The 60948-nt window shown below is 37.5% G+C and overlaps 1 protein-coding gene and 2 pseudogenes across 1 annotated transcript; 2 read left to right on the top strand and 1 right to left on the bottom strand.

Moving 5' to 3' along the window:
• Positions 1 to 4659: 4659 nt before the first annotated feature.
• Positions 4660 to 9807, bottom strand: LOC137730307 (LOB domain-containing protein 4-like). The gene is made up of 2 exons (XM_068469376.2): positions 9587 to 9807; positions 4660 to 5307 (listed from the first exon to the last, which is right to left on the bottom strand). The coding sequence occupies exons 1-2, from the start codon at positions 9761 to 9763 to the stop codon at positions 4954 to 4956; spliced, it is 531 nt and encodes a 176-aa protein (XP_068325477.2). The 5' UTR covers positions 9764 to 9807; the 3' UTR covers positions 4660 to 4953.
• Positions 9808 to 43842: 34035 nt separating this feature from the next.
• On the top strand, positions 43843 to 44410 carry LOC148693765 (scopoletin 8-hydroxylase pseudogene; annotated as a pseudogene).
• Positions 44411 to 44644: 234 nt separating this feature from the next.
• Positions 44645 to 45707, top strand: LOC137728434 (scopoletin 8-hydroxylase pseudogene; annotated as a pseudogene).
• The last annotated feature ends 15241 nt before the right edge of the window (positions 45708 to 60948 follow it).

The following is a 60948-nucleotide window of genomic DNA, read 5'->3' as shown; positions in this document are numbered from 1 at the left end:
TCTCTCTTTCTTCTTCTTCTTCTCACTTTTTCCTTCCTCCGTATGCTCTCATCTTATAGGCAAAAGATTACTATAGCAACACTATTCACTTTACAAACTTTCCTAAAATGAATAGTGAAATATTGTGCATGAATAGTAACCTATCTGTTTTTCTTCATATGAATAACAATCCATCTGATTTTTCTTTGGATGCAAAATAACAAACTATTCATGTGGGCCATCCATATATTATATTACAAAATTTCATTCATTCTTTATATCTTTCCTTCCGTAACACCACCCTTCTTTGTCCCTCCTTTCTCCCATGTATTTTTGTTTTATATCTCAAAACATAAGCGAAAACTAAAAATGAAATAGTTTTCAAACGATCCTAACGTTTGGATTCTTGAACTGTTATGTAAGCAAGTAGTCAGTTTATTTATTTCTTCTCGTTTGTTTTTTATACAAAAAATGTATTAGTATATTGAGGAGGTGGAGAAAAAATTGGTATTGAAGCCATTCAGAATAATCGAATCTAAAATCTCTTACTTATTAGTACTGAAAAAAAAAATACTATTGGACCACAATATTGTGGGTTTTAATTTTATGTTATTAATTAAAACCCTGATAATTGGTGTTGACTCCCACCTTGCTCCTTTGCCTCTTAAAAGTTAATTTGAATCTTGTAGAAAGATTTTGTACTCTTTGGTCTCTCTCTCCCAATTTTAAATGATAATAAATGAGTCGATATATGCATGTTAACATGTTATACAAAATTTGTTCCTCTCTCTCTAGTTTAGATATGAGTTGTCTCGAAGGATAAATTGCTTGGCCCTGGCATCTGAAGGCAGGCCAAGTCAATAAAGGAAGGAAAGCAAGGCTAACTCCTTTGGAAATTTGTTGTATAGATTCAAGTTTTAGGTAGTTTTTTTTATTTTTTATTTTTTTATTTTTTTATTTTACAAGTCAACATGAACATAAAAGGCAATAGGATAAAAAAAATTGAGTCTTTTGAGCTACTTTGTTCACACTTCTTTGTCTCAAAAAAGGAATGGAGATAAGTAAAAAAAGGAAAATGGGGCGTCACAAGTAGGCATTCTTACAATCGGAAGAAACCACTAGCTAGCTAGTCTCCCAAGGTCACGCACACGTTATCATGTTGATTAGGTGACCCCATTCAATATCATACAACTTTCCTTCGGGTTTGAACGCAGTGACAAATTCATGATTTCTCTAAGTATTCATAATAGCAGTTCAAATTCTTACGGGAAATGAATCAATTCTGGGTTAATTGAATTTTCTGATAACAACAATCATGTATATCGACCATACATTCAGAATATGTACTAAAACCAATGGTCGACATTGACCATATATTGACGCATATTCATACTTAAAAATATGCAGTTAACCACAACGTAGGAAAACTTTATATTTTATGGTGGAAAGCTTGTGCATTGAATAACAAATATATTTGATGGAGCTGGTATAGTTTTGGTTAATCCTCAAACTAATGACTAATGCGCTACAGATGTGCCTTGCTCCAAAACAAGTACTATATATACATGAAAACTGATCAAAATCCTCTGCCCTTTGAAGGGGAGGGAAGGCTAAAGAGTAATATTAGTGGGTTCAAGCCAATAAACTATTGCAGTGGGGTTCCTGAATCAAGTCCAGACTTAGCTCAAACTCAATACTGTCCAGAAAGATAAGTCGGTGATCATGGCCAACATAGCCACCATAGATGACCCACAAGACTAGCAAGAGGCCACAATTGCAGCAGCTGCAATATCAGGTCCAATGGGATTGCAGGAACAATATAGTAGTTGACCAGTTTTGGTGTGTAATCAAAATACACAGAATCTGAACTTGGGGACCGCAAGTTCATGCAGAATTTATGGGGTCAAATGATGATAGAAATAAAGCGCACATATATATATATATATATATATATATATATATATATATATATGTATTTCACTGTGTTTAGTCGATGTGGATTTTTGTAAGGATATGATTGTGATGTCCCAATTTATATCAATGTAACAACAAAAGTCGAGCACTAGACAGAAAAAGAAAAGTTGCACCTTGATATATTAAAAAATAAAGCCAACAAATGCTCATTATACTTCGTTCTTAAATAGTGAAGTCTATCAAAGATGTCTTAACTTAAGTACATATTTTCCATTATTCTGTCCCTCTGTTGGATATATATCAACAATCTGTGATAAAAATATATATGCTAATAAATAATAAATGCGAATAGGAAATTAACAAAGTATGAACAACAAAATAATATTGAACATAAATATTGAAGATCGAGGCTTGCATACCGCAATGTCCTTGATATAGAAATTTCGTCCCTACTCAATGCTTGTAGTTCTACAGACGTCTGCTTCACTAGGATTCAACGATCAAATCAGAATTCCAGCATCGGAAAATTTTACTTCGGATTATAGAAGAAGAATTTTTTTTTTTTGTATTCTAAATGGCATGCAGATGGATGTATATATAATATGATTATGCTTGTTCGTAACAGGTATGAGGAAGAGATGCATCGAGACATCTTCTCAGAGGGGTGTTTTCTTTCTGCGTTTTTTCACACTTCAGACTTCATCTGAAAAGATGAGCCTATTGGTAAAAAAATAAATAATTAATTAAATTTGAAATTAATTAAAAATAATTATTTAAATCCGAAAATAATTAATTAATTATATATTAATTAGTACATCCCAAAGCCCAACCCCAAGGGTGAGCCTAATTTTAGTCTCCAAGACCTATCACTCCAATCACTTTCTATAAGGGACAAAGCCTTATAAATTGAGGAAACCTTTTGGGACTGACCAATGTGGGACAATGAAATTTCTACTAAAAATTTCCAACACCCTCAACATCCCCCCAACTTGCCTAACTATGAGTGCACACCCTCTTGGACTCTTAGAAGGTGTTGGTCTAGGAGGAGGGATTAAATGGAATTGATCAATATTGAAGAAATATGCGAAACGTAAATCAGTATAGTTTATAGGTCATATTCTCCAATTGTGTGATATGAAATAAAATAGTAAATGATATTAACCAATAAGGAGATGTCAAGTCCAAAAATAAAATAAATATAAGCGGTTTAGGTGGTTTCTAAAGGTCAAACAAAAACCAAACCAACATGTAGTGGTTCGGTTGTACTTTGATAATATTTCTAATAATAAATTCCAATGCAAAATCACTGAGATTGGTTTGATTTGGTTGGTTTGATCGTTTCATACGGGTGTTTTTGTTCAACTCTCTACTTAATATGATACTGTAAAGATCAAGTCTCTTAAACTGACCGGGTGTGGTTTGTCTCTTTGGGTAGAGAAACACCCTCACATTTACAACCTTACATTATGTATAACATGATGCCATATTGCTTGAACAAATCCGTTATTTTGAGTACAAGACATTTGTAAATGCAAACTAGCTAAGGTGTTTTTATCCCTTATTCTTTCATGAACATAATTAGATGCATGACAATTGAATACAATGATGCTGGAATACCCTATCTAAAATTTAACGTTTGTGTTTATTCTCTGTTTTGGACCGATCCACTTGACTGATTAATTGGAAGCTTGCTTGTCCATTAAAATATAAGCAGTTGAGGGGATCCTTCGGAAATCCGAATGAAGAAGAGATCAACTGTTAAAACTAGCTGCTAAATGGACTTGGACATGGATTGATGAATACAGTTGGGCCAGAACAAGCCTGATCTTGCTGCTCAGTAATCCACCGAACCAGATAGTTTTCATGCTCAAATGTGATGCTTTAATGAACTTTTTCTATGAGAGGTGCTCTCATAAAACGGTGGTCCGACATGACAAACATCTATTGATTAGTTGGGATAATTTTTGAACATGAGACAAATATTTAATGAATCAGTGACACAACTAAAACTAGGCATTGGTTTCAAAAACAGTGAATCTCTCCTTTGATTTGTATAGTGCGAGATTTTTGCTTCCACGTCTATATTAATTTGAGTACTGTTTTCTCATGTGGAGATTAAGTTGTGATGTTCCTTTCATAATTTAGTTGAAACATTATTTAAGCAGTGGGACATCTGTAGGGGCCAATGATACAAAGAGATTTAGTCATTTCATACTTAGGTAATTGATTTGTATGAGGTGGGGATACAAATTAAGATTCCTGCAATAGCTGGAAACCAACACTACGCATACACACACCAAACTCACATCAGAAAATACAGTTTTATGCTTGCTTACTAATATTAAACAAGGGTCCAAGCTAGGTCATCATATTCATTGCTAGCACTAATGAATTGTAGGTATACAGAGGATGTGAAACTACCCCGTTGCTACAATGGCTTAATTAAGATGGTTACTTTTTAAGCATGCTTGGCATATATCTGCAGTCATAAATTAATTACTAACCAGCAAATTTTAACCCCTAGAATGAAATAAAATAAAATATATGATATTGTTGAAAAAGGCAGCCAACAAGTCTCATAATAAAATCCAATTCTAGGGTAACACTGTCACTTAAAGTTATAATAATTCACGTATTATATATGATATAGGTGTTGATAACATACATATTTATATATTAAATTATGTTCATGATAAATGATAGACATTTAATAACACAAGTGAACTGTAATACTACGTGACATCTTATATATAACACAAAGTAAAGTAATATTCATCACATCAAGAGTTTCACTATATATATTAACAATACTATAAGTAGAACTCATACTTACAAAGTTTAGACATATTTACAATATGGTTAACTAATTAATCATCATCATATCCCTGGTCAAGGACAGAGAGATGCACTATGTAAGAAAGTAAAAGAGAAAAAAGAGGTAGTATAACTAAAGAAGGAGCTGGCAGACAGAAGCAAGCCCAGGACGCTAATTGAATATTATAGCAAAACAGATTAATTAATCAAAGTGGCATAGATGCATGCAAATAAAGGTAGGTAGAGCTAGCATGACCACAAAGACTCTCCCATATTGGCCTGATCTACTATGTCCATAGAAAAAAAGGACTTGGTGGTAGCCGTTTGATGGTTACGATGATGATGAGAATTATCAGGTGCCATCTTTTGGTCTGGTGAGCAAGTAGTCGTTGAAGCAATAGTAGTGGTAGTAGGGAATTGGCCCATTCTCATGTGCACCACCTCAGCTTGTGCAATGGCCAATTGGGTTTGGAGGGCGTCGATTTGTTGTTGTAAAGATGATATTGCTCCAACACAACCGTACACTGGATCCCGGACTCTTGCATTTGCTTCATACACCATGGAACTCACTGCATCACTGCGTTGGTGCTCTGGTAATTCCTAAGTATGCCCATCAATGATGTCAATGAAACTTCATGTAATCTTAGCAAAGTAGATGTGATAGAATAAAACCCTAGCTAGAGTCCTTGTCCAACATGTATTGTAATTAAATGTAAATTCAGCTTTCCTATTCTCTAAGGAATCCTAATTCTTTGAAGTCCAACACCTGAGATGTACATATAAGAAGTTTATCCTGGGAATGAAATCTACAAATTCAATTCAATTCTACATGGTATCAGTTTCTTTTCTAAATGTCTAGGTCTCTTTCCTCTCCTTTACCGCGCCCTATCCCTTATAAACCTTTATTTTTCCTTCTTGTGCCGCAAGCGCCCCCTAGCCACTTCTATGAAGTAATAATATTTGTGTAGACAAGCGCTTGAGAAAATGAAAAAGAAAAGAAGAAAGATCTTCTTGGGTGAACTATTTTCACACTCTAAAAGGTTTGTATGATTTTGTTCGACAATGTCCCTGATTGACATCAAATATTGCGATAAAGCGAGACATTGATTGGAAAAGGAATAAGAAATAAGTTAAGCGACGTCAAACATATAGCTGAAAAAAGAAACTACACACACACACACACAATAAACATGTATTCTAATTATATAAATAATACATCACATCTAGGACAATACTTGTGTTTCTCCATGAAAAAATGTATGTATTTCATTATTTGCAAATTACGTATCTTCACCGTATCAACTTCATAATTGGAACCATTCATTTTCTTAATCTTTATTTGAAAATCATCCCTTGAAAAAATTATTCGAATTGGAGGACATTTATGCATCCAAATGTATTAAATAAATGAACAGTTTATCATGAATACGTTACTTGATACTTACACTGTCGATTTGTTCTATACATTTGAATGGCTAAACGATCTCTGATTCAAATGATTTTTCGTAGGAATGATTTTCAAATGAAGATTAAGAAATTGATGAATGATTTTGATTATGAAATTTTACCGATAAATATACATCATTCGCAATGAGTGAGATACATGCATTCCCACAAGAAAACAGAAGTATTACCATCCATCTAGTACTGAAAACATCTACCTCTATCTATAAACTAGTTTTTAAATTACCAAAAGTGTAATTATTTATAATATGTGCATGTTAAAATAATTAAAAAAATCACTATATAGCTCTTTTCTAGGTTTTATGTAAATCAATCTATCAATGGAATCAGCACATTAAATTCAGTTGTATATGTATGTACATGCGACATACACATATTATGACATACGTATTTATTACCAATTCTTCTTGGTCCTTCATGAGGCCACGAGCACTTGACCATGGCCATTCAAAGAAGCCGCGAGTATAAGATGTCATCGTGACATTATGATTGTGTAATATTTATGTTTTGAATTTTATTGAAACATTACAATATCTAATAGCTTTTACTTAGCCAAATAAAGAAAAGAATAAACAAAAGACAAACAGAATACTTACGCAGACAACAGATTTATCCTTTATCGTCATGTGTCTGCTCTCTGTTGCTTGATCAAGAAGTAATCAAAATTCTAATTACAATTAAAAAATTTCCTTTTAATTGCTTTCATATACAAATGATTCATGAATTTGAGAAACAGTTGCTTATTACTACTTTTCGAAAGAAGAATGATCAATTTTCTTATCAACGGCGGTTTTCAACTGTATTTAACCACTATAACCGAGTAAAGGTGGAAGAAAGAAATGGAATAACATATCCTTTTCGCTTTTTTGAATATTTTCTTCCTAAAATAGTAACAAAGTATCAAATTCTTTGATAAAGATTCAAAATAAAGTAATAGCATGAATAGCAACTCATCCTACCAAGATAATAGATTTTTCCTTGGATGGAACCAATATATATATACAAACAGGCTTATTTGTAGCAAAGGTTCATAAATTTTAGTGAACTCATATTAGTTTCTTTGGTCATCCAATTTAAAAATGTGTTGACTATTGGCTATTTTCACTAACACCATCTTTGTTTTTTGTTAAATCTATAGGTATATTAGGAAATTCAATTTAACTTCAAAAAACCATAGAAGAAATTGAAAAACAAATGATAATTTATAAATTAATATCTAAATCTTAAAAGCAAAATGAAATTTGAACTATAAAAAATAAAAAATGAAAATGGTTGGACTTTAGCAACTTAAAATATTAGGCAATGCGATTTCAAAGTTGGTAGGAGATTGAAATGTGGATTGGACTTAAACAACCAACCAATCACATATTGACCTATGAAAAAAATGCATATGTATTCAATTTTCTTACACAACAAAAACTGGTTTTTTTAGGTTTTTTTTTTTCTTTCTCATTTTTCCTTTTCAAATTCATTTTAGTTATCTAAGATAAAGTTTCTAATACACTCCTAAATTTAATAGAAAAATAAATGATGTTCGTGAAAAGGGCTAATGGTACAATACATTTCTAAGTTTGAAGACTTAAAAAACTAATATAAGAGTTCAAAGACTAGAATTAAACTATAAGTAAAATACAGAGACTATTGCTACAATTAGCTATACAAATATTTCTAGGAGATATCGTCTGCAAATCAATTACTTAAGGAGATGAGGAAATGGTCTTTTTATAGTTGGAGTGAAAGAAGAAAATTGTTTCATAAGACCCAGAAATGAATCATCTCCAGATCCCTTCCATCAAATCCTTCCCATCAATTAATCTGATCCTTTAAAATTTGATCAAACGATTACAAATAAGAGCACATTTTAAAAGTTATAATAACTTTAACTGTTGGATCAAATTTCAAAGACCTGAATTATTTGATGAAAATGATTTAGTGGAAGGGATCCGATGAGTATCGTTTTCCATAAGACCTTACTTTCCAAGTGGGGTATCAATTAGCCATCTTGTCAAATACTTTCTAGAGATAATTTAATTCTTTAGAATGATTACTTTTCCTTTTTGTTTCTCGCATTGCATGCTTTTTCCTTGCCACTTGCTAGGTTCATCTAATTTTTTTCATCAAACAATTCAGATTTTTAAAATTTGATCAAACGACTAAAAACACGGGCTCACTTTAAAAGTTATAATAACTTTAGCCGTTGAATTAAATTTTAAAAGTCTGAATTGTTTGATAAGAAATATTAAGTAAAAAGAATCCGAGAGAATCCCTTTCCCTTACTATAGCTACCTATAATGTATGGGGTTCATCATTATAAGACATCAATAAGAGAAAGAATAAAAGTGCTTTACATGCGGGTCCGGTATATATGCATGCCATCTCCTTCAGCTGTGATCTTACAAATCTTAGTTAATCTATGGCCAACAACTCAAACATTGGTTTTACCTCCTAAAACTGATAAACTAATAATATCAGTATATTTTATGCTTTTTGGATCTAGTACTACAATTTAACCCTAAACTCACCCTACATGCTAGCTACAATAGTTCTGATGACAAAACAAGAAATTAACCAAGAAAAGACATGTTGCAATGTCCTTCTCAAGTCACTTTTTAATTTATTTTAGAGTTGACGGCCTAGAAGAGAACTGATTATTTTGAGTGAGGAATTTTTGACTGTCAAGAGATTGAGGTTAAGTTATTAAGGAATGGATAAAAAATTGGTGGATAGAAGGGATAAGAAATGTCCTTCGATTGTGAGAAAGACATGTGAGGTAAATTTTGTAAATGACTCTCAAGTAGGAATTTACAAATCTTTTTTATATGTCTTTGTAATGCTCATGAGGGGAATTCGAATCTCCCTTATCTAACATTTTATGATTAGTTCCTTAATAGCTTTGACCTCAATTCCTTAAGATTTGGAAATCCTTCACCCCAAACATAGTTAAAGGTGTTCCTCAAAGCATTCTCGAAATAATTTCATAAAAATATCTGATTGAGGTAAGTACTGCCTTAGTTTTAGTTTATGTGAGAAGTTTATTACCTATCCAAAGCGGTAATTCCGTCTACTATATTCTTTGTAAAGAACTTCAATATACAAAATAAGATAAATCGTATATTACCAGACAATTCGATATATTATGTTGTGTCTTTTTAGTTATATAAAAAAATGGTTTGACCCATTAACCTTCATAACCCTAATAAATTTCTCTCTCCTCCACTGAAACCTCAAGGACATTACATTGTCTTACTCTGGACTAGACCTTTGGTAGAACAAATTTTTATTTGAATCTACGATTTAGATTGAATTTTTCCCAAATGTCATGAATCTGGTAAGACGCAGAAGCCATAAAGAATAATGCTACGTATATATTGCACAAACTAATCACGTACGTACGTCTAGATAGAGAGAGTTGAACCTGTAGCATCTTGTTGACATTGCTAGCACCAAAAACCTTGTGGACACTGGCAAACTTCTGGGGCTCGTCAGCTGGAAAATAAGGAGCAAAAACACAGTCCTGAGCGCATCTCCTTCGCAGAAGTTTGCATGCTGCGCATGGAGACATAGCACCTTGTTTTCTACCAGTCTCCTTCATTTTTCCAGCTTTTTTGGGGGGGGGGGGGGGGGGGGGGGTGGGGGTGGTGGTGGTGGTGGGGGGCGGGGGCGGTGTTGGGGTTTGTTTTCCCTTACAGTTCAATTACAATTATTGGGACCAATTGTAAAAAAATAACCAAAAGAATCAAGATGTACTGTTGACTGACAAAAAATAAAATGGAGGTAGATTAATTGGTCAAATATTGACGGGTGTGAGAGAGGGAGGGAGAGGGGGCTTGAGGTGAAGTCGTGCAGGAGGTTATATAGAGAGGGGTAGGTGACAGAAAATCTTGGGAGGGTCCCAGAAAAGAAGAGGCCCTAGATTTTGTTGGACAAAACATCGTTTTAGATAAGATCTTTAGCCCCACCGCAATAATATAATTTTATAGGGTAAATTATATTTTATCCTTTTAGATTTGGAATCAATTTTAATTTTTTATAACATCTTTAAAACATTTCAATTTCATGCATTTACTTATCATTTTATTTCAATTTCATACATGTGTTAGAAAATCTGTTATGTAAATCGTTAAGTGATGACGTAGCAAATATGGGATCCACATTTGTGCTGATATGACTGTCACATTTGTGTCATGTGGCAAAAAAATGAATTTATTATGCATTTAAAATATAATATTATTTACCCTATTAAAAAAAAAAAAAAAACTAACCCAAAACCCTTCCCTTCCGCCCACCCCCCCGGGACCCACTTCTCCATCTCCTCCCTCTTCACCTTCCATCCCTTCTCTGTCCCTAAACCCATTCCTTCCTCTTCACCCCCACCTTTCCTTCAACCCCCCACCTCCTCCACAATTCCCTCACCGCACCCAAAACCCTAAATAGTTGTAGCTGCACATATGGGGGTCGGAGGACTAGTGCTTGAAGCAGAAGAGCTCACCTCACTGGCACCAAAATCCGGTCAACCCGACCTTTCATGATTTCTGACACCTATTCGGCGATTAGCTTGATGTCGTAATCTCTGACACCGTCGTCTTCTGGAAAGTCTCAGCTGGGGCCTCGAAGCTAAAGGTGGGTCAAGGGTGAAGAGGAAGGGGTGGGTTTAGGGGAGAGAGAAGGGATGGGAGGTGAAGAGGGAGGAGATGGAGAAGTGGGTTGCGGAGGGGGGTGTTCTGGGTTTGTTTTGTTTTTTTATTTTTTATTTTAAAGGGTAAATAATGCATAAATTTTTTTTTTTTTTGCCATGTGGCACAATGTGGCAGCCATGTCAGCACAAATGTGGATCTCATATTTGCCACGTCATCACTTAACGGTTTACTTAACAGATTTTCTAATGGATGTATGAAATTGAAATAAAATGATATGTAAATGTATAAAATTAAATTCTTTTAAAGATGTTGTAAAGAATTGAAATTGATCCCAAACCTGAGAGGGTAAAATGTAATTTACCCAATTTCCTAATTTTCATTTTCTTTTTCCTACATCGTCTGTATAAAGCTTTTATTAGACTATAAATTTACACAGATTTGTCATGTTGGAGTTTCATTCTGGATTTTAATAGATTCCGTCTGTGTTTTGTAACCGACTAAATAGAAAGTAAAATATTAGTGGAGACTATCGTTGTAGACTATCTTGTGTAAATTATATGATGTGCGATTGATGGTTGGATTTCTGTTTAGTGATAATTTAAAGAAGTCTGTCTGTCATCAATTGCTAGTACATCACCTCATTTATTAATTATATTTTGATGTTTTAATTATTTATTTTTTTCTTCTTAATTTTAATGTATTAATTATATTTCATTATAATTTTCATTTTCATTTCATTCATCATAATATATTTTGTTTTAAACATTTCGATAAACTAATTTGTGTTATACATTATATTTTGATATACTTTGTCCTTTTCATTTAAGTACATTAATTCATTTAATATATTTAGTATATTCATTTCGGTACATACATTTAGGTATATTAACTCAAAGGTAATTTAGTCAAAAGTCAATAAAAACTTTACTATTAAGCCATTTATCAAATTATATAGTTTTATTAATTAGGCATAGGTCAATGATGAATGGCAAATAGGCTTTAAATCATGATAAATAGTTAGACTTTGATTCTTATATCCTTCTCTTTCTTTGAATGTCATATGGGCTTAAGCTGTTAGAAATACGGATTTAGATCCTTTCTGGATCAATTTTGTGGGAATCCTCCACCAAGCCGATATCTTATCCATTGACACAAATCCAATGGCCAAAATCTCTTATCTTTCCCCTTTTCCCCTCAACTCTTCTATTTCTCCCTCACTTTGAAGCTCTCAACCTTGAACCACCAGCTCCCCCAATTCCAAATTAAATTCAACCCCACCTCAAAATCAACCCCAACATCACCACAACCCACCCAAACCATAACCCTTAATTGCAGGTTCCTCACCTTACCCTATCCAAAATCAGCCCCAGCACTGCCACATCCTTAAATTACAAGTCCCTAACCTTAAAATCTTAGGAGACGTTAATGAACCAACAAACAGAGGGGTCATGCAAACCAATGTCTTCTGGTTGTAGAGATCTTTTCCATAACTATGGAAGAATTATAGAGAGGAATCTCAAAGATGAAAAAGATGAAATAGATGACAAATAAAAAGCTAAAATAGTAAGGGATAGCAAAAAATAAATCAGACTTAAAGCACAGATGATCTGCAATTGAATTTAGGGTTTGTTAATAACGGTGGGGTGTGGCGGTGCAAGGGAGAAAAAGGAGTTGAGGGCGAAAAGGCTTTGGCTATTGGATTTCTATCCCTAAGGAACTAATCTTAAGAGGATCTGAATCCTATAAATAGTTAGAACATGTATATTCTATCACTATCCTTTGTTTACATGGCGGAGTCTGCTTAACTCAAAAGGAAAAAAAATAAAAATAAAAGAAACAGGAAACGACACTACATTGCAATGCCTGAATCCAAATGTAAAAAATAGAACTAGGAAACTGACACTGCATTATAGTGTTTGAGTCTAAATGTAAAAAATAGAGCCAAGAAACAAACATTGTATTACAGTGTCTGAATCTAAATGTAAAAATTAGGAGTCGAGCGAGATATGAAGTGTAGGTCACGTGTGAGTGATGGAAAAAATATAACTAGCTAGGAAAATAACATTGTAGCGCAGCTGAATCCAAAAGTAAAAAATTAAACTAGGAAACGGACACTACTTTGTAGTGTCTGAATCCAAATGTACAAAAGGAACATGCAGGAAGCGTGTGAGTGATGGAAAAAACGAAATCAATAAATGGAGACTACAACGCAGTGTTTGATCCGTATTGACTTATTTCAAAATATGAAATTATGAGAAAGGGAGTGTTAGTTGAAGTGAGTGCTAGCTGTATTGGCATGTTTTGTAATTTTTGTTTATTTTAAATGCTTTTAAGTATCACGATTCATTATTGAGCTACTTATAATTAACATAAATATTGTTGATCTATTGTTAATATCGCAACTTTTTATTGACTTTACACAAAATTACCCTTAATTGAGTAATACACATTTTGATACTAACATTTAAATACATTAATTCAATATAACACATTTCGGTACTAACATTTAGGTACATTAATTGAGTATTTCAAATTTGAAGAATGTTAAATAAAAATAATAAATTAAATAAACTTTTTTTTGGTAAAAAAAATAAATTAAAATGTGTACATTGATAAATTAAAATATTTAATGGGAGACATTGAATAAAATACACCGTAAATAACTTGAATTAAAAACTCATCAAGGGACTATAGTCAATATGTAATCTAACACTAAATTTTTATTAAAATTTCATCTTTTTCAAAATTAAAGTTAAAAAAACCTCAATAAATAAAAATGAGGTGGTGGAAGTGGAAGAACCAAAGGATGTGGTAAGGAAGACTGCGATAATGTTGGGATGATATTCATCACATTCGTGTCCTAGATTCCAATAGTTGAGATTCGTGGTGTTTATTTTCTCTCCTGGAAAGTGCAACAAGGTGGCGCATACGGTGGCTTATGCATATTTTTAGAGAACAAGAATTGTATCAATAGGATAATTTTGAGCTGATTTGGATGTTCAACCTCATGGATGTTAATGTTAATGTTTCTATTCGAATTTGATTAGTAGTAAAAATAATTTATGTTTAACAAGAAGAAGGGGAAAATGTTAGCCACTCACATGTTGTAAGAGCACTTAAAATGTTGAAGATTTAATAAAGATAGAAAATGTTGTAAATGTTGTAACCCTATTAGATTAGGAATGTGATTGTGTAAATTCTAACATATCTAGGATATCCTTATGGGATTCAACCATATATCTTTTAGACTAGATATTATCCTATTAGAGTTGTAATCCTATTAGGGTAAGGAATTAACCTTTCTACTACTATAAATAAAGGCACAATGGGATGGAATAGAACACACGTCAAATTAAACATCTCTCTCTTCTTTATATGTGTTGCACCCTCTCTCTCTCTATGGCGTCCATAATTGTTCAGTAAATTATGCCTATAATACCTTATCAGCATGCTCTTGCTAGAAGTTAAGGAACTGAAGGATTGTGAAGGAAGCTTTCTTCTACAACTAAGGCTTTCAATTATTTTCTGCCAATTAGGTTCTTTTAAAATAAATTAAGATATTTGAAACGACCTTGAAGCATGAAAACATTCCCCATGATGCATGAAGCCCCTATATTTATATTTTCCTTTCAATTATATATATATATATATATATATATATATTGATATTGCATATGTGTTCATATATTTTGTCAATATATATATTTGTTCATGCAATATGCAATTATGTTATGTGAAATTTGTGAGTCAAAGTATCGAAATTAATTTAGAAGCAATTAGGGTTTTTAACCCTAGAATTAAAAAAAAAACCTAGGATTTTTCGCGGCTGAGCCATGGCTCCATGCCACACCGCCGAGCCACGCCATAGCTAGGACGGTGTCATTTTGACGCCATGGACCTCTCGTAGCAGTCCCATGGGCTTGCTGTCATTGCATTGCAACCAGGCCTCGGCCTGGGTTGGTTTATGCACGGGTCCAAAGCCCTGACCACTCCAGCAGGCCAACAAGCCTTTGTTGGGCTCTGTCCTTGTCTCAGCCCATCAAGCCAGCAAGTTTTTCTTGTTGGGCTTTGCATGCGCGTGACCCGACTGGTTTACAGCAAGCTTTGCTTGTTGGGCTTGCCATCTATCTTGGCCTGCGATCACCAAAGCCAGCCCATGTGGCTGGGCTTGCCTATAACCAGCCCACAACGAAGCCAGCCCTCGTTGGGCTTTGCACACACTCATCCTAGGCCAGCTCCATGTTAGGCTTGTGTACCCGCGCCTTTTGTGGCCCACACACCAGCAGCTCTGTTGCTGGGCCTGTCCCATACACACAGCCCATGGCCTGCATCCATGATCGGGCTGCTCTGTAGCCAATCCTAACCCATTAAACCCCTTTTGGGGCCTTGCCCCCCACATGGCGCCCAAGCCCATCAAATTGGGCTATAGTTTTAACTCAAATGTTATTATTATTTTTGCTTCTATGATCAAACCTAAATGGTTACGATCTATTGAATTAATTAAAGTGACCAGTTGTCCATTAATCTGATAATTAATCCAAAATTATTGACCTAAAGTTCACTTTTTGGCAATTAACAATTTAATAAATTATTTTGTTTCTTTGAATCGTTGACTATCTTTCATAGTCCCGATGCACTCACACTTGGGTTCTTGAAGTAATCCACAAATTCACTACACTTTATTGTATATTGTCTTCTATGTTCTTGCAGGTACCCCTATTTTTATGAACTAAACGTTCATAAACTAAATTGAACCTGTAGTTTCAAATTTAGTGCCTTTGAACCCGAAGTTTTCATAAAACAAATACACCCATGAAAACCAGACTTTTTTTTTTTTCATGAAAACCATGTCTTAGAACTCGAATGATCTAACTTTGATGCTTATGGATATTTTATTTCTTATAGCACTATTCATAATCTTATTCCCTTCATTCAATGGATTGTCGAACCGTCACAAGTTTGATTTTCCTGATTTGGACGTTTCTAATATAAACCACTTTATATGAGGTACAAAATGTAAATCTCCACTTAACTATCAAGAAGCTGAGAAACCATTGAAGCCAACAATGGCATAGAAAAGCTGAATAAGCCTCCGTCATGCTCTTCATTCGAAGACTTATGCCTGAAACATTACAAACGGAAGTACCTCCCAAACGAGGATTCCATGGCTCATTGGCTCGCTCATATGGTCTGTCTGATCATGCGAGACATTGCCTGAAGCAAACCATGATTATGTCCATGAATGAGTACGATTCTGAAGTTTATAAATCCGATTGAATTTTGACTGGTACTTTTCTCGTCCTTCCTAGTTTTTAACTCACTCCTGAAGCAATAGTGTAGAGAACGAAAGTTTACCAAATTCTTGGGTTTGATTACTACTATAAATATTAGAAAAAGGTATAGACCCAACTTCGGCTATAGTCTACCAAACGGTATAGACCCAGCTCGGCTGGAGTCTACCTAATGGCTTGACCTAGTTCGGTCAAGGCCTACCGAATGGTGATTCCCAATTTCAGCTGGGGCCCACCGAACGGTATTGTTCTGCTTCTGCAGAGGCCTACCGAACAGACCCATTCAGCTTCGGCTGAAGCCTATCGAGCCTAAGTCTGGATTTGTCTCTCTCACAATCCAATTTTGAGTTTGTTTTGTACAACATATGGTATAATCAGGGCTTGTCAAGGTGTGGCATCATGTTCGAAGCGTAATCTTTGGCACCTAAGACCTAAAAAGCTTCAAGAATAAGGGATATTGTTCCCGAACTTCAACCCTGCATCATCTACTGCCATCTCAATGGAATAGATCATTGGTTATGCACCTGTTCGTGCCCCTACCAATGTCCTTATGGAGTACCATTCTAGTAAACAATATGTGATACTAATATTGCTCCACCAAACACCGTTAGAAAATCAAAATTTTGACATGAATGTCCATTTTGGTCAAATCCACCTTAGTAACCTTTTACTTTGTGAACATTTTTCTATGTTCTTGGATTCACGTTTGGTGTTTGTTTTAGTTATGGATAATCTTATTGATATTGTCCTCCAATATGAGTTAATTGAATCATGTTTCTTGTATACATGTGACCGAATTGAATTAAATATGTGATTACGTACGAATGTGGGAAAGTTAATAGTCTGGATGAATGTGATACTATGCACACTAACTTTATACCTAAAATCACATCTCTATCAACGACTTCAGGTCTATCCAACCTGATTAAGAGCATTGGCACGCTCCTCGTTGTATGAATGGTAGTGCATTACCATTTAAGAGACCTTATATTCTCCCTGTTTCGGAAGAACGTCGTTGAGTCTTAAGGATATTCGAGAGAACAATGATCATAAATGAAACCATTGAAGAAAATAGAGTGGAATATCTTTGCACCACCTCCAAAAATGAGCTTAAAGCTTTGATTTAGGGCAATAGGTTGTCTCCTAGCTGAGAACACACCACATATGGCCGATCTAAAAACTTGGTAATTGAGCAGTTTACTTGCTTTGGCATGACCATTTGGGACACTTAGGTTGAACAATGATGTTACGATGTATCTCCTTACTCGAAGTAAGGATCTTATGCTTACAAGCACAATTTGCCAAGCTTGCTCATTGGAGAATTTCATTTTCTACATCATCCCTCGCAAGATACAAAATCACATTTTTTCACAGTGGAATCAGGGGAATATATGTGGACTAATCCAACCAAAGTGCGGAAAATATAAATAGTTATGGTTTTGGTTGATGAATTGACAAACTGGTCACATGTTCGTCCAAACACATTGCTGCTAAACCTTCTGGTCGATGTTCGTCCACATACATCTCGATCCCCGTATCGTACAAGTGTGAAAAGAAAGTGCGATGAATTCTAGCTTTCAGAATGTTGCTCTAGACGCATTCCTCTGATCTAGCTAAAGTGACGAGATCTTATACTAGTTGCAAACATGCCTGCAAGGATAGACGTACTTAACGGACGTCGAGTCAACATCCCCGAAGGATGTGCCATCCTTGTTGAACAGTCTAGTACACCGGCGGATAGCCAATCAATCTGTCTTAACCTAAAGCACGACAGATCACTCGGTTTATAGGATTCACTTCCCTAGAAGATGAAGGTCACGACACAACAATGAATCTATACTAATCGTTGTCTCTAATCATTTCTATCTTATGAGATTATCTGGATTACTCTTGAGACTTGAAGTTTTTGGTCCAGTATACTAGTTTAGATGAGATAATGGAATTGGAATAAGATTATCATCGATGATGTTTTCACTTGTATGGTAGCTACCGACATAAATGAAAAACGATGATATCGAATCGTGTTCCGTTGATTGGTGACAACGTAGAACTTATTGGACAACCAAAATCAAAATCTAGGTTTAAATTCCTTACCAAAGTGTGTTTTGGACCTATCATTCCTACATTGCACAAGGCAACCTTGTTGTGTTACAAAAGGGAAAGGAAGCGCAATGAGATGAATGAAATAATGCAATATGATGCACGCCTTATGGTGCAAGGTTTTTCTCAAACACCTTGTGATTGATAATAGCATTATGAAATATGGTTAGTGTTTCTCCATGGGGATATAGGTACAGAGATTTACATGTAAGTTCCTCAAGAATTACATGGACTGGTTCAAATAGTTTTAAACAACGGAACACCCTCTCAACTCGTTTGAGGCGGTCACTTATGGATTGAAACAATCCAACGAATGTGGTATACCCATCTAAGTGATTATTTGAGCAGTCAGAGATATGAATAAATGTCCTTGTGTGTTAAACTATGAAGTCTTATTCTGAATTGTTAGAGTTACAGTTTATGATAAATGACATGAATCTCACTAAGACTCTAAAAGAGCTTGAGAAAACTGCTTTGCACCTGAAAAAGGAATTTGAGATAAAGGATCTTGGGAAAACTCGTTTATACCTTGACCTGAAGTTCAAGTGTTGTTTTGACGGCATTTTGGTCTACCAGTCAAACTACACCGTAAAGGTGTTACCTTTGAGTATACCTATGATCTTCCAAATGCTATATGCAAATGAAACCCTTGAAGAGGTTATTAAACTCGAAGTTCCATATCTGAGTTCAACTTTGCACTTCATTGTATTAGACAGGACATCTCCTTCGCTGTTGATCTATTGGTAAAGATGCAACATTGCGCCTACACGCAACCACTGATTGGTATTAAAGACATTTTTTCACCACCCTAAAAGTACTACGAATTTGGGCTAATCCCAACACATCCTGAGTATATTTAACCCCTTTGATCCTCAGATGATGCTTGCCTTGTTTGTCATGCTGACGCTAGTTACTTATCAAACCTACACAAGGCACAACCCTGAATGGTTATGTTTTTACCATTAGGGATATCGCAAAATCTTGGAGGTCCACGATATGACCTTAGTTGAGAAACCTTCGAATCATTCTAAGACTCACCTCACTTCACTACACCACACGTGAGACATGGTTAGGAGTTCTTGTTGAGCATATTCGAAGTAGTTGTTGTTTTTCATCCATCGTTGAGTCCTAACGACGATCCATGAAAACTATGTCGTATGTATCCACTCGACCAAGACGTGATACATCAACAAAGTCAACGACAAGACATATTGCGTCTACATCAGTAAAGCATTAGGAGATTGAAGTCATGTAAACCAATCCCAAACAACCTTGTTGACCTTTACATGACATCACTGCCGAAGTCAACCTTCCAGAAGTTTGAACGAGGAATTGGTATGCCTAATTATTTGTATGCAATACTTGTAGTTCTCATTTGGAAGTTCTGTCAAACTCAAGGGGAGTATCCAGAAGTATACTCACTTGATCTTAATGTATTCTTTTTCCCTAAGATTAGAAGCATTTTTCCCACTGGGTTTTTGCTACCTAATTAGGTTTTGATGAGGCACCCATCTTGGGCTGATCATACCCTTGTGAGCTCTTCTACTTGTGTCCAAAAGACATATAGTTTTGACTTAATGCAACTTCTTACTTTTCTCCTTAGCCTATGGGTTTTTCTCCCACCTTGGGTTTTACCATAGCAAGGTTTTATGAGTTTTACCTTTTATGCATTCTTCCGTTGATCTGGGACTCACATTCGCTCATTGTGCCGATGACTTCATCAATTGTACTTACTTCATTGCTGAAGACCTGATACACCATTTGTTTGAGTATTTACACACTCAATGAGGAATGTTGCAATCCTATTAGATTAGGAATGTGACTATGTAAATCCTAACATATCTAGAATATCCTTATGGGATTCTACCATATCTTTTAGGCTAGATATTATCCTATTAGAGTTGTAATCCTATTAGGGTAAGGAATTAACCTTCCCTGCTACTATAAACAAGGGCACAATCAGGTGGAATAGAATGCACCTCACAATTACACATCTTTCTCTTCTCTATGTGTGCCGCACCCCTATTCTCTCTATGGCCTCCATAATTGTTCAGTAAATTATGCCTACAATAGTAAAAAAATATGTATAACAATTTATTATATATGATGTTGTTAGCACATCAACAACTTGGTTTAAAAAAATAGGGTAATTTTAGTTTACTACCTTAAAGTATCACGATTTTCAAATTTTCATATATAAGTTTTTTCATCCCAGTGTCATACCTAAAGTGAGTTTTGTGTGATACTTACATCTCTTAAGTTTTTCGTGAGAACTTTCATTAACCTGTGATGTGGCATGCATGTGGACAATGAATAGGTGCCACGTGTCAATCTAGCCCCACGTGGACATTACAACAATAACAAAGCCTTTTCCTACTAAGTAGGGTCGGCTATATGAATCCTAGAACGTCATTGCGCTCGATTATGTGTTATGTCTTTCGTTAGATCCAAGTACTCTAAGTCTTTTCTTAGAGTCTCTTCCAAAGTTTTCCTAGGCCTTCATCTACTCCTTCAGCCTTGAACCTCTGTCCCATAATCGCATCTTCTAACCGGAGCATCAGTAGGCCTTCTTTGCACATGTCCAAACCACCGTAACCGATTTTCTCTCATTTTTCCTTTAATTTCGGCTACTCCTACTTTTACCTTGGATATCCTCATTCCTAATCTTATCATTTCTCCTGTGCCCACACATCTAACAAAGCATCCTCATCTCCGCTGCACCCATTTTATGTACGTGTTAATGCTTCACCGCTCAACATTTCGTGTCATACAGCATCGCTGGCCTTATTGCCATCCTATAAAATTTTCCCTTGAGCTTCAGTGGCATATGACGGTCACACAACACGCCGGATGCACTCTTCCACTTCATCCATCCAGCTTGTATTATATGGTTGAGGTCTCTATCTAATTCTCCGTTCTTTTGCAAGATAGATCCTAGGTAGTGAAAGTGGTCGTTCTTTGGTACTTCCTGATCTTCGATCCTCACCCCTAACTCATTTTGGCCTCCATTTGCATTGAACTTGCACTCCATATATTATGTCTTTGATCGGCTTAGGCGAAGACCTTTAGATTCCAACACTTCTCTCCAAAGGTTAAGCTTCGCATTTACCTCTTCCTAAGTTTCATCTATCAACACTATATCATCTGCGAAAAGCATACACCAAGGAATATCATCTTAAATATGTCCCGTTAACTCATCCATTACCAATTATGGGGAAGCTTTCAGTTTGTCCTTCATGAGTTCTTACAGTAGTCTTTGCTCCATCATACATATCCTTTATAGCTTGGATATATGCTACTCATACTCCTTTCTTCTGCAAAATCCTCCAAAGAATGTCTCTTGGGACTCTATCATACGCTTTTTCCAAATCTATAAAGACCATGTGTAAATGCTTTTTCCTATCTCTATATCTTTCCATCAATCTTCGTAAGAGATAAATTGTCTTCATGGTTAAGCGCCCTGGCATGAACCCAAATTAGTTGTTCGAAACCCGTGTCTCTTGCCTCATTCTATGCTCAATTACTCTTTCTCAGAGCTTCATTGTATGACTCATTAGCTTAATGCCCCTATAGTTCATGCAATTTTGTATGTCACCCTTATTCTTGTAGATAGGCACCAAAGTGCTCTTTCGCCACTTATTTGGCATATTCTTTGTTTTCAAAATCCTATTGAAAAGGTCTGTGAGCCATGCTATACCCGTCTCTCCCAAGGCTTTCCACACTTTGATTGGTATATCATCTGGACCCACTGTTTTTCTATGCTTCATCTTTTTTAAAGCTACAACCACTTCTTCCTTGCTGATTCGGCGGTAAAATGAGCAGTTTCTACACTCTTCTGAGTTACTTAACTCCCTTAAAGAAGTACTCCTTTCATGTTCTTCATTGAAAAGATTATGAAAATGACCTCTCCATCTGTCTTTGACTGTGTTCTCTGTAGCAAGAACCTTTCCATCTTCATCTTTGATGCACCTCACTTAGTTTAGGTCCATTGTCTTATTTTCCTTTGCTCTAGCTAGTTTAAAGATATCTAACTCTCATTCTTTGGTATCTAGTCACTTATACATATTGTCATAAGCCGCTATCTTAGCTTCTCTCACAACTTTCTTCACCTCCTGCTTCGCTATTCTATACCTTTCACCATTTTCATCTGTCCTATCCTTGTATAAGGCTTTACAACATTCCTTCTTAGCCTTCACCTTTGTTTGTACCTCTTCATTCCACCACCAAGATTCCTTTTGGTGTGGAGCAAAGCCTTTGGACTCTCCTAATACCTTTTTTGCTACTTTTCGAATACAACTAGCCATGGAATCCCACCTTTGGCTAGCTTCCCCCTCTCTATCCCACATGCATTAGGTGATTACTTTCTCTTTGAAAATGGTTTGTTTTTCTCCTTTTAGATTCCACAATCTAGTCCTTGGGCACTTCTAAGTCATGTTCTTTTTTCTCTCTCTTTTGATATGTACATCCATCACTAACAAGCGATGTTGATTAGCCAAGCTTTCTCATGGTATAACTTTGCAATCCTTACAAGTTATACGATCCTCTTTCATTATTAGAAGAAAATCTATTTGTGTTTTTGATGACCTACTTTTGTAGGTGATCACACGTTCTTCTCTCTTCTTAAAGAAGGTGTTGGCTAAAAAGAGATCATATGGCATTGCAAAATCCGAGATGGCTTCCCCATCCTCGTTTCTCTCCCCAAAACCATCGCCACCATGAAAACGTCCATGGTTGCCTGTCTCCTTGCCCACGTGGACATTGAAAAAAAAATTAAAATCCCAAAAATCCCATGCTTTTGTTGCTACCTTGCTTGTTGGGGAGTCCATGGAATCCGCTGAAACCACAACGCCCATTTTTACGGACCTGTCTGCTCACCACTTTGAAGTACGAACCTGGAAGCTATAACTTGACAGCCCAAATCTCATCTCGTTTCTTTTCTACCTAAATCACCCAACCAATCTCGAACCACCACGACCCGCACATGTTGCTGCTCGACTCGTTGCCTATCACCCAGATCCCGGTTGTGTATGAAAGGATCAGAGGAGGGAGATGGGTCGGGTTGGGAGGTGATGGTGAGGGAATGATGGGTGCGAGTTGGGAGAAGGAGTGAGGAGTCGTCGTCGTCGGTTGCTCTCATTGATTTCATCGTCATCTTTGAAGCCCAACCCTTATTTTCCAAGTTCCATGGCTACAAGCTTTTCCAGGTCCCATCACCATTGCCCAATAGCCTTGCCATCCCACCTAGAACAAAAAATGACCTAATCACCTTGCCCAATTGCCCTGAACTGTGTGGCACTTGACGACATTGGGGTTATCGATGTTGCGGAAGATTTGGAGAAGCACGGCTCAGGCTTAGAGAAGTTGATGAGCTGCTGGCCACGCTGTGGGCCTAGCTAGGGTCAGGCAGAGGGAGAATGAGTGACACAACAAGGGAAGACGATGGGGTTTTTTTATATTATTATTTTGCCAATTTTTTTTAATTTTTAATTATCCACGTGGGGCGACAGTGGCACGTGGATGCACAGTCATCGTTCATGTGTGCGCCATGTCCAAGTTTTAACAAAGTTCTAAACGGCCAACCTAACGGAACTATGAATTTGGGAGAGAAACGTAACTTTAGGTATGACATTAGGATGAAAAAAACTTAATGTATGAAAGTTTAAAAATCACGATACTTTAAGGTAGTAAAATAAAAATTACCCTAAAAAATAAATTGAAAAGGATGATTGCGTTCGATTAACAAAAGACAATATGTCTCCTTACTCCAAGACTTACATGATATTGTCAACAAACATGTTTTAATCAATATGGAGTGCAGTTCCTCTAAATACATCACACTTCCGCACTGTCTTATTAATCGCAGTAATGTAATCTGAAAGTGCAGTTCCGGTCTCTTAACTCTTGGCAAGGATGAAAGCTAGATAATGATGAGGACCAAAGAAACAGTGAAGGCCTATGGTGCGCTGAAGGTTGATTAATTTAGTCATTTGGCTTCTCGGCGGGAAGGGAATGAATTTAGGTGAAAGCTTAATCAAAAGTGACCTTATCTACTACAACCAACACAGACAAGTCGAATTTATTTTAACCCTGGCTCGTTTTATCTTTATCTTTTGTTTCTGGTTCGATTGGTTCTTTCCACCGAAGTAGGTGAAAGCATGCAATATTGTAAATTCTACTAAATGTGAGAAGGAGGTGATCAGAAAGAAAGGGCATAATAGAAAACTGCGCCACTGCATGCATGAGGTCAACATTGGTTACATGATATACAGTCAGTTCGAGTCATCATATCATGATGATCCCTCGTCGTCCTACTATATAAATTCGTAAATTTTAATAGTTGGACAACTACTAATAGTCTTAACTAACAAGTAACATATATATAAGGAGACATACACTTCAGATCACTTCCAGTGTTGGAAGGCCTCTTAGGACAACTGCCTATTAAATCCTTTCCAGTGAATAATAACTACCTTTAATGAACAGTAATTATCTTTTGCATTTCTATCCTTAAACTAAATAGCCATAACAATAGATAATAAAATATTAGTATTTTTTATTTTATAAAATAATAAAAAATAATTTTATTTCTAATTTCGGATAGAATTTTTAATCGGTTTCGTTGTATCACATTTCATTAAATAAGAAATTACAACCCAAAGTACTTGAGAAAATATAAAATTGTGGTGTAAAGTGAAAGATAATGATAAGATATTTATAGAAAAATTAAATCAACTTTTTTTTTAATTTTTTTCGGATGTTTTTATTAATTGTTTACATTTTTTTATAAATTTTTTTACATTTTTTATTAATTTTTTTTACATTTTTATTAATTTTATAATATGGCTGACGTCATCTTGATGTCAGCCCTGCATCAGCTTGCCCTCAAGTGCTCGGGCCTTGGATTCGTAACTCCCCTATCACACAGGCCCCCCTTAGCCAAATCGCCCGCATGGGCTGGAGCAAGGAAGGGAGGGGATTGGGTTGAAAAGGTCCCCGGTCCACCAGGCATTTGCTACCGCTGGACTTGCTCTCAATACGGTTGAGAAAGGGTCCCTTCCTATCCCCAAAAAGACATACGGCTCATGATATGTTCATGCTGTGTAATTTGTCCATAATCATATTTAAGTACGGACACAGCTTGACTCCTTACTATATAATTTTTGGACAATGTTATTCTCTCATTCTAAATGTCATCTCCTTAGTCTCATTCTAAGAGTAAAAATGACAAATTAAAGGTGTGAATAGCTTATATGTTTTATGAAAAGAACTTGCGTAAATATTAATCATGATGATAGGAGAAATATATATTTATACATGTTGATTGTGCTTGGGGTAGCTTAGTCTTAACTTGATTCTTAACTAAGCTATAGCTGTATCTCTAGAGGTGGGTGTCTCCTATTAATCTTATTATAATTGCCTCGTAGAGTCATAATAATTCTTAGTGACCCATTGCAAGATCTTGCCAGGAGCTTTACATACACATAGTACAGGGATCTTATTTGGTTTTACAGAAAGCTAATAAAAACCCTAATACTAAATTCCAACTGATAAGATATGGATGACAAGATGGGAATCAAATTTGCAAATGCAACACACAAACTAACACTTTGATTAGTGGGAATTTTTTAGCCAAACATCATTATTTTATAATATGCTTTGCTGATCTCATCAATAGAAAATGATTTTTCCAGGCAAGTAACATCAATGTGAGAGCGAGTGCTTTGACACCGAGTGTTTTTTATCTAAGTTTCCACGGCAATCCTGCAATACTAAAAGGTCTTCAAATTTAACATATTGAATTAGTCAAATAATTAGTGCTGCAGTCTTAAACAAATCTTAATATGATTCATCAGCTAATAATCTGAATTAGACGCTTGTGAAAACATACAGATGATTATCAGGTGTAGCTTTAAATAATATATAGAAAAAAATATGTGTACGATACAAATCTAACTACGAGCCCACCATGGGATCGATGAACTTGCCTAATTTTTATTGCTTTCAAGGGGGAGATTGCGTACTGAATAACTGGGTTATGGAGTCCGGAATGTTAATTTACCAACCTGCACGTGTAGGTGGACATATATGGAGTGGAGTGAATTAGCGCATCTGCATATGTTAGTAAGCAATCATGAGCCAATAATGGTCAAGAAAATCATATATATATATATATATATTGAAAATTGACGACTGGAGAGCTAACTTTCATTGATTTAACACATACAGGAGTAATTCATTTTTTAAAATAGAATTATTGGTTCAATAATACACCAAATATTCTTAATGTGAGGCTCTATTTAATTAATGGAATGAAAATGTGACCCATTGTTTAGGATTCAGCCAGGGTTTATGATATTGAAGTGTTTCACTGCTAGAAAAATTTCCCTTAACTTGCGACATAGCTAATTTGTGGTTTTTAATCCAAATTTGTGAGAGTCACACTGCGGCAGGGTGTACACAAGCTCTCATGTTTCATATTTTAACACTTGCAATATGTGAATTTGGTTACGATACTTAAGTATTTAGTAGTATTATTATTTAACTATCAGATATGTTGTAATGGCATCCAAGGCGTATATATGATCCTTAGATGGTGATAGTACTAAATACTAGTAAGTAATTTATCAATTATATATTTACCATAAATGTAAAGGAAAGAGCATGGCTAAATTGCTCTGATAGTCCCTACATGTAGTTTACTTAAATTTTCACCTTTCATTCATGTTTTTTTTATTTTGTTGCATTTTCGTCCCAATATAGTTTATTCCATTAGCATTGTTTTTCCAATTCGTCCAATGAACTAAAAATACAATATTTCAAGTTGTTAACGCATAGTCCTTTTTGACTTCTAAAATCATACAGACTTGAGAAAGGCCCAGTAAATGCCCAAAGATCGAAAAGAAGACCAAGACCCAAAGAACTGAAAGAAAACCAAGGTCGATGGAACTAAAAATGGCAACTCCGAGCGCTACGAACAACCACTCAATGGTTTGGTATACCAACTAGCAAAGAAGTCCAGCACTGGCTCATAAAGTACTTTCCGACCGTTGGCGGCAAGTTGGCAAACTGGCAACTTTCTAGTAGGAAACCCTAGGGGCATGCCTATTCGGGCACCAACCTCAAACCACGTGTTGGTCATCAGTAAGGGTAAAAGCCTATGAAGGGATGTAAAGGTTGTTAGATTAAGCGCTTGGGACATGGTACCGTTGATTCATCAAAGCCAAGTAAGGAGCTCAGTATGTGTTGGCCCAAGAAGAACATGCGTTTAGAGCTAAACAAATGTCACTCCGTGACCATGTGTTAGCTAAAGAATGGAGGAGCAGCTAGTAAGTCATGTCTACGTACTTGGTTCATTAAATGCGAAGGGTGGAGTACTTGAGCCTAAGACCTTTTAGGCTCATTGAGTAAGGGTAAGTACCTCTTATACATGGCCAAACACAAGAGAGGAAAAGAGATTAATTACTATCGAAGACTTCTTGTAACCAAGTTTCAATATATATACAAGCACTATAGTGAACATAACCCAGTTTTGAGGATGAACTGCCTAATCTTGGTTGTCAAGTAATTATCATAGTTTTTAGTCTCGAGCCTACAAAGGGCCAACCATATTGGTATTTGTTAACCACATAGTTTTTAGCATTAACACAAATTGGCTCTTTCAAATGAGAATTTGTGCACAAAAATGATGGAAAACTGACTTTAGTTGACATATTAGATAAAATGAAAATAGAACGAAACTAAAAGGACAAAAATATAACAAAAGTAACTATTATAAGGATGAAAATGAAAATTATGATAAACTATACTATTAGTGCAATTTGATCAAAGATAAATTCCTCCACATACGTTCTAGTCACGATTTACTAACCCTAATTAGTAATTACCCAATGTATTTCATCCAATGATCTTAATCAGCTTCATGCGTTTGATGGTTACTTCTGTGGGATGAATCTAGACTTGCATGGATTTGACTTTGTACTAGATATTGCACATCAACTTGACTTTGAAGTACTGCAGGTTGCATTATTCGGTGGTTTTCTTTCCTCTCAAGCAAAACTAAACAAAGTTAAGGTCATGTTGTTAACTTCTTAATATAATGCATGGTTGGTTTATGTCACACGTTTGATTTGTTGAATCACATTAAAGATTCAAAGCAGACTATTTAAATGCTTTAAATTAAAGAAAGAATTATTTAATTTTAGTGGTAATTAAATGCACATCTTATGATGACAGATAAAATGTGAGTTTCTTTCAAGAGCCTTGTCACATCGCATCATATATATGCAGCTTTGTCTGTGGGGAGTGGTGCATATGCCTTCAACTCCTCTGCGCCTTTGCTGTCTCACTCCACCGAAAGCTTAATTTGCATCAACGCGGTAAGCTTTTTTTTATTTTTATTATTATTATTTTTTTTTTGTCAATGGGAATTTTTAGATCAAAGTCCAAAAGGGCCATAGTACAAAGACTTCGTAGATGTAGGTGAGAAAAATAACAACCGCCTTGCAAATGGATTAAGTACAAACAGGACGTCATTTTTGCATTCAACGCATGACTAAAAGTTCTTATCTATATCCAAAACAAAAAATTACACATATTGTGTTTCAGCCCAAAAGCTAAGACCCACACAAAAGGCTCAAAAGTGACTGTGGAGCAAAAAATAATTGAGAAAATATAGAGACGACACGTGGATTCTAGGGTAAAAAGGACAAAATTACCCTCGAGGAATATCGGAACTCCTATGTGCGAGTAGTGGACAATCATGACTCAATCAAGGTCAAAAGTGCTCAAAATAGGTAATTATTCAAAACCTATTTCATCCAACCTCATCAAATCTTCTCTACAAGGTAACCCCCAAATCATTCCTTTCAAATTACATTAATTAGCTAATTAATTGATTTATTACCCAATTAATATATTAATTAGCTAATAAATTGTGAATCACACCCAAAAAACCATCCAAGTGGCTGGTCCCCATCTCTCCCAAAGGGGCTGGCCATACCCCTATAAATATCACCTCATTTTCTCCAAAAACCTAAGTTTACCAAACAAAAAAAAAACATTTTTTCCTCAAAATTCTAACTTTGGCATTGGAGGTCTTCGACCAAAGCTCCCCTTTCATCGTGGGCGCGTGAGGCTTTTGACCTAAGGTGTTATTTGTTTTGTAGGTGCAGTTTTGTCCAAGAACAAGAAGGAAGACATTTGCATCCACAAATTAGTGCTTTCATGGAGAGTTGAGCCACACACTCGTAGAAGACTCTTGCATCTAAGGTTTTTAGTTTCCTTGCTTATTTGTAGATCTTTCATACGTTCTTATTCTTGGAATTTTTATTTCTAAAATTTCTTTACATAAAAGAAAAGTATAATGGCAAGAGATTCGGAAAACCTCGACGAACATAAATTCTAACGTTCAAGGATTAAGACCGCGACGATCTACAAGGCTCAACACAATGATGAGTGGAGCAGCACCACCCTCATGAGGCACCACCGTGGCAACCACCATGGTGGTTAACCACAGCGCCAAGGCCATGGCCCAAGCCGTGCGACTTCAACCTTCAAGGGCCCAAGCCTTAATCGAGCCGGCCCGTGCCGTCCAAACCCAACGTGTTGCTAAGCCAAGCCTAAGCCTCGCACCAGCGTACACTACACGCCGAGCAGCCCACTCTTATGGCTAAGCCTGTTTTCGCGACCCAACTTGCTCCCGTGGCCCATATCGGTCCAAGATTATTCCAACTATCCCGACTTCAAATTTTTGGGCCCACGATTAAATCCGGAGCATTCTCACCATACTTCTTCGCGGATCTGACAATCTCCAATTCAAATCTCCCGCCCAGAGCCTGTTACACTTCAACTGCTCAAGGAGATGCATTCCTTCCAAGCTCTTCCAATCGGAATGGCGAACAACACTTGTCTCGACAAGTCATAGAGTTGACAAGCGCCCTTGCACAATAGACGACCTTGGTGAATTGACTTTTGCAACGCACTGAAATCCAACGCGCCCTAGATGAGGTGTCCCGAAGTAGGACAAGGGCAGACAAAGAAACTCTCCAGCAGCGTCCCAGCAGACAGCCATTCAACCAGCCGCGAACCGAGCATTCGGGAAGTGTACATTCTCAATTAGGCCCCCGAGATAGTGTATACTCTCGTCTTAGCGCGCAGAAGAGCATGCACTATAGACTAAACCCACGAATAAGTATACACTCACGGTTGGAGCCACACTCTGATGATCAACATGAGCAACTTTCCAGGCGAAGTGTTCATTCGCGGCTAGGCATGCAAGGAGCATATTTCACATCACATCGAAGTAGGCAACACAACGGACTGAGATAAGCTGTAACACCCCAACCCGAGAATTTGTATTTGGTGGTAGGCCAAAAGTGTACTAGTTACCCTTTATATTATTAACCACATTAACCTTCCTTTCTTTCTCAAACAATTTTCCACAAAAAAATTTAATCTCGTTTAATTTATAGTTGCATCTAACTTCTCGTTAGACTACCTATGTACCCTTAATAGGGATCAAGTCATTCGTAGTTTACCTTTCAAAACAACTTAACCCATAACACATTTCGTTTATATGCCAAAAGGCATAACATACCTTAATCAATCATACAAATCAACCCACATTTCATAAACGTTTCCAAGCTACAATCAAATCACAATTAACAAACACAAACCAATGGCAAAAAAAAAAAAAAAAAAAAAAAAAAATTCAATATAAATCACATTTAATAAATAAGTATAACTAAATATGATGCCATAAAGAGGGCACAACGAGACTAATGAGATGAAGAGCGTGAAAGAGCTTTGTAAGACCTGAAGAAATATCTCACATCATCTCCCTTACTGTCCAAGCCGGAGGCAGCGGAGGACTTATACATCTACTTGGCAGTCTCAGAAATAGCAGTGAGCTCTGCCCTCATATGAGAAGAGCTAGGGGCCCAACTGCCGGTATTCTACAATTCTAAAGCTCTTCTTGATGCGGAAACTAGATACCTGAAGATTGAAAAATTAATTTTGGCTCTAAATGTTAGACCATACTTTCAAGCTCATACAATCATCTTCATGACTCAGTATCCTCTACGATCAATCCTACGTGGTCCAGATGTTTCACAACGAGTGATGAAATGGGCATTGGAACTTGGCCAATACGATTTAGTTTTCTGGCCTCGTACAGCAATAAAGGCCCAAGCTTTAGCAGACTTCATAGCAGAATTTATGCCTACCCTAGGTGACACAACAGAGCGGCCCAATGACGCCCCAGAAGTAGCCTAGCACACCTTAGTCGCGCCTGCTCCCGCCAATGGAAACTTCTAGCATTTGCATGTCGAGGGCGCATCCAATTACAATGGCTTGGGAGCAGGCATGGTTTTTGTCACCCTAAACAGTTTAATGCTCAAGCAGGCAATCACTTTAGGCTTTAAAGCATCCAACAACGAAGCAAAGTACGAGGCCCTACTAGTAGGCCTCAGAATGGCAAAAGACTTGGAGGTGAAAAAGCTCGCAATTCATTCTGATTCCCAGCTAATCCCCAACTAGACTACTGAGGAATACATGGCAAAACATCGGAGGATGGTGCAATACCTAGAGAAGGTATGCAATCAACTTGAGGCATTTCAAACTTACACTCTCACTCAAGTTCCGCAGGCAGACAACACCCACGCAGACGCAGTAGCCGGCCTAGGCTCCGCCCTAGATCATTAACTCAAACGCTCTATTCCGGTGGAGTATTTAGACAAGCCAATCATAGAGGTGGAGCCGACAGCTGAAGTGTCATAGGTTAGTATAACTCTTAACTGGCAAAGTTCTATTATAGACTACCTGGTCAATGGCACACTCCTTACGGAAAGATTGGAGTCTAGAAAGCTCCAAATAAAAGGCAACACACTACTACTTGTGGAACGACATCTCGTCTGAAGATCCTACACTAGACCACATATCCACTGCTTAACGCCTCCCAATAACCTAAAGGTTCTAAGCTCAATCCACAAATACGTTTTTGGAAATCACTCCGAAGGCTTATCCTTAACATAGAAGGCTCTTAACGCATGCTACTACTAGTCTATCATGCACTAAGATGCTAAAGAATTAGTACAAGAGTGCGACTGTTGCCAACGCTACAAGCCGGCACCAGCGCTGCCTGCCAACGAACTTCACCCGTAGACGAGTCATTGGCCGTTCATGTAGTGGGCAATCGACTTGGTAAGGCCAATGCTGCTCGCTACTAAAGGTAGAGGCATGATGATCGTGTAAACCGATTACTTCACCAAATGGGTAAAAGCATAACCCATGACAACCACAACTCAGACAGACATAGAACGCTTCATATGGAGGAACATCATCTGCCAGTTAGTATCCCTCAGTCCATTGTTATCGACAACGACCCGCAATTCGTGTGTAAAGATTTGGCAAAGCTCTTCCAAAAGTATGGTATCAAGCAGTACATGTACACGCCAATATATCCTTAAGGTAATGGGCAAGCCGAAGCATCCAACAAGACTATCCTCAACTAACCCAAGAAATCCCTCTTTGACAATAAGGGAAAATAGCCAAACGAACTCCCCGAATGTCTATAGGCATATATCACCACCAAGAGACGAGCAACCGGTGAGACTCATTTCTTTTTGGCATTTGGTTCAGAAGCAATCATTCATCCCAATGTCAATATGCCAAGTATCAGCATTTTATTGCCAAGCATTGAGCATAATAGTAAGGAGATAGCTGCAATCTTAGATTTAGCAGAGGAGAAACGCGAGCAGACCATCACTCACATCGCAGCCTACTAGCAGCAACTTCTCTCTAGCTATAATAAAAAGGTCAAGATCCAACAGTTCCAACCCAGAGATCTAGTCCTAAGAAAATCCTTCATCATTGCCCGCAGAAAAGGCTCCAAAAAGATGGATCCTATCTGGGAAGGTCCGTACAAGATCAACAGAGTAAGCGATAAGGGTGATTACACTCTCGCCACCATGAATGACAAAGAGATCGAAAAGCACTGGAACACCTACAATATGAGAAAGTACCATACGTGACCTCTTGCTATATCAAAGCTCGAAGAACTCAAGCAGCTCAACATGCATCACTTTGCGAGCTGAAGATTATCCAGTTGTTATGCAGTCTCTACTTTACAGCTAAGTTTTCGTCTGTTTCACTCGTTGTTCAATGAGGAATTCAGAAGTAATTTAGAACTTGGTTTGACTACATGTTTACAACAACTGATTACCCCTATACTTCAAAAGAAGACCGCACCCTTCTTAAGGACTCATCACTGGAATTGCACCCCACAAGGGACCCATCATGCTCTCTAATGCGAGAAGGTAAACCAATTCCCTGATACCCACATGTGTCTGCTCTCCAAAGAAAGATGCTAAACTCTACACTCCGAATATCCAGACGTGGATAAGCTGGGTTGCCCTAGTATAACTAGATGCACGATGGCTTGCGCCGGGATTCCTAGAAGTAGCCACAATGGTTTTTGTCAAGGCTTAGCTAACTGAAGGACTTTGGGTCTCTTGGCCTAATCCGAAGGGAACTGGGCCTTAGAGACGGAGGGCGCACATAAAGCAGTTGCCCAATAGACGGCTGTCCTGGAACCCTAAAGCTGTTATTGAGTGCACTAAGGTAGCCTACGGTTTCCGGAATACTTTTTACGACTTGCCCTTCGAGCAGTGAAGCCATATTAGACTTATACAACCGCACATTCTTGTGAAAAGTTAAACAAGCTAGCGTGCATATACGAAGCCTTATCCACTGATGACATGCTATGTAGTCGATAAGCTTCACCTCTGCCAAGCACAGAACGATCTGCACCAAATCCTAAAGTGTTGTGATACATGCCACATAACCTACGAAATTGGAGAAGGCCAAGGTTAATAGCATAGTGGTTACACGGACTTGTCTATTTCTATAAATAAGGCATCCAGCTGCCAACCCTAGGGCTAACAACTTTGCAAAGTTCTACACCAACACATACTGCTGCGTAGCCTACACAGGCTTATCTGCTTATAGAAAAGTAGCACGCATGCCACTGGTCTATAAAGTCTAAAGGTTAGGGCATGAACAAAAGAAGCGAAGATGGAGAAAAGTGTAGGGAACAAGTTTATTAAGTTTTATAGCAAAATTGATAAACAACTAGCAAAGACTGAAGAAGTTTAAGCAAAGCAAAAACAATAAGGAAAACATATAAAATCCTAAAGGCTACCTAGAAGTCTACTCTTCAGCAGCTTGGACATCAAACAACTACTCGGACGCCACAACTTCAGTAGTCGCGACGCTCTCAGCAGCGGCATCATCCGGTGTTTCACCCCCAGCTGCTCTAGCCTGGGTACCAACCTCGCCGACTACTTCATCAATAGAAGATTCAAAAGTAAAGGCGAGTAAGTCTTTCAGAGAAATAAAGAAGGTTTCGAAGTCTTTACTAGAAAACCCAAAGTCAGACGGCTGCCCAAAGAGATAGTCTACCTAACCCAGCTTGTAGAAATCGGCTTGACTCTGAGTAAGCCAAGCCTTGAACCCAAACTTCTTACCCTTCAACTAATCATTCTCCTCGAGCAGAAAAGCACAGATTGGCTGCAGCTCATCTACTTCTTTCTTCAGACTGTCGTTAATCTTCAAAGCACCTTGAAGTTCCAACACTTGAGGCTCAAGTCTATCAACAACCTTCTTAAAATGGATCACTTAGTTGTAAGCAGCGATCAGTTCTTCATCCTTTACGTAAGCAATGGAGCGAAGCTCAGAGACAATACGCTCAAGGTTTTGAATATAAAATATGTGACACCTGATCTCATTTTTTGCACTTTCATACTTTACTTGGATTTCATCAAGCCTAGTCTTCAAATCCACGATCTTTTGGCAAGCGATCTCAAGCTACAGAGAAGTGGAGGCAAAAATATTAGAACCCTTCAAAGCAACAAGCTCATATTCCAACTTCTTGATTTTCTTGGCTGAGGAGTAAGCTTCAACTGCCACAGTTCTTGACACCTTCTTGGCAACCTTGGTATCCTGTTGATCAAGGAACATAGACTTGGCTGCCACAATCGTCGTTTTCCGCATCATGGCCAGCAGAGTAGTCATCTTATACTCGGTCATATGCTTCGCGAAGGAACTTGGGCCAACAACCCCTTTAGTGCCATCAATAAACTTGGCACACACATCCATGTCCTTGAGCAGATTTGGTCTAAAAAACGTGCAAATTTCAGCAGCTTCCCAGGAAACAGACTTGGTGGATTTCTCACAGCTGCTTGCATGAGCAGTCTCATTCTTCTCAGCAGACGAGTCGGTCTCAGTAACAGAAGGAACAGGTTTTGGCACCATTTTAGCAGGTAAGGGCACCTTGTCACTCTTCATAGTAGTAAACCTCTCCAAAGGTGAACCAGACTTAGCCCCAGACGGACGTTTTGGTACAAATTTGGGCACTAGAGGCATGGAGGAATTTCTACACTGAGCAATTATGTCAGTAATTGAACTAGTAGCCTTCGGAACAGTAGGCGTCGCCGGCACAGATCTAGCAACCTCCTCTTTCTCGCCCTTGGAGGAAGTCAAGTCAATCATGAGCTTGGGCGCAGCCAATGATTTAGGAGCAGTCGAGCAGCGGAAAAAGTTTTAGGTTTTTTCTTAGCTGGCATCTTTTAGGCAGGCAAGCAAGATCTCTTTTTCCCACCTTCATTTGTAGCACGCTCCATAACGGTGATCGGGTAAGCCAACGCTTCTACCTTGATTCTTTTTACCTCATTTCTCGGGGGTAACCGACTTTTCTCCCGACGAAGAGGACTGAGTAGCCAACACCACTCACGGTATTCGGAAGAGATACCTAGAATGACATGCACCTTCTTCATGTCCGGAGAAGTCTTAGGAGTTGAGCCAAATTTTGAATTTACAAAAGCAGCAAGAGACAATCAGAAAATTAGAGAGCAGCTTAACGTAAAATATAGAGCAATTAAGAGATTAAGCAGCTTACTTACCAAATATGAAAACCGTTGGAACATGCAGCTCTGGGGAAGAATCAGACTCCTATTCTCCACTTATCTCCAAAGTCGCCTTGACCCAGCCATGATCTCTCTTGCTCAAATTGTCAAAAAGCCTATGGCAGATCGCAGCTGTCCAACTTCCTCAATGTAGCCTATGTCAAAGAAGTCCCAAAACTCGTTAATAGTCGGATCCAAGTCAAAGAACTGACTTAGGTTATGAAACCCCACCATCACACGGACCGCGTTCGGAGAACATTGAACGGCAACACACTTCATAGAGAAAAGTATTTCCTGGAAGAAGCAAGGCATGGGAAAGTAAATCCCAACACAAAGTAGTAGGGGTGGAACTTAATGGCCCTCCGAGCCCCACCGCATGGCTCACGGCTGCTACCATTCTTGACACGCTTCACACGCACTCCTAACGGAATGGCATGCCATTATGCCTCAAGGAAGTCTCTAAACAAGTCATCGAAGCTACTTTTAAAGTGATCAGCCTTGATATAGCCAACCTTGCTCAAAGACCCACCTTGATGATGCAATGGCGGCACACCATCATCATTCTAATGGTTCGAGGAAGACATGCTTGAAGAAATCCTACAAATACGTAAGGGAATTCGTTAGACGGCTGCATGCTAAATAAATTAAAAAAAGAGGGAAGAAAATGGGCTCGACACAAACAGGCCTCACGACCCAAGCTCTCTATCTCTCTCTCCCCTCTTGAACATAGGCTCAAGACTTTAGCCCAACTAGGCGAGCCAAGCCTTGTATCTCGCTGCTCTCCTTTTCTTACTTAAGCACGGGCCCAAGCCAACTTAAAAATAAAAAATAAAAATAAAAAAGCCCACACCTTACTCCTCAGCTCGACACTAGCTTGGCCCACACCAAGCCCAAACCACAACACCCCATCCAGGTCAACTCTCAGCCCAAACCGAGATAAGAGCTGCACCAAACCACAAGGCTACCCCATAGCAACCCTTATGCTACAACCTCTCCAAACTCTTTTCAGACATCCTCGACCACCGTCGAGCTAAATTTCAAGCCCCGAGGCTCCCAAAAATTGAGAAGACAAGGGAAATTAATTTTTTCTTACCTTGAAGCAGTGTGAAGTCTAAGCAAGCAACGAAAGACGATCCTTTGCTCAGGCAAGATGTAAAAGATTGCTAAATGAGGGGGAACAAATATCCTCTAAGCTTTCTCTCTCTTGCAGGAAAAATAGATCGCTCTCTAAAGTTGATTTAATAATCCACTTAAGGTGGACTTAAATAGGCTTTGAGAAAAAATTATTTCCTTTTCCTAGAAGGATCTAATTTACAATTAAAGAGAGAATCTACATCAAAATAGGAAACAATCCTATGTTTCCTAAAGCAAGAAAATCTCTAGACCTGTTGCCTTTTCCTGCGAGCAGCCCAACAGGTGTGGGGGCATTTGTGAAGCCAAAAATAATCGAGAAAAATATGAAAGCGACACATGGATTCTGGGGTAAAAAGGACAAAATTACCCTCGACAAGTACCGAAACTCTTGCGCGCGAGCAGTGGACAATCATGACTCAATCAAGGTCAAAAGTGCTCAAAATAGGTAATTATTCAACACCTATTTCATCCATCCTCATCAAATCTTCTCCGCAAGGTAACCCTCAAATTATTCATTTCAAATTATATTAATTAGCTAATTAATTTATTTATTACCCAATTAATTTATTAATTAGCTAATAAATTGTGAATCGCACCCAAAAAATCACCCAAGTGGCCGGTCCCCATCTCTCCCAAAGGGGCCGGCCACACCCCTATAAATATCACCCCATTTTCTCCAAAAACCTAAGTTGAATCCTCTAGCTAAATTCTCCAAACACTTTTCCCTCAAAATTCTAACTTTGGCATCAGAGGTTCTTCAGCCAAAGCCACCCCCCCCCCCCACCCCAAAAATTATCGTGGGCGCATGAGGCTTTTAGCCTTGATCTAAGGTGTTATTTGTTTTGCATGTGCAATTTTGTCCAAGAATAAGAAGGAAGAAATTTGCATCCACAATGACCACACAGAAAAACCTAAAAACCCTAAAGGGAGATTTACCTGTCACCTTCTCAGCCGCATAAACAAAAAAAAAGTTTGGTGCTGTAAACACCAAGTCAAAGAGACCCTGGACCTTTGTAAGGTGACAACATATAGTTGTTTCCGATCGGAGAGAAGCGTGAATGAAGCAGCGTACTAGTGTTGAGATGGGATTCGCTAAATTTGGAGGGATGGCAATGACGAGTGTAAGGAGTTGGAGGGTTGATTCGAAACTATGGGAGAGTTTGAGTAAGAAGCCCCAAATTAGAGTCGTAATATCTTGAACAATGAACAAATTGCCCGAAGACACCATTCACACCACCCATAAAGGTGGGTTGCTCCACTGTTCCCTGTAGAGAATCTGGGCCATCGCAGGGGCTGGGAAGGAAGAGGAGCAGGAAAAAGAAGGGTTGAAAGTGTGGGGTTTCTTTTAATTATCTTTAGAGGTTTAGCGAAAGCTGGGGTTTCTTTGATTCTTCATTTTCTAAAGTCCAAAAAAAGTCAATTCTACAATCCAAAAACCGCCTGATGTTTGTAACACTAATTCTACATATCAGGGGTATACAACCATGGGAATTATTTGGAAGCATTTTTCACTCCTGCAACAAATATGATGAGAAGCAACCCGTTAAACTAATGATTACTTTGCCTCTTTTTTTGTGAAATCGAGGACGCAATAACCATAAAGCAAAACCTACCATTTCTCCCCCTCACTAGATTCAAAATTTTCATCTTCTAGTTCAAGATTTCCACCAAAATCTGGAGTAGCTAGACTACATTGAAGTACTTAATACAATCATTTGTCAGGTTATTTATGGTCGTTGGATGTCATTACAGTATCTCTGACTGCTATTTAGTTATCATACTGACTACATAAATGTGTTGTATCACATCTCCAAAATTCATGACATCCTACCTTCTTCTCTTCTTTTCTAATTCCATTTTTTTTTTTTTTATTGTTTTGAGTTTTGATTGTTTTTAAGCCTATATTTTAAGGATAACCTACATATGTGAATTTGGGAATTTGTAACTACATGCTTGAGTGTGTGCCACGGGCTAGTTCTTTTCATGTTACCTACATTCTTATCTTTTTCATTGCCCTTCCCTTGGCATTACCACTTCTTCCTAACATGAAATTTTGTCGACTTCACTTGGCTAAAATGAGATTGAAATTGAATTCTCCTTATTATTGTAGCAGGATTCGATTCTCAAAATGTCATACATTAACTTTTATGTTTAGAGAAGGATTTATAAAATAATGCGCACCTTGTGGATGAAGCTAAAGGAATGTTGTGGCAGTTTCGTTAATTTAAACGCAACCATCACCAAGACATTGTAATAGAATAGTTCATAGCCTAGCTAATTTTTCTTTGTTACGGGATATATATTTATATATTAGTTAAAGTGTGAATATTAGTCTGTTGTCTCACATTGATAAAGTGCATATGTAATACCAATTGTAACTCCTATATATAATCTACTTTGGAGATTAATGACTATACAAGAAATTTTCAAATATTGTCATACATATTTTTGGTATTTTATCACGTTTAATTCAACTGGGCATCAGAGCAGTTCGTTCTTGGTGACCTGTGTGCTTTAATTTTGTGCCCACTTTTCTTAGTATTGTGACCCAAAAAAAAAAAAAACAAAACAAAACAAAAAACAAAAAACAAAAATAAAATAAAAGTGAACAGTGCCATGCTATAGTACCGAGAATAGTACCTTGCTACGTTGTCATGAACAGTGCATTACTACATTGCCGAAACAGTGATTCTGCTACAGTGTTTTGGTAAATTTTCTTAATTCCACTGTGTATCTTTTGTGCCTTTATTTTTCGTGTTTTAGCTAAAAATGACTCAATATAATCATAATGTTGGTATGCATCTTGGTGGAACAAATATATGGATAATTGATACTGAGGCTACTGATCATGTGACTAGTGACCCTAAAGTGTTTGATGAATTACGTGACTATGTTTGTGATCCATACATTACTAGTGAAAATGGAACATCTTCCCCTGTGAAGGGTGAAAGCACTATCTCTATCACCCCGTCCTTATCACTGGTCCATGCTTTACTTGTTCATGATGTTAAGTGCAATCTTTTGTCGGTAGGAAAACTACTTGATACCTTATATTGTTTCACTCACTTCTACCCCACGTATTGTTATTTGTACATCTTGACTATGAAGGATATTGTTGCTTCAGGTTCAAATAATCATCAAGTTTTAAGTGCTAAAGTGGATGATAAACATCAAATTTGGTTGTGGCATTGTCGTTTGGGACTTCCATCATTCAGTTATATGAAGCATTTATTTCCTTCTTTGTTTATAGTACTTGTAGTGATTCAGAGTAAGTGTGAAACATGTGTCATGGCTAAGAGTCATCGTGCTTCCTTTCCCATAAGTGATTCTAAAGCTACTTTGCCATTTGATTTGATACATTCTGATGTGTGGGGTCCGGCGAAGGTTATTTCTAATGGATTTTGTTGGTTTGTTACTTTTATTGATGATTGTACTCGATTAACTTGGGTGTTCTTAATGAAGCATAAGAGTGATGTCCATTTACTTCTTCAAGAATTTTGTGCGATGGTGTATGCTCCATTTTAGACCAAAGTTAAGGTCTTCAGGTCTGATAACGGAAAAGAATATGTGAATCACACTTTGACATGCTTTTTCTGTAATCATGGTATTATTCACCAGACGACTACTCTGTTTACACCTCAACAAAATGGTGTGTCCAAATAAATGAAGCGTCAAATGATAGAGGTTACTCACTCCTTAATGTTGGATAAATATATTCCTAATCATTTGTGGGGGCATGCTGTTTTGGCTGCTGTGTACTTGTTAAATCGTATTCCAAGTAGGGTTCTTGATTTTCAAACATCGTTTGATGTGCTACAAAAAACATGTTTCTCTTGTTTCTGTATCCAAACTTCTTTTGAAGGTATTTGGGTGTGTGGTGTATGTGCATGTCTACTCTTATTAGCAGAGTAAACTTGATACATGTGCTCTCCGATGTGTTTTTATTGGATATGCTAACAATCAGAAAGGCTATAAGTGTTATCATCCTCCGATAGAGAACTTATATTACCATGGATGCCACATTCCATGAGGAAGTTCCGTATTTTGTGAAGCCCTCTTCCAACTGTCCACTTCAGGGGGAAATGGGGTAAGAAGTACAGATTCAAAGAGATGGTATGGATGATGTGTTATAGGCAACGTTAGGGACGAAACCTGTTATGTTGTGTGATATTGACCAGTCGGCTATAGATGGCGATCGGTCAACTGTCATTCTCAAGACTATTTCTACTGATGACTCGTCGGATATGCCCAACGAGTTGTCTGTTGTTGGTATATCTGACAAATTTCCTTTTGATGTCCAATTGCATGCTGCTACAAGATGGTGACACATATGAGGTAAATTCTAATGATTCTTCTACTTATTAGTTGCCTCCACGAGTTAATCGTGGAAAACCTAAAGTACAATATAAGCCAGAAATGCATGCTAAAGCTAAGTATCCTATAAAAAAACTATGTGTCAACTCATCGTTTGTCCAAACCATATGCATTTTACAAATGTCAACTATGTAGTTTATCGATTCAAAAAAATTGTAGGATGCTTTGTCTGACCCTAAGTGGGTTAATGTCATGAATGTTAAGATGGAAGCTTAGGAAAGGAATTCCACTTGGAATTTGGTTTAGTTGCCAAACAGGAAGAAAGTTGTTGGATGTAGATGGATGTTCATTATTAAGCATAAAGCAGATGGTTCTATTGACCGGTACAAAACTAGATTAGTTGCTAAGAGTTATACTCAAACCTATGTTGTGGACTATTAGGAGACTTTTGCTCCTGCTGCCAAACTTAACAATATTCGTGTTCTTCTGTCCTTAGCAGTAAACTAGGATTGGCCCTTATTGTAGTTTAATGTTAAAAAAAAATTCCTTCATGGTGATCTTAAGGAGGAAGTTTATATGGATCTCCTACCTGGTATTGGTATATCTCCTGAAAAAGGTGTTATGTGCAGATTGTGAAAGACTTTGTATGGTTTGAAACAATCTCCTAGAGTGTGGTTTGGGAGGTTTACAAGTTCAATAAAGAAGTTTGGGTATTTTCAGAGTCATTCAGATCATACTTTGTTTCTAAAGCGACGAAATGGTAAGCTAACTGCATTGATTATTTATGTTGATGGCATGATAGTGATTGGTGATGATCAGGAGGAGGTACAACGCCTTCAAAAGTACCTAGCTACTGAATTTGAGATGAAAGAATTAGGTAAATTGAAGTATTTTCTTGGAATCAAGGTTACACAATCCAAGCATAGTATTTTTCTGTCTCAATGGAAGTATATTCTTGATTTATTAGCTGAAACAGGTGTATGTTAGATTGCAAACATGTTGATACTCCGATTGAGCAGAATCATCGTCTGGGCTTATTTTCGGATCAATTTCCTACTCATAAAGAACAGTTTCAAGGCTTGTGGGGAGATTAATTTATTTGTCTCACACTCGCCCTGACATTACTTATGCAGTTAGTGTGGTAAGTCAGTTTATGCATTCACCTAGGCTCATATGGATGCAGTAATCTGTATTTTGAGGTACTTGAAGATGTCTCTTGGCAGAGGCTTGGTTTTCTCCAAGAATAGTCATTTGAATGTAGAAGGGTATACAGATGCAGATTGGGCTGGTTATATCACTGACCGGCGATCTACATTTGGATACTTCACTTTTGTGGGTGGTAATCTAGTTACTTGGAGAAGCAAGAAACAAAAAGTGGTGGCTAGGTCAAGTGTTGAAGCTGAGTTTCGTGGTATGTCTCATGGTGTATGTGAGTTGTTATGGTTGAAAAAAATTGTCGAGAGATCTTGGATTTAAACCCAAGGGTGCTATGAAACTTCATTGTGATAACAAGGCTGCTATTGAGATTGCTCATAATCCAGTGCAACATGATCGAACAAAACATTTGGAGATTGATCGACATTTCATCAAGGAAAAATTGGATGCTGGAATTATTAATTTTTCTTTTGTGGGATCTCAAGATCAACTTACTGATGTGTTTACTAAGGCTGTGTCTAATAGTGTGTTTTCCAACTCGCTTGACAAGTTGGGCATGCGTGACATCTTTGCACCAACTTGAGGGAAAGTGTTGCAAGTTATATATATTTATAAATTTTAAAGTATAAATAGTAGTCTGTTGTCCCACATTGACGAAGTGCGTAACTAATACGAATTGTAACTCCTATATATACTCCACTTTGAAGATTAATGAATATACAAGAAATCCTCAAATATTGTCATATATATTTTTGGTATTTTATCATGTTTAATTCAACCTTCTCTCTATTGTAATACTTGTGAATTGGAAATTTGAAATAGAAGACGTTTCTCGGTGCCAGAATCTACTCTAAACAATGTTATGTTTGTATTATCTTAGCGTAATGAAATTATATTTTCTAAAAAGAAAGAAAAATGCAAACCTAATCGGAATCAGAAAGCCATGAACCTTGCCTTCTGCATACTAAAAATTAAATTTTAAGTCAACCAGCTGACAGATGGCTAAAGCATATGATCTTCTAGCTAGTATTTAATGTCACCCTTTGCCCATCCATTTCATCAAATATTCATCTCTCTAGTTCTCCACCTATGCCATCAAATACACACACAAAAAATCAATGGCTCCAAGTTTTGAAGACGGAAAATCACTATTCAATTTTGTTGTTCAAGATGGCAATTGTGTGAAGGGCATGGTGGACTTAGGCTTGTCCAATGTCCCTGAGCAATACATACAACCACCACATGAGCGCATAGTGAAGCTTAATGCACCGGTTCATGAGCGCCCACCAATTGATTTGTCAAAGCTGGATGGGCCCGATCATGACCAAGTGGCAAATGACATTGCCAATGCTGCTGAGGTTCTTGGGTTCTTCCAAGTTTTGAACCATGGCATGCCTCTCGAGTTGCTAGAGTCCCTTAAAAGTTCTGCTAATGATTTCTTTGGAAGAACCGGAGAAGAAGGCTGCGTATCGGAAGGGTGTGAGCCCTAGCCCATATGTGAAGTACGGGACAAGCTTTGTGCCGGAGAAGGAAAAGGCATTGGAGTGGAAGGACTATTTGAGCATGCTATATACCACTGATGCTGATGCTCTCAATTATTGGCCTAATGAATGCAAGTAAGATCTTATTATTTTTATATATATGCTGCCAATTTGAACCACAAATTCAAATAAGAATTCATTTAATCAATAGTTTGTTTGTTTATATTCACTTTTGACAACATATAATTTGTCACGCACTAAAATGTTTTCCTCTTAACTAGTACCCAAATTCTAACAATTGACAAATTAAAATTCCAACTTGATTAAGTGTATTATGAATTTATGATTGATATGAAATTTACAAGGAAGTTGCACTTGAGTACCTAAAAACCTCAATAGATATGGTAAAGAAAATAGTGAAAGTCTTGATTACAAAGCTTGAGGCACTCATTGGGTTAAGGATGGTTAACATGAATTATTACCCAAAATGCCCTGATCCTGAGCTCACTGTCCGCGTCGGGCGTCACTCAGACATGGGCACCCTAACTGTGCTGCTGCAATATGGAATTGGAGGTTTGTATGTGAAACTTGAAGAAGACTTGGATGCTGGAAAGAAAGGAGAGTGGATTGAGATCACTCCTGGCCCTGGTGCTCTGGTCATCAACATTGGTGATACATTACAGGTTAGTTAACCACAAAATTCATTAGATTAAGCTTTGTATATGTTTGTTTCATGGAAAATATATTTCTTCGACGTGCAAAGTTAATTTAATTAGATTATGGCCTTTTGTTTTGCTTGAAAGAGCTTGTGAATGTTCGAATATACTTTATATATTTGTAGAAATTCATCGTCAAAAATGATGAAAAATGTTAATCATAATCGACTGCATACGTGTAAATGACTTTGAAAATTAATTGAATATGAGATTTAGTTGGCAGAAAATAACTTACACTTGCTTATGGTTGACGAGTGTGGCTAGAAAAGCTCATTATTATGGATTTAACCATCTCATCACTTGTGACATTGTTTTGTTGTATATACTAAGTAATGGAAGGTACAAAAGTGCTGAACACAGAGTGCGAACTACAAACGGCCAATCAAGAGTGTCTGTCCCAATATTTACCATCCCAAAGGCAACAGAAAGAATTGGGCCACAGAAAGAATTGGGCCATTGCCTGAGGTGGTGGAAAGTGATGGAGTTGCTCGTTATCGTGAGGTGGTGTTTGAGGATTATATGAACAACTTCTTTAGCAATGCACATGACGGGAAGAAGTCTCTTGATTATGCCACCATTTGCTCATGCAAAAGATATCCAGTAATGTTAAACACATTAAGTGACTGTGCAATTCAAAATTAAGTTTACTCCTTTGATCCATATAACAAGGAGGGTTTATATTTATCTTTGTACTTTCATTTACCTTGATTATCTTTTTTTTGACTGTTTGTTATTTCAGTTATCTTGATTATCTTTTATTTTGTCGATGGAGAGTCACAGAAATTCACTTAATCAATTACTATATATAGTTACTAAGAACGTTTATATTTTTAAGCTAATAATTTATGACATGTATAGGTGTTGAAGAATAGTATTTCACATCAAAAATATTACAACAAGTGAATAGATTAAACAAGTTTAAAAAATTAAGTGAATAGATCTGATATTCAACACAAACACAAAAAGATGCAAGCCAACATTAAACAACATGACATGATTTTCTGCTTATTAAATTTTTAATCTAGTCCAAGTGACAAAAAAAATGTTTGAAGTTAAGGTAATTGAAAAGTACAATAATCTGCGGTCACATTTATTGAATCATAGCTAATTTAGCTATGCTTACTTTATGAATTTCCACGGGTTTGACCACTATTATTGGGAAAATGATCCTCTCCGGATCCTCTTTGTGAGAATCCGGAGGATCAATCAATCACATTCGTTCATCGTACATTATGCAATCGGTTTTTGTTAAATACCATTTATATTCAATTTTAAATTTTAAATTTTAAATGATTTCTGACCACACGATATACGATGAACGAACATGATTGATTGATCCCTCAAATCCCCACAAAGAGGATCCAGCGAGAATCTTTTTCCCTATTATTGAATATGCTCAGTGATACTAAAGTTATAATATAACTAGTTAAATTGTTTTTGAAGTATCTAGTCATTTATATTATAATAATTAATGTATTGAATCGTATTTTCGACACACTGATGGTTGGATTGAATGGACACGTTGTTGAGGTGGCGTAAACTAATTAAGCTTTTTACCTTTTTAACTTTTTCAAGACCACTCAAAAACTCTTGAAAGACTACTTAGTACTACGGTGTAATAGTATTCATCTTCACTTGTAAGTAAGAGGTCTTAGATTATTACTGGAACTGGATCCAAGGGAACTGAGCCCACTAATCAATGAATCCGGCCCATTGAAATTTGATCTAACGGCTACAATTATTATAACTTTAGAGGGCCCCTTGTTTGCCGCCGTTGGATCAAATTTTAATGGCACAGATGCATTGATTAGTGGGCTCAGTTTCTTTGGATCCATAAGGGATCCAATTCCGTTATTACTAGCTTATTGTGAAGCTAAGCCCACCATCTCTTTCCCTTAGTGTAGACAATATTTTTTGTTAAAAAAAAAAAAAAACAAAAACAAAAACAAAAAAACAAAACAAAAACAGAAAAACAAAACAAAAAAAAAAAAAAAAAAAAAAAAACTCTTTTGAAAGCACAAAAACTGTTTGAGAAAGTATAATGCTAAAGAGACCAAATTTGCAAACCAAAATGATGTTACCAATAGGAAATAAGTACGTTAATCAACACTTAAGTAACAATCCAATCATCAACAACCACTGTTGATATATCCCACATCGACCATATCTTTGAGAAAAGAAGAGTTTCAATATCCTCACCACTCTAACTACCACCAAGGCCTTTTGTGATAAAACTCTACACCTGACGGGTTATGCAGAATATAATTACCAAGTTGGAGACAATATCGGTGTTGTTGGAAGTGGGCATTTGCCTCGACTCTCAGATAATTCTCCATGGTATAAGAGTTAGGGAGCACGCTCGTATTGCCACGTGATGAGTGGATCCCCTTGACCCTATGCGATGAGGGTGGGTTTCGTGGCCCTTGGCTCCACATGATTGCCGATGTGTGGATCTTTCATCTGTGACACACTAATTGAATCACACGTGGGGGGGGGGGTGTTGATATCTCTCACATCAGCCGTATTTCTAAGAAACTAAGAGTTTAAATATTCTGACACCTTTTGTGACAAAACCCCACACTTGATGGATTGTGCAGGTATTAATTACCAAGTTAGTGACAATATTGGTATTGTAGGAAGTGAGTCTTTGACCCATCTCTCTGATAATTCTACAACCACATCATTTAATTTATAAAATTTGATTTAAAACTTCGTGTTTTCAACACAATTTCGGTGATAATATTATAAAACTTCATGCCAAGTCCATAAAAAATCCACTTTGAGAGAGATTGCTTAGCATTTCTCTTACCGTTTAGTCCCTCTCTCTGTTGAATCGAGCATGGAGGCAAGCAAGGAAGCGTATCTGTGAGAGTTTGGAGAGCAGTACGGATACCCCAAGGGTCCCAAAACTAGTGACAAAATCCTAGCTACCGAATTCAAACGATTAGATGTTCTGCATCTCTTTAATTCCCTTCTATGTTCCACTCCTTTTACTTTCCGCTTGTTTCCCTATAAAATTGAGCTGGAAAATGATACAACAGAGCTTCTGAGATTAAAACTTGTTACTATTCAATCCTTTAAGTTGACCCAAGTGAAAATGTTCAAACTTTGAACTGAACTATTATTTGGTTTTGGTTATTGATGCTGTTGGGTTTGGAAAATGTAGGACTTGTGTACTTGGATCATGCTGGTGCAACTATGTATTCTGAGTTGCAGATGGAAGCATCTTCAAAGATTTCACTTCCAATGCATATGGAAACCCACGTATCCTATTACATGTAAAATGATTGATTTCGGTGTCAGAAATCGTTATGTAGTTGCTGGAACAGAATATGGAATATAATCTTGTTTTCCTTGTAGTTGAAATCGAGTTTTCGTATAATCTTATTGTTTTTTCGTTAAGTTCCTTAATGTGTATGTAGATAGTCAAAGTGATACTGGTTCTGCTACGAGTGACATCGTAAGGGAAGCCCAGCAACAGGTATACTCTCTAGCTGCTTTCGTGTTAGTTTTCCCAATTTATCGTATTTTCGAAGGTTCAATCTTTTTCTGATCTTTTCAAGTATTTAGATAGATTATGAAATGTTGTGATTGCTAATTGTTGTTCTGAATTGTGTTCGTGAGTGATATTTAGGGAGGTGTATTCAATCGAGAATTTGAGATATTTTAATAGGTTTATAAATTCATGGATTTTTATAGAATTTAACTGATTTGTAGAGATTCCATATAAAATTTTGATTTAATTCTCTCGAAATCTCATAAGGAGATGTGAGATTTATGGATGCTTAAAATACACTACAAAATCTCTCTAATTTCCCTCTAATTCCTCAACTTTTCCAAATTCTTTAAATTCATATTCTAATTGAATACACCTGGACTGTTATAAACTTCTTTAAAATTCTAATTGAATACACTCGGATTTCTAATGATTTTAATAAGCTATCTTAAAATCTTGATTAAATATACATAGAATTTCAGATAATCACTTAAAATCCAAATTGAATACCCCTGAATTCATTAAAAAAACTAAAATCCCTCAAAATCCCAATTGAATACACCCCCAATAGGGGTTTTTAGATTTTAGAGCTTCAATAAGATTGTTTTTAGATTTTTTTTTTTTTTTTTTTTTTGTCAAAAGACTGTTTTTAAATTTTAACCTGAATGACTTTCAAAATCTAATATAAGATCTTATTTTTAAAACTTACTATATAAGTAATTATAGCACATCTATTATTTATGTTACCATTCAAAATTCTTTACCCATCCATAATAAATGTATTTTTTTTTGTGCTCCAATCATATTAATAGATACAAATTTAATAAAAATTCAAATTCTTATTATTAAAAAAATTCAACAACAAAATAAAAACAATTTGTACATAACTTTCGGTACCTTATTTTATTCATAGATACGGAAGTATCGGTACATAAGTTTCGGTACGAATATATCAGTACATAACTTTAGGTACCTTATTTTACTCATAGGCATAGAAGTATCAGTATGTAAGTTTCAGTACAAATGTATTAGTACATAACTTTCGATACGAATGTGTCAGTACAAATGTATCGATACATAACTATAGTATCTAAACATACATATGTACGTAATATGCATATACATAAATATGGAGAAATTTACGCACAATGAAAAATATATGATAATATGTGATAAATAACATTTTTATTATTTATGGGAGATCAATGTATAACCTACAAACAAAAAACTCAATAATTATCACAACCTATTTAATATTCAAAAATTACAATTAAATGTCAAGGATTAGAATTAATTTTTAATTTTAGACAAGGTTTTATTCAAAAAGTAATCTTAGACAAGGATTAAAATAGAATTTTCTGTATTTATATGGTTCATGTGAAATATCAATAGTTCCAGGGAGGCATCACAGAAGTGACAAGGCTGGAATTTCCCACTTGTTTCTTTAAGAGTGAAACATGAAACACAGGGTGAATGCAAGAAATTGATGGTAACTGCAATCGATATGCCGCTTTTCCCACACGGGCCAACACTTTATAAGGTCCAAAAAACTTTGGTGACAATTTGTGATTATGGCGAAATTCAATGGAAGCTTGGCGGTAAGGTTGTAACTTCAAAAATACCATGTCTCCCTCATTGAATTCACGTTCTGTTCTGTTCTTGTCCGCTTTTTGCTTCATTCGATTTTGAGCCAATAGTACGTTGTGGCGTAGTTGAGAAAGTAACTCATCTCTTGTCCTCAGGGCCACATCAACCTGATGAACAGCAGTTGATCTACGAGTATAAGAGCTGATAGTGGGTGGAGGTCTGCCATAAAGGGCTTCAAAAGGGGACATTTGGATTGAAAAGTGAAAAGAAGTGTTGTACCACCACTCTGCCCATGGCAAATAAGAGGTCCAAGAAGAAGGTTTGTCTCCCACAAAACAACGAAGATAATGCTCCAATGTCTTATTCAGTACCTCAGTTTGGCCATCTGATTGAGGATGGTAAGCAGAGCTTCGACACAATATTGAACCCTGAACCTTGAAAAAGGCATCCCAAAACTGGCTAAGGAAAGTGGAATCACGATGAATCACAATCAATCGAAGCATACCATGAAGGCGAAATATATGGTGAATGAAAAACTCAGCTATTTTGACCGCTATGTAAGGGTGAGAGACAGGTATAAAATGTCCATATTTAGTAAATCTGTCCACGACCACCAGGATAGCATTTTTGTGATTAGATGCTGGCAACCCTTCCACAAAATCCAGAGAGATGTCCTGCCAAGCATCCTGAGGAATGGGTAGAGGTTGCAGAAGACCTGGGGGTTTGATTGCCTCATACTATTGTCGTTGACAAGTATCACAAGTGGCAACAAAGTTTTTGATATCCTTGCTGATCCCAGGCCACATGAAGTTGAGGGAAATTCGATTAGACCAACTCCAATGATGGGCTAAAAGCCAAATTATCCCTCAAAATTTCCCTCCAAACCCACTCCAACCTAAGGGGAAATTTTGGGCTAAATGCTAAACCAATGACAAATTCCCCCCAAAATTTAGCTCTGAAATCGGAGTGGACTCCACCCAATATTTATCGGAATTTAAATTGTTTTAGATTAAAATGTTCATAAAATTAATTTACGATAGTCTACACATTTATTTAAAAAAAAAAATTAATTTAACAAAAAAAATAGCTTAAGTTCATCTTTAATAATTCTGGGCTAAAATTTTAAACTAGAATGATTGGAGCAAAAAAACTGTTTCTGGGCTAAAAGCCAAATTTTCCGGGCTAAAAATTTGGCTTTTAGCCTAACCATTGGAGATGGTATAAGTGGCTAAATAACCTGAGTGACCTGTAGTAAGCGACACATGAAATTCTTGTAATAAGGTGTGACGCCACTGTGAACATTGAGGTACAAACATGTGATTCTTGTAATACAAAAACCCATTATGAAGAGGATAATGCTTGGGATGAGGTTGGTTTTGCTGAATTTTGACCATGATATTAGAAGCTTCAGGATCTTTTGTGCATGCCTGATGTATGGCTTGAATGCCTGGTGTATCTCTTCTTTGCGGGATAGGGCATCAGGGACTATGTTCTGGGGACCTGCCTTATACTCCACTATGTAATTGTAGCCAAGCAACTTAGAGAGCCAGTGTTGTTGTGTAGGGGTTGTTATTCTTTGATCCAAAAAGTGGCGGATTGTCTGGTGGTCTGTGATGATTTTGAAATGCTGGCCTAATAAGTACGGTCTCCATTTTTGCACAGCATACACAATCGCAAGCATCTCTTTGTCATAGACGGACAAATTCAAGTTAGCACCAGAAAATGGCTTGCTTAGATAAGCAATTGGGTGTTTATCTTGAGAAAGAACAGCCCCAATACCTGTACCGAAAACATCACACTCGTAAATTGTTTGTTGAAGTCCGGCAAAGTTAACACAGGTGTAGATGACAAGGCAAACTTTATTTGCTCAAAAGCTGTTATCAAAGTCTCTGTCCACTTGAAACAATCTTTTTTAAGCATGTCAGTCAGCGGACGAGCTATTTTACCAAAATCGCGCACAAACTTGCGATCATATCCTGCCAAACCCAAGAATCCTCTTAAACCTTTCACGTAGCAAGGGGCGAAATACTTCATTCATCAAGGATTGAAAGGTTGTAGGGGCATTGGTCAGCCCAAAAGGCATTATGAGGAACTCATAATGGCCTTTGTGAGTGCAAAAGGCAGTTTTCGAGAGTCATCCGTGTGCATTCTGATTTAATGATACCCTGAGCACAAATCTAACTTGGAAAAAATGGTGGTACCGTGCAACTCATCTTACAACTCATCAATCACTGGAATTGGATACCGGTCTTTCACCGTTGCTGCGTTTAGGGCTCGGAAGTCGATGCACAGACGCCAGGTGCCATCTTTTTTCATCACCAAAAGAACTGGAGAAGAAAATGGGTTATTGCTTGATCGAACTGTACCTGCATCCAACATTTCTTGAATGATACTATCAATTTCATTTTTTTGAAAATGAGCATACCTGTATGGTCACACATTTACGGGAGCAGTGCCAGGGGTCAAGGAAATCCGATGATCGACTGGCCTTTTTTGAGGGAGGCTCGTTGGAGCTAGAAATAACTCCTCAAATTGACTCAGAAGAGCTTGGATTTCTGTGGGTATAGTAGTTGCAGGTCGTCTATCATCACGAATCACTACCAATTGAGCAATAGCACCCATCTTTTCTTGTTGAATGAGCTTCATCATAGTGGAAGAATCCACTAAAGCAGCATTAAATGAAGTGCGTCCCTATTGGGGGTGTATTCAACCTGGCTCTTTCATAACGAAATCTATTGTTATGGATTCTTCCACTAAAGCAGCATTAAATGAAGTGTGTCCCTTATCCATTTTTTCCATCCATAACGAAATCTATTGTTTTTTTAAGAAAGTGCCATCCTATCAACCTGGCTCTGAGGCCAATTTGGTGCGTTAATTTTTATAAAAGAGAAAAGAAATTAAAAAAGAAGAGGCTTTCATATATCATATCCCTTCAAGAGGCAGAACCATTACACTATATAGTGGATCAGATGGGAAAACCCTAGTAATTGGGTGCTACTGCAACTATGATTCAATGCTGCGCAGCAGCATGGCATAGTAAATGGAAATGACAGATAGTAAATAAAAATGACAGCTAATACTTAAGGGTCAAAATAGTAATTACCGCATCAAGGGAGAACCAACAGGTATTTCTAAGTGGTCACTGTAGATATTGACAGGAAATTGACTTGAACTTTATTGCAGCACATCTTCCAAGCACCTTTGAATGATATGTATTCGCACACTCATCTTTGGTAGAGAAAGAGGGGTTCCAAACAGTTTGGCTGAATTTTTTACATTTAGTCCTCATGACATTCAAGATTATGGCAATCTCTCATTGGATATCTGTTGCAAAATAAGTCAGTTGGAACATGACCTATGAGGATTGTTTGAACCCATACAAAAGCTTTATTTATATACTTCCTGGGTCGTTCCGAATTAAGCTATTTCTCTCTACGTCTCTGTTTTTGTAAGACACACACATGCACAAACTGGCTGTGTGTCTTTCCTTTCTGAGTTGCTTCATATGCATATATAGATGCATATATCGATATATTAGATATATAGAGGGTTATGTTCTCTTATAAACTCTTATAAACAACAGTTTTGCATACTGATATTTTCTTGAGAATTCATGATAACGTACGGGAATTTGATTTCATTTAATTTACTATTAGAGTTATTTCGATCAGTTCATATTATGCTTGTCAATCCTTTATGGACGTTTGTAGAATACATATTTGGAGTGCAGAATGTGATATATATTTATCCTCTGAGTCTCTCTTTCTATCATCCGGTCTTTTTTTATTTCGGTGGAGGTTTTCCTGGAAGATAAGTATAATAAATTCGTTTTTTGTAGAATCTTTGCTGATGATCACTCTTTGATTGCTTCTCTGTTAGACAGCATCGTTTATGCTCATCCTAGTATACCTTCTTGTTTATATTGGCACATCTGGATAGTATACTATTGAAAGGTCAAATTATTACTTATTTTTGTGAGTAATTATTATTGCAATGATTTTCATGCAACAAAATTATGAAGTTTAGAAAGTTACCTTGAGTTTTCAGTTATCGTCTTCATTTTGTAACGCTTTTGAAGTTATTATGTCTGTTTTCTCCCCTTAGATATGAAGTACAGTGTTACGAAAATGGAGCCAATACTTGGTTCAGCAATGCCATTGGCCGACCATGCACTTTATTACGCTGTTTTAGTTCGAATTACAACCATTGCCTGAATAAGAGCGAAAGTATGAGCATGTGCAAAGAGGCGCAGGACATGTTGAATTTTTCGAATGAAGCTCGGTTCTTATTGATATCCGAGGAAAGCGTATCTGACCTCAACCAGAGAGTAAGCACAAGTATGTTCTTACGTAGTAATGGAACCTCTTATTGTACTGTAAAAGGCATGCAAGGTGTCAGTTTTGATTTGTGGTTAAACCCCTCCATGAGCTAACTAGCTGAACTACATATTCCAATCTAACTGAGGCCAAGTTAGCACGTACAGAAATGTTTCTTCATACGAAACAATTAATAATGTCTATGCTCTTTTCAATTTAGTGGTCATTTGGTGCTTAAAAATTTCCTTTTTCCTTGATATTTGAAATTTCATGCAATCAGTTATTGATGGCAGAAGAGGTACTAAAGGGTGCTCGTGGAGCAGCAGGTCAAATCAATCCAATGAGATTTCGGCCCAACCTCGTCTTATCTGGGGGTGAACCATATGAAGATGGATGGGGAAATCTAAAAATTGGGAATAAATACTTCTCAGTAAGTTATTACTTAAAAGTTTTTTTTCTTTTAAGATGGATGGCTTTCCTCTCTTTTTGTCTCATTAATTTATTTATGTTTTGTTTCCTAGCCTTTGGGTGGATGTAATCGTTGCCAAATGATCAACATTGTTCATGAAGCTGGACAAGTGCAGAAGTCAAATGAACCTTTGGCTATACTCTGGCAACGTATAGGAGAGTGAAGGTCATCCGTGATGATTTTTTGAAAGTGATGTTTATTTAATTACTATTTTCATAATTCATAAACCAAACCAAATCAAATCAAATTTTTACGGATGCAGGGAAAGATTTTCTTTGGGATTCTTCTGAAATACGAAAGAAGTGAAGTCGTAGGTAGGGACGATGATTTGTGGCTTCAAGTGGGACAAGATGTACATCCGAATATCTTGTAGATTCATGGCATGTGTATGGAGCAGCCTCAGGCGATATCTAACAAGTATTAAATGCAAAGCGGTCTAATGCAAGAACTTGGCAATGGTCTTCTATAGAAGCATTCAACTGATTTCATACGCTCCATATACAGATAACGCTTCCAGGAAAATTGGGATTCAATGTAATAAGGCATCTATAGCACATGAATAGTCTGGTGTATTTTACTTTCTAGTTTGTTACAGCTGTCCATGTAACTAATCCTAGATTAGTTAGTTAATCAGGTTTAATTAGTTACTAAGCTATTTTCTCACATGTATATATAAACTGATTGTAATTTCTTATTCATTAAGAAATGAGAAACCCAAGAGTCATTTCTTATATGGTATCACTCGCCTCTCTGCTCACGCACCGATCCTAGCTTCCTCTGCAATCTTTGCCTTCTCCTCCCTAATCTTGTCTTTCTTTGCACAATCTTGATCGACAATGGCGTCTTCTACTTCTTCGCCTGCAAATCCAGAAGTTTTTGCTCAGAATCCCTCTCCTCTTTCATCAAATCCCACTCCGATAAACCCTAATTCTTCGATTTCTTCAATTTCCATCCAAAACATCAGTTGTATGGTTCCTACAAAGCTTAAGAAGAACAATTATCTCGTCTGGAAGGCTCTTTTTGCTCCAATTTTCCGGCGTTACAAGCTTACAGGTATCATCGATGGCTCGGAGACTTGTCCACCGGCTTTTCTTCTCAATCAATCTGGTACAAGTACTGCAGTTCCTAACCCTGATTTCGAGATCTGGTTTGAAAAGGATCAAAATATCCTCATCTGGCTGAACTCCACTCTCTCTGAAGATCTTATTCCATTCACTGTTGGAGTCACCTCGTCTCGAGAATTATGGCAGATTCTGGAACAACGTTTTGGCGGAGTCTCGGCGGCGCACATTCACCAGCTCCAATCGCGTCTTCATGCGGTTCAGAAAGGAGATTTGTCAATTTCTGATTATCTGCAACGTATCAAAAGCATCTCTGATGCTCTTATGGCTGCCGGTGCACCGGTGTCGGAACCAGATCTCATCGCTGTTACCCTAAATGGACTCTCTGATGATTACGAATCTTTCATTGATTCGATTCTGCTTCGAATTTCATCTACTTCCTTAGATGAACTTCATGGATTACTTCTGAACAAAGAGCTTTTCATGCATCGCAAGAAGAAAGCTCCGTCCTCGTCTCTTACTGAACCATTTCAAGCCTTTGCTGCTCACACTTCCTCTCTCCAGCAAGGTCTTTTACCTACGCCTCTTCCCTCACAGGCATATGCTCCTCAACATTCCACATATAGCAATCGCAATACTTTCCAGCGCAATAATCGTGGTCGAAGCAATTTTCAGAAAAACAATCGAGGCCGTGGCCACTATCGTGGCAATTATCCCAACTATGGCCCTGGAAATGGTTCTTTTTATCATAATTCTGGTAATTTCAATCGCAACTCTGGTGGATTCAATCGTCCTTCTGGCCATCGATCTCCCTGTCAAATATGCAATTCTTCAGATCATGAGGCTCTTGACTGCTATGCTCGGATGAATCATGCTTTTGCTGGAAAGATTCCCCCTGCCAAGCTTGCTGCTATGTGTGCCACTACTGCTTCTTCTTCTCAGCCTACCTGGCTTCTGGACTCTGGTGCTACTGCGCATGTCACCAATGATATATCTGCAATATCTTCTCCCATTCCGTATTTTGGTGAAGACAAGGTTTATGCTGGTGATGGCCAAGGTATGCCAATTCACCATACAGGTTCTTCTATTCTCCAAACACCACATGCTGCTTTTCGGTTACATAATGTTCTTCATGTGCCACTGATGAAGTTCAATTTGCTCTCTACATATCAATTTCTTCGAGACAATTATTGCTCTTTAACCCTTGATTCTGATAGTTCTGTCATCAAGGACCGTTCTACTGGGAAGATGCTTTTTCGCGGCCCAGTTAGGGATGGATTCTATCCTCTGCAAGGCCAGCCTTTTCAAGCTTCATATTCTGCACTTGTTAGCACTCAAGCTTCGTTACAACAATGGCATAAACGCCTTGGTCATCCTTCCACAGCTATTTTCAGAAGGATCTTACGTACTAATAAGCTTGTTCCTCATACTTCAGCTTCTGTTCAGTTTTTTTTGTGCAGACTGTGTAATTGGTAAACATCACAAGCTACCATTTTCTTCTAGTACTACTACTGTCTCAGATAGGTTGCACTTAATTCATGGTGATGTCTGGGGTCCCTGTCCAGTTTCATCTGTTAGTGGCTATCAGTACTATGTTCTCTTTGTGGATGAGTATAGCAAATACAGTTGGTTGTTTCCTTTAAAACGCAAGTCCGAAGTCTTCTCTACTTTTGTAATGTTCAAAGCTTATGTTGAAAACTTGGAAATAAAATCAAGATCTTTCGCACAGACTCAGGGGGTGAGTTCACTGGTTCTGCTTTCTCTTCTTTCTTGCTTCAACATGGTATTTCTCATCAATATAGTTGTCCACACACTCCTGAGCAAAATGGGTGTGTGGAACGCAAGCATCGACATCTTACTGAGACTGCACGGACACTTCTTGTTGCTTCTAAAGTTCCTCACCAGTTTTGGGTCGAAGCCTTTTCTACTACCCTGTATCTTATAAATCGCATGCCTATTTCTGGATCTTCTCAGTCTCCATGGGAACTTCTTTTTAACAAGCCTCCTGATTATTCCAAGTTAAAAGTGTTTGGTTGCTGCTGCTACCCTTGGCTCAAGCCCTATCTGCAATCCAAATTGGATGGTAAAAGCAAGCCTTGTGTGTTTCTTGGTTATAGTCTGCAACACAAAGGTTATCGGTGTCTCGATGTATCTTCTAACCGTGTCTATATTTCCCGGCATGTTCTCTTCAATGAAGATCATTTTCCTTTTCATGCTTCCTCTTTTCTTCACCATAGTTCTTCACAGAGTTCTTCCTCTGTCCCTCTCTCTCCGTCACCTGAGTTCTCCCTGCCCTTTCCTCAGTCCAGCCTCCCTGCCACCACACCACCTTCAATGTTATCTTCAGGCCCTCGAGATACCCCTCCTCCATCTACTGCCTCTCCATCTCTCTCTCCCCAGCCCCCTCCCACTTCTTCTTCATCTCCCGAGCCCTCTCCTGCTCCATCTCCAACAGTTTCAAACACTCATCCCATGCTCACCCGATCTAAAGCTGGCATCTTCAAGCCTTGAGTGCTCGCAGCTACCAAACACCCTATTGATCCTAGTTCATTTGTGCCTACTACTTATTTGCAAGCCTCCAAGTATGATCACTGGCATCAAGCTATGCTTGAAGAATTTCAAGCCCTCCAATCCACCGGCACCTGGACTCTTGTCCCTTCCTCTCCCAATCAAAACTTGGTAGGCTGCAAATGGGTTTTCCGGATCCAACGGAAACCTGATGGTTCTATTGATCGTTACAAAGCCCGTCTTGTTGCTAAGGGCTTCCATCAACAAGAGGGTATTGATTTCCAGGAGACTTTCAGTCCGGTTGCTAAACCGGTTACTATTCGCATTCTTCTTACACTGGCAGTGCAATATGATTGGTTTTTACACCAACTGGATATCAGCAATGCTTTCCTCCATGGCAATCTTCAAGAGGATGTGTTTATGCAGCAACCCCCCGGTTTCATTGATTCTTTACAACCCTCATCTGTTTGTAAACTTCACAAATCCCTCTATGGCTTAAAGCAAGCCCCTCGGGCATGGTATGACAGGTTGTTTCAAGCTTTGATTTCTCTTGGTTTTACAAACTCAACCTCTGATTGCTCTCTGTTTGTGAAGCTTCAACCTTCCCCTATCCTTGTTCTTGTCTATGTGGACGATATCCTCGTGACTGGTCCCAATACATCTCTGTGTCAACAGTTTATTCAGCAACTTCGTTCCTTATTTCCTGTTAAGGATTTGGGTCCCTTGCACTATTTTCTTGGCCTAGAAGTTCACAGATCTGCTGAGGGTATTTTCCTGTCTCAAAGCAAATATGCTTTAGATCTCTTAGTCAAGACCAACATGGCATGTTGTAAGCCCTGTTATACTCCTCTCGGATCTCAGAAGCTTGATCATGTTGGTGATCCTTTGGCTGATCCTAAAGACTACAGGTCTATCGTTGGGGCTTTACAGTATCTCACTTGGACACGCCCGGATCTTTCCTTTGCCGTGAATCAAGTCTGTCAATTCCTTCACTGTCCACGCGATTCCCACTTTCAAGTAGTTAAACGGATCTTACGGTTCTTAAAAGGCACCTTTGATCAAGGAATGTGGTTTAAGAAGGGTCCCTTGCATCTTACTGCTTACTCTGATGCCGATTGGGCAGGTTGTGTGTTTGATCGCCGGTCAACCAGTGGATATTGTATATTTTTGGGTCGCAACTTGATTAGTTGGAGCGCCAAGAAGCAACATACAGTTGCTCGATCTTCTACAGAGGCCGAATATCGCTCCCTTGCCCACACAGCAGCTGAACTCACCTGGATATGTAAGATTTTCAGAGATGTTGCTCTTCCTCTCACTACCATTCCTACTCTTTAGTGTGACAATGTTTCTGCTATTTCTCTGGCCTCAAATCCCGTATTTCATGCTCGTACCAAACACGTGGAAATTGATTATCATTACATACGTGAACTTGTTCTTGCCAAGCTGCTTCAGGTGCACTATCTCAATACTCAGTCCCAGCTTGCTGATATCCACACCAAATCTCTTTCTAAAGCTCGGTTTCAATTTCTTCGTTCCAAGCTTTGCCTCGGCCCTCCTCCGTTCAGCTTGAGGGGGTGTAATAAGGCATCTATAGCACATGAATAGTCTGGTGTATTTTACTTTCTAGTTTGTTACAGCTGTCCATGTAACTAATCCTAGATTAGTTAGTTAATCAGGTTTAATTAGTTACTAAGCTATTTTCTCACATGTATATATAAACTGATTGTAATTTCTTATTCATTAAGAAATGAGAAACCCAAGAGTCATTTCTTATACAATGTCAATTTACTCGTGTGTGCACGCATAGATGTACTAATGTACAACATTGCTTTATCCAATCGAATTCGGCAATCCTTAGAAACATAGGGTTTGTCTATTCTAGCTAAGATGTCTTGCTAATGAAAAGCAACAATGTAATAGTTGACATATAATCAGGTTTTCTGTTTCATTAGCAACTCAAATTCTCTCTTTAAAAAAGCAATTTTGGAGAAATTTTCTGTATAATATAGTTGATCATCCTTTTGAGTGACCGGTGTGATAGATGCCCGTTTGCACCATTTGATTCATTACATTCCTGTTCGTATTGCAATCTGAACTTTTTATTAATTGCGCCGTGTCTTTGGAGAAATTCTTGAGCGAGGCTGCAATATAAGGAAGCTTTCAGCGCCTGCATGTGGACCGTGTACTCAAAGCTTTCTCGTGTAGTTAGCAAAAGGAGGATCAAACACAGCAGACTTTCAGATTTGCAAAACAATTTGATTGACCAAAGATTAAAATATTTAACTGTAGAAATCATTTATTGTACTCTCTCTCGATGTTAAAGTTGGGACGGGGCACCGGTCTCATCCAGTTGGAAGTCGGAATGAGTCACCGGTCTCGTCCCATTTGGAAGCCAGGACGAGGCATCAGTTTCGTCCAAGTCGACACTTGAGATAATAAACAATGGAGAACGATTTTTAGGTTTCAACTCTCTATTTTAGGCGGCCAAAACTGGAAAGTTAACAAAAACCTAAAATCTATCATATTAATGTAGTATAGCAGCCGAGGAAAAG

This window comes from Pyrus communis, chromosome 10 (genome assembly GCF_041283825.1).
Source record: "Pyrus communis isolate YQ-2024b chromosome 10, ASM4128382v1, whole genome shotgun sequence".
NCBI classification, from domain to species: Eukaryota; Viridiplantae; Streptophyta; class Magnoliopsida; order Rosales; family Rosaceae; genus Pyrus; species Pyrus communis.
Note: the sequence above shows the minus strand (reverse complement) of the source record. Positions and strands in the feature narration are given on the sequence as shown.

Excerpts from the sequence above, each read along its gene's own strand:
- LOC137730307 (XM_068469376.2), bottom strand. The coding sequence starts at position 9,763 with ATGAAGGAGACTGGTAGAAAACAAGGTGCTATGTCTCCATGCGCAGCA. Across the intron at positions 5,308-9,586 it reads ATGTCAACAAGATGCTACAG|GAATTACCAGAGCACCAACG; the intron begins GTTCAACTCTCT and ends GGGCATACTTAG.